The sequence below is a fragment of the Pogona vitticeps genome, chromosome 1 (genome assembly GCF_051106095.1).
Source record: "Pogona vitticeps strain Pit_001003342236 chromosome 1, PviZW2.1, whole genome shotgun sequence".
In the NCBI taxonomy this organism is placed as follows: domain Eukaryota; kingdom Metazoa; phylum Chordata; class Lepidosauria; order Squamata; family Agamidae; genus Pogona; species Pogona vitticeps.
This window is the reverse complement of record NC_135783.1, coordinates 282,077,970-282,150,058: the sequence shown is the minus strand read 5'-3', so window position 1 is coordinate 282,150,058 and position 72,089 is coordinate 282,077,970. Positions and strand designations below refer to the sequence as shown.

The following is a 72,089-nucleotide window of genomic DNA, read 5'->3' as shown; positions in this document are numbered from 1 at the left end:
ACTCTAACCAGCATGCTGTGTCTAACTGCATGAATCCACTGGCTTTCTCTCCCAAGCTCTTCTCTTCTCAGTCCTGGCTGAATGCTAGGCTACTGTCTCATTTCAAGCAAAACAAGCCATGGGCAGTGGTGCTGTGATTCAAGTCCTGATAGCAGCAGCAGAAAACATGAGAGAGGGGAAAATGCTCCTCCCAAATGTTGTCTGCTCTGCTTCTTTAAGGTCGCAAGCCCTCCCCTGGATCTCATGGTTTGACCCTAACATAACCTGTCAGTTCTAGTGACGTAGCCCTTCTCTGTGATGTGGGAACTGGTGAATTTTTTGCATCCTATTCATGAAACAGGCAGGCAAGCAAAAAATTAAATGAAAATAGAGTAAGCAGGAAAGGAAATACTGGAGGAATGAAGAGACGTTTCTTCCACTTAACCATGTTCATTCTTACTTTGAATCTACAGCAGAGTTCTTTTACCTCTGGCCTCTCTTTCTCACAAAGTTCATATTGAAATAATGATCTTAATCCCCAAGAAGCAGCAGTATTTTTGCTGGAGAAAGTTGCACAACTTGTGGTATGGACCAATGCCATGCATTAGCCGTGAAGCAAGGTTTGACGTAGCTAAAGAACACCAAGTACAATACTACATTTTATCAAAACCAAGCAGCATAACAATGCACACAGGCCCCTTGGAAATATATCAGACCTTTCAGATTTCAACCTGATAAAAACAATACACAGCAGAAATATAGGGTACAATGCGTCTTCCTGTCCTAATAAATAGACCTGGCAATTAGACTTATCCTCCCCACTAAATTCTTGGTCTACCAGTCACAAATACTGTTCACCTGTATAAAGGAAAAGTCAGCTTGGCACCATCCCCTGACAAAGGGGTTCACGTTCCAGATAACTACATGCTTTTCTCTATTAATAGTGCAGGATGATGCCTATATGGACGCACATGGATCTACAAAAGGGGTGGGCAAGATGTGGCTTGTGGGACACATAGGGCTTTCTAGGGACATTTTTGTGACCATCCCCAGCCTTCCCAAAGCCCCCCATTTAAAAAAAAAATCTTTTTTCTTAAAAAAATATCTGCTCCTAGAGCCATTTTGTTGGCTACTGTGGAGAGAGAATACTGGCTAAAATAAAGCTATAATCTAAAAAGTATCCTAGATACTTCCTGTATACTTTTAAAAGAAATAATAGGAAATATCCATTTCTAGGCCTGGTGTAGGGGGGCTGGGGGAAAAGCCACCCTCTCCCGGAGCAGGAAACATAGACCCAAGCCCATCGGAGTTGCTTCAGCCCTGCAGAAATGAGAAGGAGAACACATATTGTTACAAGATGAGGGGCACAAAGAGGATATGCCATGTGATTTACTATACTGTATGGTGAAACCAAGCAGGCCACATAGGGAGATCTTCCTAGATAATAATCACTCCTATCTCTGGAGAAAGGCATAGATTTCAGAACAGAGCAGAGCTCATACATCTCGAAAAGGAGAAATTCATCACATTTCCTTTTATCTTCATTACCTCAGTCCATATTGGGAAACAATTGCACTTTTTATATTACTACTACTACTACTATTACTACTACTACTACTACTACTACTACATTCCTTCCTTACGTTATGTATATTCTACCTATATTTATTTATATTTACATTTATATTCTGCCTTTCTTCCATTGAACGGAAGATGGAAGAATCGGTGGTTCCCCTGATCCTTCTCACTTTATCCACACCAAAGTAAGCTTAAGCAGAGAGAGAGAAAGAGAGAGACAGAGATTTGTGGGCCCATGGTAAATCAATCAGTCAATTTCATGCTTGAATGAGGGCTTGAACAGGATGTCCCACTCCATCCTCCACACCACATTGGCTTGCAATGGTGAAATAACTCACTTACCTTGTTCTCCTTCACCATAAACTTGACACTCCACAATAGGAGCACTCAAGTTGTATGAGTTAATGCATTTATTTATTAATACTCTAATTTAGAAAATTAGCAAGTAAATGTTTGCTGATGTGGATGTCTGCAAGTGAAAAACGTGTATCCTGGAAGACAAAGTCTGTAGCTGAGGATGAGAAAAGCAGTCCTCTGGGCACTTGTGGCTCTCTCTATCTCCAGGATGCAAGGAAGTCAGTATCATTCATTATGTGTGACATAGTGATGCTACTCTGTGAGGTCCATAGACCTGTATATTACATAAGTAAATAATACTACACTGAAGGGCCAACATGATGCAGGTGGATGCACTGCCCAAAATTCATATGATTCATACATTCAGTTACTGACTCATTTAGCTTGTTCTGTCTAGTATCAGAGCTGTAGTTAGGAGAGTGTGATGGGGACTTCGACTCAGTATGAATGCAAAATGTTGCTGCTGGAAGGATGTGACCCCACCCATCGGTCTTTACTGTTGGAAGAACATGAAGCCATCTGCTCCAAAGACTTGTACTGTATTGATTCTAGTCTCTTCTCTGTGAGCAGAAGGAGACATAAAATAGGCAGGCCCAGGAAGGAACCAATATGGGTGCTGCATGCTCACATTAAGGTATTCTTTCCCCATTCCCCCATGCCCTCTCCACCTATCCCAATGTCATATTACCCAATCTTAACCAACAGGGCAGCAAAACCTCAGGCCCTAAATTTCATTAAAACTCTCTCCGGTATTATGTTAAATGACTAGCAAATAAAGGAAGAAAAAAAAACTCAACAAGGGACGACTTGTGAAAAAAGATTAAATGCTTTACATTTTAGCTGCAGAGACTGAAAGAAGAAACCACTGATGACAGAGACAGATATGTTGGATATGTTCAGTGATGTCTTCCTGCTTCTTTCTCCTCACTTGTTTATTTATTTATTTATTTATTTGATTTGTATCCCGCCCATCTGGTCTATTCGACCACTCTAGGCGGCTTGTTTTATTCCCAAGTTCCTCACAGGCTCTTCTTCAAAATGATTATAAATAATGATATAAGATTCATAATAATAAACTTGAGGAAGTGTCCTCTTCAGAACAGGTTTCACCATTTCTTAGTAACGTGATTTTTTCCCCCAAAGCAAATCCCATAGTTTTACTTCTAAATAACTGTCATGTTGGCAGCCTTAGCTAAAAACACAAACTCTCTGACATATATGTGATGTTTTTAATGGAGAAATGTGCTCTTGCTACTAGGTTCAAATCAAATAACATAAGTTGAGCGCAAACTACATTTTCAACATGAATCATGTCACTCTTCTAAAGATCGGAACACTTTTGCATGAATTTGGTGTTTGACTTTTGTATGCTTTTGTACAGGTTGCCTGCCAATCTGTTATGCAGATAGTCTGGCACTAAATAATAGCGCATCAATGTAGATCACCAATTCACCTCACCCCCCCCCCCAAAAAATACTCTATCCAAATTCTCCCCCTGTTGATCCCAACTTTGCTTTCCATTGTTCAGAGTTTTGTCTTGGCTCCGCAGTCGGAATTCCTCTACATTTCTTAATATGACTCATTCCTCATTTCTCTACAATGAAAGCCTTTCATTTATTGTGAGCCTTTCATTGTAGAAGTCAACACAATGCTTCTGTGAGATGAAAATGGAAACTGGAGTGTGGTAAAAGAAGAGGTGATTCCAGTTTCTTTCCTCTCAATAAATGTGTGCACCAATTTCCAAATGAGCTGAAATTTCTGGCACAGCAAGGACTAATCCTATTAGTACATAAACTACAACTTCAGCTCTGTTTCAAGGAGGGGTTTCTTTTTTCTCCTTGTCTTTGCCTCCTTCTTTGTCTTTCCATAAATAAGGCTGCCTTAAAAGCTTTTCAAAAAATCAAATCAACCTTCAGATTGAAGTTCATGTGTTCCAGCAATCTTGCTATCAGCTTGTACTTTTACCAGAGCAACTGCAGAAGCTGAAATGTTTTGCTTAAATACTTTTGTTTGTTAGTCACTCTTACGAACGTGTATGAACATATGCATGCATGTGTACATATACTGTGTATGTGTCTGTGTGTTCATTTCTACATCAGTGGCTTCCAGTCAGAAGTCTTTAAATATGGTCTAAATTTTATTTTATTTCTTAAGATCCAGAGGCAATTTAATGGTGACAATATAATTTAGGGAATCATCACAATATGATTTATAAAGATTTGCAAAGGTTTCTTCTGGAAACAAGTGCTTTTTGAAAAAGTGCCTTCTGCAGTATAGTGTAGACATGAGGCCCTGGGAAGAAGCATGACCAGAGATTTGGATAGAAGCCCACCCCACCCCACCACCCAACATTTATTGTACTCATTGTTCCTTTTATTCAAAGATCATTGGGTTTTAGACAACTGTAAGATAGTTATCTCGTCCAATATGCCTGTGTAATGTACACAAAGATATTTGGTAGTACTGAGTGCCAATCAGTTTTATGCAGCAAATTCTCGTTCTTTGGGTCAGTAGAGCCATTAAACCACATGGATCAGACGGGGGCAATGTTGGGGACCCCTTAAAATGCTACAATTTCCATTTGGCCCAATTTCGCAGAATCTGTTGATTAAAGGGGCTTACACGGAGCCAGATTTCAGCAGCTGCCTGTTTTGCTTTGATTTCAGGCAGCAGGCTTTGAATTGGTAGGGAAGATAGCATTCACAAGCCTACTGGGCTACTGGGAGGATTTGTCTTTTACTCCTTCAAGTAACTAGAAGGCATCAGTATTACTTACAGCTCAAAATAGCACTGTTCAAAAGCTTTGACCTGTCTCAGTTGCTGATCGAAGTAAATCAAAGCAGATTATAAACTGATTAGATCACTTTGATGCAAAGTTATTCAGAACTGGGACCACCAGAAAGACTAGAAGTGGCTAATGGACCAAGCAGAAGTGAGGAATACTTACCCCAAAACTTCAGGGAGGATGTTCCGTCTCTGCTCTATGTTTAAGACTATTCTGTATGCCTGCTTTCAGTCTCTTTTGGGATTTCATGGATTAAGGGCTAGTTTTACCACTATACAGTATTATTACATTTCTCTCCTGCATTTTGCCACTGAGTTCAAGGCAATGTGCATGATTTTCATCCTCCTCTTTTTATCCTCACAACAATCTCTGAGGCAGGTCAGGCTTAGAGACTGTTAAGGCTCTTTATTTATTTATCTAACTTTTATACTGCTTGATTAGGACTAGGCACTGCTCTGAGCAGTTAACAGTCAAATGAGAACAAATACAGTAATATAAGAATAAAAATAAACAAAAAAAGGGTGCAGTAATAAAATAAAATCAAGTCAAAACATCATAAGGGAGTAGCATGTCTGAACGAGCATTTGGACCCAGGTTTCCTGAGTCCTATTCCAATTCTTTCATCACAGTACCATAACAACTTTGTTCAGAAGATTCAGGATTTGTATTACATTTGCAGAACAGTCTATCCATTTATTTGAAATTGCTGATCTATGAGTTTTTTTTCCAGCAAAAATAATACAAGTGACTTGCAAAGAGCAAAGTATTACAAATATTACAATGTTGGATCGGAAGTAAAACAATACAAACGTCATAGCCAGAGATTTTTAAACCCTTTAATTGCAAAATTAGCGAGGAAGAGCTTATTATACAAGATGCATTATGTATCGTCAAGTTCAAAACAAATTATAGCAGCTCTGATATAGCTTTCGAATGAGATATTTAAGGAAGGTTTTCTTCAGTTCCAGTCCCGCACCAATGATTTTCCATTGCTAAGCACGAATTGGAACCCAGGTCCATCACTCAATCCACTACACCACACTGGGGATTAATTATAGGAATTAGGTTAAGATAAAGGAAATCTATTAGGAATAAAATAAAAGTGAACTCAGATGAATTTAGGATATCTCACTGAGGGAAAAATCATCTTTGTGTTGCTTGCGGCTATGGTAGTTTCCCTCTGAGGTTCACAAGGATTCTCACCGAGTATTTATTAAGAACTTAGGGACATGGAGAAATTTTACCTCATTCTTGGCCTGCACAGACTACCTCACTGCAGAGTTACAGCCTATTGAGAGAATTTAACCTCTAGGACAGTGGTCCCCAACCTTGGGCCTCCAGATGTTCTTGGACACAACTCCCAGAAGCCTTCACCACCACCTCTGCTGCCCAGAGTTTCTGGGAGTTGAAGTCCATGAACATCTGGAGGTCCAAGGTTGGGGACCATGGCTCTAGGAGATTTCTTGCCTTCAGCATTACAATGAAACAAGTGTTGTTTCTGCTGAGATTTCCACATTTGTGTAAAATGGCACTTACAAAACTAATGTATCTTTTTCCATTATAAACCTAAACACACACTCAGCAAGTACAGAAAGACTTTTAGTACCTCAGCAAGTACCTGTCTGGACAATTAACCCTGAAAGTGCATAGCGCAGGAAAGGTGATGGAGGAGGTGGGATACAAGTCAATGATGAATAAACCTACACATGTTTCATGTTCAGCAGTACTTCAGAGTTCACCAGAATGTACATACGTTGCCTCTGATTATCTTGATCTGAGAATACAAAAGTCCACAAGATCTCTTGGTGGTATGGAGATATGGAAGGCAGGGCTTAACTGCATCTTCATGTTCCCTATCACCCTTTGAACCCTAAAAGTTTTCAGAACAAGCAAGCTTGCAGTTAACTGGTCATAGCTTTCTCCACTATAGTGAAATGTATTCTACTTATATTTAAATCTATTAACATTTCTATTTATTCATATGCATAAGCATATACAACTATTTGTCTCCTGCTGCCCCTTTTGATTATACATTTCCATTGAGGGGGACAAATTGTAAGTGGCTGCTACATGCATGAGTAAAGATAGCTTCACATCAAAAATCCTCTGCCTGTAGAAAACCCAGATATCAGGAACAATAGTCAAGCCTAGTCTTTTCTCTGACATGCTTGTTTCTAATTTGGGTAAGACTAGGTTTTCAATGGTGAACCAAATATAAGTTGCAACATAATGATTTTTGTATTCTTGAAGTTTTTCACAGCCGGGATCTGATGGTTGTTGTGGGTTTTTGGGCTCTTTGGCCATGTTCTGAAGGTTGTTCTTCCTAATGTTTTGCCAGTCTTTGTGGCTGGCATCTTCAGAGGACTGGAGTTGGAACTCTGTCTGTACTCAGAGTACAGACAGCGTACAGACAAAGTTCTGACTCCTGTCCTCTGAAGATGCTGGCCACAGAAACTGGTGAAACATTAGGAAGAACAACCTTCAGAACATGGCCAAAGAGCCCGAAAAACCCACAACAACTAGAATGATTTTTCTTAGCTTGTTCCAGAGTAAAAGATATGACCTAGAGGTAAATGGCTTCATGGATCATTAATCTTGAACCATCTAATATTTTGTTTATGTTCCTTATTAAAAACATTTCAAAGAAGTTAAGCTTCACCCTTACCATGGCGAATAATATTATGGCATAAACAAAAGAGCCAGCAGAACTTTGGTTATACATTTAGATATACATAGAACTTCCTGAAAAACAGCCCTAAAATTGCTTTATGTTTGCCTAAGAAGTAGTTAATTGATGAAAAATGTAGTCATGTTCCACAGCTCCTGTCTCAGCATTGGCTATGATTTCAAACATAATATGAGCTGCAAATCAAATCACTGCAAAACCAGTTCACTCCAATTGGTCTTTCTGGTGCAGTCACACCTTGAGTGCAACACATGCAACAGAGAACCATACATACTCTTTAACCTCTCATAGAATCATAGAATAATTGAGGTGGAAGGGGCCTATGAGGTCACTGAGTCTGACCCCCTGCTCAGTGCACAAATCCAAATCAAAGGTAAAGTAATGTTGCCATGCGCAGTCCACAGAATGCAGACTAGAAAGCTCTTTTCCAGTTTCCAAATCCATGCTCTATAAATATGTTGCCTATATGATTTCCGAAAGATGTGCTCCCATCTTTTGAAATAAAAAAGGGGGTGGGAGTTGGCAAAGGTCGTCACTTGAAACTAACGTCAAAATCATCCATACTATGTAAAAGATGGACAGTGAAGAAAGGAGGGTGAATGGGAGGGTGCAGCGTTCCCCATTTATTAGGTCTATGGTTCATGTTATGTAATGGTTCATGTTTGTTATGTAAGGTAATGGTTCATGCATATTTATGTTGCTGAGAGGTGGAGCCAAGAGAGATGCTATAAGAGGCGGGGTCAGAGAGTCTAGGAGTCAGTCAGCTAGAGTCGAGTAAGAGTCAGAGAGAGCGTAATAGAGTGTGGAGTTTGGGAAATTCTGAGGTGTGATTGGCTACTGAAGACATTCATGAATCAATCTCTGTAATCAATAAACCAAAGTTCTATTTAAAAGACTTTGAAGTGTGGACCTGAATCTTTTTGTGGTAATGGTGATCACCTGGTGGCAGCAGTGAAAAGAGAGGATTGTTTGCCTTCATGTGCTCTGAGGCTTGACGGTCAAGCAAGGGGCACGAGGATGGATGCCACAGAGGGAATCAACTCATTCGAAATGTGTTACTGGAAGTGAACCTTACAGATACCACTGACCACCAGAAAGGCAAATAAGTGGGTGCTCAATCAAGTCAACTCCCACTAGATGAGTAAACTGAGGTTATCCTACCTTGCATATATAATAAAAATATAGAGCTCACCAGAAAAGACAGTATTGCTGGGAAAAGTTATGTGTGGGGGCAGAGTAGGCAAAGAAGCAAAGTTAACATGAGGTGGGTTGACTCGACAAAAGAATCCACAGCTGTTAGTTTCCAAGTTCTGAGCAGAATTTACTGGAAAAGATAATATTGTTAGGAAAGGGGGCAAAAGGAAAAAAGAACAACCTAATATAAGATGCTGTGTTTGTTAAATCTGATCTGAGTTGTTAATGATAGAACATTTGGATGGTCATTAACTCATATATTAACCACACATCAGAAATGACTTGATGGAACATAACATCTTTGGAGGTTCGGTTTTTGTTTTTTGTTTAATTGCCAAGCAATTGGACAGGGACAAGACAGGTGGAATTGAGGCTATGCCAAGAGACTATGAAGGGACGTGGTGGCGCTGCGGGCCAAACCGCAGAAGCCTGTGCTGCAGGGTCAGAAGACCAGCAGTCGTAAGATTGAATCCACGCGACGGAGTGAGCGTCCGTCGCTTGTCCCAGCTCCCGCCAACCTAGCGGTTCGAAAGCATGCAAATGCAAGTAGATAAATAGGGACCACCTCAGTGGGAAGGTAACAGTGTTCCGTGTCTAAGTCGCACTGGCCATGTGACCATGGAAGATTGTCTTCGGACAAAACGCTGGCTCTATGGCTTGGAAACGGGGATGAGCACCGCCCCCTAGAGTCGAACACGACTGGACAAAAATTGTCAAGGGAAACCTTTACCTTTACCTTTACCAAGAGACTATGAAAGAATATAATCGTAAAAGCTATGCTAACATCAAGTAAGACCATCCTAGTAACAAAGCACAAACAGTACTTTCACAGCTTTACATCCCCCCCCCAAAAAAAAAAAATCAGTCCTGAATATTGCTTTGTTTTGTGGGGATAAGTGGTTAAGTGATGAACAGTTTCTGGGATTTTCCCTTCCTGGTGTCACTTTGTGAGTGGTAGTGAGCACAAGAGGGCATCCTGTGGACCATCTTGACTGCTATCATTGGTGTTGACATCATTCAGGCTGCCTTTTGCTATGTAAAACTTTTCATCCTTTTTCCTGCTGGCAATGTGTGCACAATATTATGCAATAATATTAGACAATTTCCTGGCACTTTGAATCATGGCTAGAGAAGCACAATATGCTACATTCATAAATCAGAGAGTTTAGAAAAGAAAGAATTGAGTTTCCTGACTTTTTAAATTATTACATAGCATCACTAAAGCAATTACTTTGCCTCCCCTTGCAAGTGGTGAGTAGAAAAGCAGTGGAATATTCACCATGTGGTATTGCTTTTTGGTGGTAGCAGTATAGCTCTGATAACATCTTGGGAATTGCTTATGAGTATAATGAACTCTATTCAGCTCTATCATCCCACAGTTTTAATTGCAAGTGCAAAATCTGTGCTTCTTCAGCAGAAGAATCTATCTTGAGACAATCTACACTTAACATTTAAATTGGCATCTGAGAAATGATTCTATGGAAATCTCATGTCATTAGAGGAGTTGTTTTAATGAAGGGCTGACTTTACTAGGACTGAGTTTTAATTTGTGGAGATATTGGGAAATAAAGGAGGAGAAAATGTTGGGGAAATTGAGGGCAGTTGAAACTGGTGATGGAGATATGAGGTGTGGTTGAACAGAGAGAAGCATAAAGTGCTTATCATCCATCCCTGGCAGAGCCATTCTGGTTGGTGAGCTAGGGAGCAGTTGATCTGCAAGAAGGCAATGATTAAGAAATAAGCAAAAACACTGGAAACCATCATCTTTATTTCTGAAGCAAAATAAGACAAGGAATCTTGTTAGTGTGGGTTCATGATCGTGCAGCACACAAGGAGAGTCTTCAGAATTTGTACTACTGCAGTATCACTAAAATACACCTTTCATGTTCCAATATATTTTTTATCACTTATTTACTGGTTCAAGTGGCAGCTCCAGCCATTCCAGAGTGAGTCCTGTATATGGATCATCTTTCCAGAGCTCTTGTCTCTCCATAAGTATTTATAGGGGAAATATTTATAACCAAGTGGTAGATCCCATCCTTTGCATGCGGAAGGCTCCAGGTTCAATCTGGACAACTCTTCATAGTCCTGGGTATGTTTTCATCCATAGGCAACACATATTAGTACACAATAGACCAATGGTCCATCTTGGTAGAAAGCAGTTTCCTGTGTTTCTGCCAGCCCAGAGTAAGTTGGCTAACTGTAACATCTGTCTAACGTAATATCAGATAACACCCTCCCTGCTACAATGCTCTCCAAACACAATTTCCAGGTGCAAATGAATCACTTGTCCCTAATGTGTACCTGCACAACTGGAAGACTGTAGGCAAATGATGAGTATTAAAGTCCACTTAAAGCAAAAATTCATGTGACAGTCTCCATTCATATGATGGCATCATTCACTCCACTCTCAACATGAACTATACAGAACAAGATTCAAGCCGTGTCACTAGGACTGTTTCTTGCGCCTTAGTTCCTAGACATCCAAGTGTCCTGTTTTGATGCAGTATTCTATGGATTTCCCAACAGTAATTGTAGTGTTCACCCTTATTATGATAAGTAGTTATGAATATTCATGTTGTAGGCTAATGTTGCTAGGAGGCGGAGCTGAGAGAAATGTAATAAAGAGGTGGTGTCAGAGAGTGAAAACAGTCAGTAAGAGTCAGAGTCAGAGTGAGAGAGTGGAGAAGGAGATAGAGTGTGGTATTTTGGGAGATCTGAGGTGTGATTAGAGTGAAAAGTGAATAAGAACTGTAATGACAAATAGAAGGTTGAGATTGATGATAATAGAAGTTACCTATGATTAATAATAACGTCTGTAATCAATAAACAAGTTCTATTTAAAAGACAGTGAAGTTTGGACCTGCATCTTCGTCCTTCCATAATTAATGTTGATTTAGTGATCAACTGATGGCAGCGGGGTAAAGGAGTAGTAATTTGCCTTCATGTGCTCTGTGTTTGGAGGGTCAGGCAAGGGGCACGAGGGCGAACGCCACAGTAACCAAGGTACTTCTTTTCAGGGTTTCTCCTTCTATGAATTCTGCATAGCAATGGGGTTGCTCAAAGTCATTGCCACTATCGTTCTGGGGAACATGTTCCCATTTTAATTTCCAAACCAGCTCAGAACTATTGTAGAGTGTTTTTGATCTATTTGAATACACCCCTAAACTACAATATGAAGGTCAGTGAAGAGAAAGTCTTGAATTACCCTAGCCAAGATGTTGTGAGTGTTACCTACCTTGTGGTTTCTTTTCGTTGGCAACCAAGCCCTCAGATTGACTGATGCAGGGACCGGCATAGCAATTTCAAAGACCACAATACCATGTCAGTGGTCCAAAAAGGCTATTTGCAAGGTTAAGAATCTGTACAAGAAACTGCTATTGTTCAGAGGTTGGAGGCAACATCCTAAAGTAGCCAGACATGGCTTCCTACTGCTTTTTTGTTTTTGTTTTATTTATTGTTTCATTTATCTTTATTTTTTGCTTTGATTTTTCCCTCTCCAGATTTTTTTCTTTCTCTGTTTGGCTGATTACTTGCATCTTTCAGTATATTAGTTTTACCTGGAGATAGTTTATTAAACAAGCTAGGAGGTCCCGGATCAAGATCTTGAATATTATGTTTGTTAGTATGTTGGAGAAATCAGTTGACACCTATTTTTTTTTAAATTTCCAAGGGCATTTGCAAACAAATCTGATCCATTTGTGTTTTCTCCCATGACTACAATGGTTTTCATCTTTTCTGCTGTAATTATTCTTGACCTCTGGAAGTAGCACATTGCATAGCTTCAGCTTAGTTTGTATTTGCTGAAAAAAATATTGTGCAATTATGCATGCAGCTCAAGGTTGCAGGTGCAGTACTTGCACAAGGGCTGAGGTGAAAGTGTTCTCTCCAAAGCACTTCCTCTGGTGCATTGCACTGGGGACTTTACACTACACTGGCATGAACCGGGTACTGGCCATTCATCAAAAAAAATGTTCACCTGGAAACTTGTTATATTAGAAATATCACCTTACGGACCACAATCTCCTGTGCTACTGCTTATAAATGGTACAAGTACATGACTGACAGAACAAGATGTATGTTAAGAGTGGTACAAGGGGAGGTACCTATTGCTAATAAACATTCACATCACCTGTAAAATACCTTTGCTTCTTTGCATTGCGGAGCTATTTTGTTCCTCTCAAAGGAAAAGGAAAAGCAGAAATGTGGTAGAAGCTGAAACAGTGTTGCTGAAACAGAGTGATATTCTATTTGTTACCTCCCTGAACACTGAGCCAGGAGACATGATGAGGAAATTCACCCAATTGTAGCTTTGATGCTAGTTATTTTATGGGACTTGCCGCCATTTATTTATTCACCTTTTGTGGAATATCCAGATTGCAGATGGGGTCTGTTTTGGTCTTGGAGGTCAGGTTTTCCCTAGTCCAGTCTTGTGACATCAGATGACTGGAGCCCAATCAATCAAATACAAATTTTTAGCTCTGTTTACAAATTCTCTTCTGCTTCCTCTCCCACCAGAGACTCTGGTTCATCATGGCTCTGCTGAGGTTTGTAGAAACAGTGTCTTTAGGACAGACCAAAAAAGCCTCAGACAAAGAGTAGCAGTGTTGAGCGCTTCCCCACTTCATTCCATTCCCTCTCTCAGATGGTTTTTCTTTGTTTTTAATAGAAAAGATTAGTGGTGAAACAAATCTTTATTTTATGAATTGCATATTAAAACCCCAACAGGGTGCTCTCCAGAGTTATTGTAGTTAGCCTATCATCCCCAGTTAGCAATGGTGATGTTGCTTTCTATAGCCACTAACCACACTCATTCTCATTTGGATGATTTTGCAGAGTCCCCCCGTGTTTGCCATTTTCTCCTTTGGTCATGGAACACAGAGACTTCCCCAAGCCTCTTCATACATCCCACTTGTGTGTCTGCATCCCCATTTTAGCTGCACAGACAATAGCAGCCACAACCTGAATGCTAGCAATAGAGGGAATATGTTTATGTTGCAGAATTACACGACTGCCACTGAGAATTTGTGTACAGCATACCTCTAACTCATATTTTTTCCAGGCTGTTAGTGATTTCAGTGTGAAGGTCCCATAATATGTTATCAATTCATTGTAAAGGCATTAAACAAATACAGTGGGTGTAACAGGTGAATTACTCACATCTGGATATTTTCATTGGCTCAGATAATAGGAATTTGATTAACTTTGTTGAGAAAGTTGATGTTAAAGAGGTCTAAGAAATTAAAATAACAAGGTATAAGTTATGCATATGGACTTTGGATAAAATGATAATTAAAAAACCTCTGGTTTATGAATTGTGCTTCTGTATGCATAATTCAAAAATCCAGGAAATGGCCCGATATTGCTGTAGAATATCATGCCCACATTGCTAGCAGGAAAAAAGATGCCAAGCAAAGGGCAGCCTGAATGTTGACAAGACCCATGGCAGCAGTCCAGCTGGTCTACAGGATACCCTCTTCTGCTCACTACCATTTACAAAGTGACACCATGCAAGGGAAAATCCCAGAAGCTGACTCATACCTGATGGGTTAACCATTACTTAACCAAACACAAAGCAATTGTCACAGCTGTTTTCAACAAGTACAAACAATAGTAAGTTTCCAAGTCATATTTTTTTGGGGGGGGACCCCCTATTTTTTAAATTGACTTATGGAATGCTGAATTGGGCTATCACACAATACCTACTGCTGCACTCGCATGCAGCAATGATTACTGTCCTTCCTGAGATCAATGAAATTTTGGTTAGTTTCTCTGAATCAAAGTTTTACCTGGGAAGACTGACGGACTATGTTGTCCCTGAACTATACACAGTGAGTTCATGAACAAACACTGATGTGAATCATAATTTAGCAAAAGCACTCTCAATTAAAACACTGGAACTGTCAGTCTTGACAGATAAAGAGGATTTTGCACAAGAGGTGAGATAGATTTCTTTTCCTTTCCAATATGCTGACATTGCCTGCTTGCACACACATCTTGTAGCTTAAATGGACAAGCTAGACCAGTCAAGGAACTCTCTCAAGAAAACAGTCATGTTTGTGTGTAAATAAATGTGAACGAATTCTCATTTTCTTAATTGAGAGTTTTGGGCACATAATCAGATGCACATCCACATTTCTGCATGTCTTACCATACATAGACAACTTGTTTATCTATGGATGGAATTGCATCAGTGTAAGAAATCTTGAATAATATGAATAATAATATCTGGATGAGATAACCAGGACTGCATTCATTTTATGCATTTTTCACTGAGTGATTATATTTGTATTTTATATTGAACAATAACAGAATAAAAACAGATCTTTCTAAGTATTCGCAAAGGCTTTCACGGCTGGGATCTAATGGTTGTTGTGGGTTTTTCAGGCTCTTTGGCCGTGTTCTGAAGGTTGTTCTTCCTAACATTTTGCCAGTCTCTGTGGCCGACATCTTCAGAGGACTGAAGATGCCGGCCACAGAGACTGATGAAACGTTAGGAAGAACAACCTTCAGAACACGGCCAAAGAGCCTGAAAAACCCACAACAGACCTTTCTAAGATATGTTCTCAGGGTGCAAAAGTTTCACATTTAAATGTTCTATCTTTGGGAAGAATAAGATCCTTGCACAGAAAAATAACCATAGCATGTAAAGCATAGCTAGAATTCTCCTGGACCTTGCTATCCAATTTGCTACATGCAGAGAAATTTTTAATATGGCTAGATAATTCCATACTTTGCCACTTGCACTGAGGTGTCAAGCAAGATATGTCACGTTCTGCTGTTCTGTTCTGACTGCTGGTTGTGTGAGACTCCAGACCCTTTCAAGGAATGTTTTCCTTATACATTCAGAAACTAAACTTATGCACACCACCCCATGGATTCCCTCAGATGCTGTAGGAATCTCTCTTCTTATAGGATGCTTTGTGGTACTATCTCCTCTGTTTCTGTTTTGCCAGTTTAAAATCCCATGAATTTTCTGGTCTGCTCAAACTTCCCTTCCATAAAGCCTGTATCTCCAACCTGAGTGTTTAATGGGCAAAATAAATAGACACAGAAGCTATTCCTCTCTTTTGTGTCCCCCCCCCTTCCATTCTTTGCAGTCTCCACAGAGTACTAGCAATTTCAGGTGGTGCAAACTAAGGGAAATAGAAGAGTTTAGCACTATCTAACAAACTGATGGCAGCACTGAGAAGTGGTAAAGTGATGGTGGTTACTTCATTTTCTTTCATGACCTTCTGATTACTCTTCTTTCTTAAAACCCCTAAAACTCACACCCTTGTATCATAATAATGATTTTTTTAAAATAGCTGTTCGATAATTAAGCTATGTTGTGTGGCAAAGTGGATCAACATTCTATAAGCGAATTCTTAAAATGAGTATAGCCCAAACAGAAAATTATAAATTTGAAACTAGATTTTGGATCAGCACCAACTTTGGCACAGGTGTACTGGACAGTCTGCCCTTACTGTATGCCCAATTTGTTGAAGTTTGGGTAAAGATGTTAAGTTTTGAGGTTTTTTAAAAAGTAAAACTGTTTCCCCTATTCAGAAATAGCCAGGCCCAAACATCCCAAGATTTAAAATAAGTCATATATGCTGAAAATACCAGTCTTGGTTATTTTGAGAGAATGGTTGACCAAACTCTCTATTTTTAATTTGGACAGATTCCAAGCTGCAGGGGAAGAAATATTGATCCTCAAACAATGCCATTCAACTGGGAAAAATGTTGACTTTGTTAAAAACTGAGCGTGCATCATACAGACTTGCCAGGCAGACAAAACAATGGGTGAGGGAGGATTACAAGTCAACACAACTTCACAGCATTCATGGAAGGAGGGGGAAAAACAGATTTAAAAAGTACTGGAGTGACAGTCCTCTGAAAAGGGAGACATTTTATCATGTCTCTTCAGAAAATTAGCATACAATTTTATAAAGCATATTAGAAGTATTTCTGCATTGCTAAAGCACAGAGCAGTTGTGTTTGTACCAGCCGTGGCAGCTTTCAGGAAACATTTCCTCAGGATTTCTGAGACCTGACTCCTGACACAAGCTTTCAAAGGGGAAAACAGCTCCAGGTCTGGGGCAATTTGAACATTGGAACCTGCAGATCGGGGCCAAACAAGGATTTGGGCTTACAAAGGGATTATGTGTTGCTTGACATAGTCTAATTCCATTTTTGGTGACTATATCCTTTTGTATTCCTGTCAGATCATATAAACTGATGCCTGAAACTCTTTCTAAGGATACAAAAGAACTCGATAGGCCTCCAGGGCAAAATCAGAAGCCTGTGTTCATCACAGCTGGCATTTATCTCAGAAGGGTTAATCCCAGGGTAATTCAGAAGAATATTTTGTACCTTGTACAATTCTTGTTTCTTCTGAATATCTTTTCTTATTTGCCCCATGCAAGACAAACTGAATGTCCAAGAAAATCTCTGCTTGCTTTCTTCCTTTTATTGAATAGGCATAAGCAAGCAGATATAAATATGTTATACCATAATCTAATGAATACCCAAGAAGGTTAATATAAAAGTGTAATACAATGTTATAGGAATATGACTATGGAAACTAATGAACTAAATGAAAGATACAAGTAACTACTCTAACAAAATTTTAAAAACGCTCTGACAAACTTCTAAAAGCATTTAATGGTGTGCTTAAGAATGAAATAATATGATTGTATCTAAAGTGTTATAAAATGCTTAATGAAAAAAGTTACAAAGGCATATTTTCTAAGTTATAAAAGTCTAACTTTGTACTTTTATGAATTCTCAGTATTTTCTGCTTTGCAGCAAATAGTGTTCTGGGACATGATTTAGATACAGCTAAATTGACAGATAATGTGAGAAATGCTCCAGTATTGTGACAGCCTGATCCACATTATTTTCCATTGACTTCATGATGTAAAAGTCAATTAAAGGGAAGGGAAGGGAAAACAAGAAGACACCAGGCACCAGATATGAGGAGAAGAGGATTCAGTTAACAAGCTGCAAACAAGGCTGATTTCCTTCTCTCTCTGTTGATACCTATGTGTTTGGCTGGAACTAATTAACCCAGGAAACCTGACTTCCTGGGTGATATTTCACAGCAGATTCATTCGCATTTTTCCCAATGCATAGTCGTACCCTAAGACTGGGGAAATAATATGCAGAGAAATAATTGTACATTCCTTCCTCTGGTATCCCTCTGTCAATTTGATTCAAATTCAAAGTCCTGCACACCTTTCTTCAATTTTAAAAAGGGGGCATACCAGGTTTTCCAGGATTTTGTCTATTTTGCCCTATCTGCAACACGGTGTTAGAAAGGATCACAAAGTTAGTTTAATTCATCAGCCTGTGTTCAGATGGATTGTGTATGTATGTTTTGTAAGTGTATACCTAAAATCATGTCAGAACCTTTTGAATCCTCAGGTGGCAAGAGATTCCTCCAAGTACTTTGTCCCTAATTTGTTACTTCATTTTATTATAAAAGATCGTGTCATGTTGTTTAATTTGTAAACAATCATCATAGAGGGACACTTAGTTTCTTGACAAAAGCACCTAAGCCAAGGAACACATTATTTTAATTTGAGTTTATAAACAATATTTAGAATTACAGGGCACTTCTGTGACCATCTTTATTTGATATACACAGTAAACAAAAGACAACATATTGTGCTTTTATAAATAGTGGCGATAGAGTAAGGAGATGGACGTTAGCCATTTTCTAGAAAGCTGGAACATTCAACATATAACTGTTTTGAATTTTACTTGTCAACAAGTAACCAAAAAAAAAAAAAGAACAAGCTTCACTGCGGCTGTATTTGACCGTATGACTGATAAATGCAACCATGTCTTTGTTGCATACAGTGTGGTCTTGACTTGAGAACTTAATCTGTATTGGAAGGCAGTTCTCAAGTCAAAAAGTTCTCAGGTCAAATCTGCATTTCCCATAGGAATGCATTGAAAACCATTTGATCCGTATCTGCTCTTTTCCGTCCATAGAAACTAATGGGAAGCTGCTATTCCGCCTTCGACCACTAGAGGGGGATATTTTGTTTCTTTTTTTCCTTAGGTCAAAAAAGGTTCAGGGAAGGCAGGGAAAATACAGTCCAGGCAGTACAGTACCAGGCAGTCTGAAGACTGTCTCCCAATCCACTCTCTAAACGCTGGGAGGAGTGAGGAAGCAGACATACACCCTTTTCACTGGCCAACAGTTAACAGAAAGTTCAAATTTTGCACTTTCCCTGCTTCCCATGTGGGTTTTTTTCAGTTCATAACTCAAATCTAAGTACTTAGGTCAAGTCAATATTTTCCTATGAGAGCAGTTCTTAAGTCAAAATGTTCTTAACTCAAGTCATTCTTAAGTCAAGACCCCACTGTATAAAGCTTTGTAACTGTGAAAACGTTCTGCTACTGTACAATAAAAACATATACAAATTTTTCTAGAGACAATATACTTTTAAAAAGTGAAATAAAATAACTGCTCCATTATTTGTAACATATTGAAAGAGCAATCTAAGGAATTCCTTTATGTTTAAACAGCAATCTGACACAAACATTCACATATTATATCCTGTAATAGTGAAAGGTTCCCTTTTGTCTAGGCAGTGTGTGCTTGGCAAGGTCAATGACCCTTAATAATTTTGCTGTCTCAGATTATTGCAGAAGAAATATTACTTTGTCACTGTTTCCAAAATCAGAAGGCACAAAACCAAATGGCAAACCAATGTTATTGAAAGATCACATGTACACTACAGGCTTATACTGGGTTTAGTGTGGTGAGCGTGTCAGAGATCCCTAGTTGTATAACACAATTAATGGAAATGAACAGCCCCTGCCCGGGAGAAAATTATTTCAGAGTAAACCAGCCCCATCCTTACTCTGGACACATCATTCTTTTTTTAAATAAAGCTTTCATTGTAGCTCTATCTTCTGCTAAATTCTTCTCTTTCCAACCTAAACAAGGCCCAGTCACAGAACTTGAGCTCTCAGGGCTGGCTGCCAAGAGAGAATGACTGTTTTGGTAACCTAAAATTGTAGTGCAAATAAGTCCTAAATGTCCAAACACCTTCTAACATACCATATTGGTTCCCTCCAAACTTCAGAGTGTGAGGAAATGGCACACGTATCATAATAAAAGCTGGCTGGATAGATCACTGATTTAGGTTACGGAGATTGGAAGTTTGATTTCCAGCTGTGTCTTCCAGGGGAAAAGCCAGACTTGGGAAAGCTGCTCAGTCCCAGGGTGTCCCCAGAAGTGCTTCTGAGTACTCACTACTTTAAAAAGCCTGGAAAGGGTTGTCATAAGTTGTAATCAGCTTTACAGCACACTGTCATTATCATCATCAGACATAAGGTTGCCAAGTCAGCAGCTTCTCATGCCCTGTGATTCCTGGGGCAAAACCTTTGGCTGAGAGCCTGCTCTTTGTGATGTCTTGGGTGGGCCCTTGTATAACAAATACAAAAATAATGTGTGTGTATGCGTATGTGCATGAGACAGTGAGACAGATAATGTGAATTTTCTTTACTAATTCATGAATAAATATGTTGTGCTGATCACACCTACAAACACCTTTGCACTGATCCAGTGTAAGCCTTGGTGCATGTTGAAAGCGGGAAGGAGAGGGGTGTCCAGGCATCAAAGCCACCACACAAAAAAGAGCCAAACATTCTCCCCCAACACCACTTGCAATTTGTGTCCTCTCATGGAGACACAAGGATGCATTACAGTTCCCTGAGACCAGTTGACCCCTGACAGGTGGTATTCCTACCAATGGGCCCCAGCAAGGAAGTACAGTGGTGCCTCGCAAGACGATTGCCTCGTGGGACGATTAAACCGCAAGACGATTGGTTTTTGCAATCACTGTTGCACTTCACAAGATGATTCTGTGGATGATTTTCGCAAGACAATGATTTTTCTCCAATGAAATACATTAAATAGATTTCAATGCATTCCAATGGGGAACCGCGTTTCACAAGACAATGTTTTCACAAGACAGCATTTTTTTGCGGAACGAACTAACATCATCTTGCGAGGCACCACTGTATTCGTACAATATGTCATCATTATTAACTATGAGGTTTTTTTTACTTTTCCTGAAAGACGGTAAAATTGCAGCTATCAGACAAGGTGGCTTATTCCCAAGATTTCCAAATTGATAATGGCATAGAGAGAGAGAAGGGGGGAGACAAATAAAAGAATGATTGTATGCAACTAATTGAAAGCATCCCTTGAATCCACCACTGTCATGAAAGACCAAAACAGCCATCAAGTATCTCCAGTTTGAACAGAGCTCAGAACTTGTTCCATATTTCCTGGTGATGAATCTGTGAAGCCCTATGCTTTGAATTTCCCAAAACTGATTAATGAAAAGTACTATCTAAGCAGTTTGGAACATGTTTTATTTTATGGCATAGATGTTTATGCCTAATATATGCTACATAGAAGTGAGAGCTGGACCATAAGGAAGGCTGACCACCGAAGAATTGATGCATTTGAATTGTGGTGCTGGAGGAGACTCCTGAGAGCCCCCTGGACTGCAAGGAGAACAAACCTATCAATTCTGAAGGAAATAAACCCTGAGTGCTCACCAGAAGGACAGATCCTGAAGGACAGATCCTGGCCAATACTTTGGCCCTTTCATAAGAAGAGAAGACTCCCTGGAAAAGACCCTAATGTTGAGAAAGTGTGAAGGCAAGAGGAGAAGGGGATGACAGAGGACAAGACGGTTGGACAGTGTCACTGAATTTGACCCAACTCCAGGAGGCAGTGGAAGACAGGAGGGTCTGGCATGCTCTGGTCCATGGGATCAAGAAAAGTCGGACATGGCTTAACAACAACAATATATGCTACATATTGCACAACTACAATGTCTCTTTGGCTCAATAGCACTCCATATGCGTAATATGTAAAGTACAGGTCAGTGAAAATTCCAGCCCATTGTTCAACATTTCTACAAGGTGATAGAATTCTTTAAACTCTAAGAAAACCTGAAGTTAGAAAGTGTAGACAAGAAATAAGCTGACAAGGAAGAAAAAGGCATATTCAGAGATAGAACAAACATTTAGTTAAAAGAGAACTCAGGCAGAAAAAAACTTGCTTTGAAGGATGGGATCATGAGTTCATCTGTAAATAAGATGAATCTGCCACACCCACTTTACATAAAGTCAAAAACGTTGCATCTTTAATTGATGGTGACAGCTTTGGCAAGAACAGTACAGGAGAAGGTGTTGTCTAGCTGCCATCCCCCAAATGTGTTTGTCTGCAAAGACCAGAGATGACATTTGCTGATTAGAGCCACTCAGTGAAAAAGAAACAAAAGGAGAGAGCTCTAGTCTACAAAACTTATTAATGCCCTAATAAATCAATAAGTTAGTTCAAAAGATTTTTATCCAGTAAAAATTAGCCAAGTCTTCTAGGATAGAGGCCTTCCTTACCCTACCTTGTTGTTTGTTTTATCCATTTAAAATGCCTAGATTATTACCTAAACAGCACATCATAATTCTAATTAGAAACATTTACAACTGAGCCAGCCTTTGCATTTAAATCATATAGGCAACAATGAAATGAGCCATCTATAATTTTTGCCCACGGGACAATGGCTACCTTTTCTCTGAGATGGGAAGTCAAATCTCAGATTTGAAATAGGTGCTCACATGACTGAATACTCCTCCACACAAAATCCTCACTTTCATTCTCCTCATCATCATCTGTGCAAATAAAAGACTCAATGTCATCTGCTAGGATAGAAAACAGAGGCCCTGCTTTTCTGTGCAAAGGGGCAAATTCAAATGTGTAACATAGCACTGCCAAGACACACCTTGGAGAGACTTAAGGTTAAATCAATACAGATCACAGCTTAAAGGAGGAACACATTCTTTGCAGGCAGAACAATTGGGATTCAGCCCCTTGCAGGCAAAAACTCTTCTCTGGAAAACAGTTTTGCATTCAAGAACTGAATGAGCTAATTGATCTTGTCTCTAAATACTGGATCACAAAATATGATCAAGCTAGCGCTGATGGTCACACCTTGTCCAATGAATGAAAAACAAATAACAAGCCAAACGTAGTCATTAGTCACAGATTTAATTTGCTGCCTGCCTTTCTCTACATTCTACCTCTGAAAAGAGGCACTCGATTTGAGCGGACAGATACAACCCTTAAACTGAGACAGAAGATAAAAGATAAATGCCCATTTGTTTTATAAGCAGAAAACAATAGGGCGTACTTTCAGGCTCATAAGTAAGAAGTAATGCCCTGTGATTTCCTCCCATTGCATACATCTCTCACAGCATTATTATAAATCACATTTATCCCAGAATATATTTTTCCAAAGTCTTCATAAGGAAGCCAAACAAATATTGAAACACAACCATACATCATAAGTCACAGAAAACTATGTACATGTTTCCCTATAGAAGGACATACTTCAAATAAAATACAGTGAATATCAACAAACAATAGTCTTCCTTCTTCCCATTAGAAGTAGCTTGTTGCTTCCCCTTGCCCTGTTTTTGTACATAAATAGAAGAAAAGAGTCTTTGAAAATATATACATCCATATTGGTTTCAGAAGGTTTATACAACTGTTACTGTTTTTCAAGTTTCCTTTAGTTCTCATTTTCTCTCCATCCACGGGCATTTTTTCCAAACTTATATACCAATCTCCGACCGTCTACACGCTCAAGAATTTCCCTTTTGTAATAGTACCTGTTTTTAAAAAAGGAATAAAATGACATGTTTCAGAAATATATCCTTAGCAGTGATGATAGGTGAATCCTCGCATTCAATTTGGAATTGATTTTGATAAATGAAACTATTTCTTCCCCCAACACACCCAAAACACAAAATACCACAGTTTATTTAAAGCCAAGTACTAAACGCATTTCAGATCATGCTGTGATAATGGTAATATGATCAGAAAAGCAAAATGTAATCCCAAACACTGTCCACAAGCATCTGTAAACTGTCCCTTCCATGTAAACCCAGGTCTAGGGCAGGCAGATATAATCCCAGTGGCCCAACCAAAATTATGCCAACATGATGTGTCAACAGGATTAATTCACCACCTCTGCGCAAGGCCCAAAATGGCACAAGTTTTTTGCCTTCAACAAGCTTAAATCCTATTAATGCAAATTGAATATTTTAAAAACTATCCCATTGATCCCAATGAAACTCTTATATTGTGAGGTTTTGACAATTATCTACAGCTTTAATAGCCAAAAGTCCAATTCCCACACGGCCATTTAAACTGCGGTCCAGAATGTAACATTGTGGCTCTTTATGTCAGTCAGAGTTATTGCTGATATTTCTTTGGAAGAGTTCTAAATTAAATAGCTGAACTGAATCTACCTATGTCTGGAAATGTGTATGTCTTTGTTACTCTGCAGGATTTAGCAACGAATCATTTTGCATTGAAACCATCGCACTAAGCATTCAGGATCAGGATCTATCCTGCATGAATATCAGGAAATGTTTGTGGCCAGCAGTCACAAAGATAAACGGATGATATCTCATTATATCTCACAGCTTCAGTGAAGACAGTAAAAGCTCTCACTGATTATAATGAACATGATAAAAAAATAGAAATGTCACTTTGGAAATGACCAGCAAGGTTTCTGTTCTTCTTAGGTTAATATGAATTCATGTTAATTATTTCACTTCTTTAAGGAGTTAATATTCTGTAAATTATAATAGTTCGAATATTATACTGATTTTAAAAATGGCTTTTGTGAACCTGTATATGATCAATACCTATGATCTGATATTCTTAGAGAATCCAGACAAGTCAAAAACAAAATATGTGTTATCATTTCCCCACAGTTCATCACACTTCACAAAATAGATACTTTTTTTTTTTTTTTTTTTTTTTTTTGGTATGAAGGTACTGGAACGTTCTCAGTAACACTGTCTAACTGTTTCCATATGTGCAATCCTCTCAGATTTTCTTAGATTTTAGATTTCTAGTATCTTTCATACAGGCTAGTGAACTATTTTAAACTTTGGGGGTATTAAATCATTCAGTGTCCCTGTGATTTTAGCTCAGTGTGTCTGTTCTTTTTCTCAGTATGACATACACTCTAAACCAACCAACCACCGCCACCCCTTGTCACCTCATGGCACGGCTGAGTTTCTCGTAAGTCATGCTGCTGTTGTTTTTCTTCTTTCCCCACAGCTGAGCTACTGCCTCTGATTTCAAGAATCGAAAGATGCCTTCAGATCGATCCTCCCATTTTATCAACCCTGGATTCTTTTCTGGATGCAGAAGAATGTCTCGGATAAATTCCCATAAGTGAGTCCCCCGAGGAGCTAAAAAAAAATGGGATTACAAGCAAACTTGTTGGAAAAATACACACACACAATGTATTCTACTTTCTTCCCAAAGAATATTCCTGACACTAGTTCAAATGCAGAATAACTTTAGAGCCTGTAGAGATGGCACCAACCTGCATTCACAAATAGAGAGTCAAGCCAGGAAAAGACACTTTAAAAATCATCTATTATTTAAGATGCACAAATAAAAGGCTGAGATAAATAGCAACAGGACAGTGAGTAGCAGCAGGAGGAAGAAGACGACATGTCTGTTCCATCCCTGGCTTTGGTGCATTCAGAAGAATCTTTGAGAATTTGAGACACCTGACTTAGACTTTGTCATTGGCTTAGGACTGGATGGATTCACAGGTGCAGTCTGTGTTAGAGAGAGAAGATCTTCAAGAGGTGTGCTGAACTGCTTGTGGATTCCCCCTTTAAAATCACATGGGGCATAAGCCAACTCCACCTATTGGGTGGCCTCTACCATCTCCTTGTGCAGGGATTTTTTTAACATTTACTCTTCTTGACTTTGCAGGCTTGGTACCACAGCCTGCAGTGTGGAAAGTTTTAATCCCTTTTCCATAGAAATGTTGCCTTTCTCCTGTTTGGGAACAGAATAGGTGAAAATGCTTTCAGCTTTTACCTTGAGCAATTCTTATGCTCCCATCTGGATGATTAAGAACTAGGGATGAACCCTCTCTGTTTAAATTGCATCCTTATGGATGAGGCAGGGGATTAAAGTCATTTGGAGCGCAATCCTTTACAAGTCTTCCCTGAAGTAATTTCCACTGACTTCAGTAGAGTTACAGTAGTCTGATATAAGTGGATATAACATTGCAGCCTTAATTAAATGCAAGGACTTAAGAAGTATGGAGGAGACCATAATGTCAGATATTCTCAGTGCCAGGTTTTAGCTCTGCTAGATGATGATGATGATGATGATGATGATGATGATGATGATAACAATAACATTGAAATTTGCCCTTCTAAATGTTTCCACGTATGTCTTCAGAGTGTGCTTTGTTGTAGCCCATTAAATCTGCATGGTAATGTAATTTATTTCTTGGACTCTATCAAGGATAATTTTTTGATTAAACAGAATGGATCCATTACCGTTGCAAAGTGTATGCTCATTACTAATGCCAAGGTTTTCAGTAAGGACCTAGGAAAGAGTATGTAATGTTGATATTTGGTTTTTGGAAATCTTGTAATATTTCCAAAACTCCTGTTTGAACTGAGCTAAGGAAAAAGTACACTAAATTGAAGTCCACTTAAAATGGTACATTGTGTACAGACCACTTAGTATCAGTTTTAAAAGGAACGTGTAAATGAGGCCCCTCTCTATATATTTGAATAGAGGAGCTCTCTAGCCAGCTGATCAATTTCCAGATACAATAAAGAGAAGATTAAAACAGACTAAGCAGAGCTGTGTCACTAGACTTTTCCAGGCAAATTTCACTTGTGGAAAGACAGAGAGGTTTCAACATTGCCTCAGCCCTACCATCACATTCCCTGTGGACTCCAAGTCCACAGTGTCCACACATTGGAAGCATACCTGCATTTGGTCCCATGGTTTCTCAGTTTATAGTGAGAACACACATATATTTGACAGACGTTTTGTCTATATCAGTGGTTCTCAACCTTGGGTCCCCGGATATTCTTGGGTTGCAACTCCCAGAAGCCTTCAGTATTAGGTGTGCTAGCAGGACCTTCTGCTAACACACCTAATCCAAGAATATCTGAGGACTCAAGGTTAGGAACCATGGGTCTATACAAGCGTTCCCATCGTATAGACAATTTGATGCCATAGTCATCAGAGGACACAACAGTGGAAGTAGGGAAAATGTACAACCTCTCTCTTACACACACACACACACACACACACACACACACACACACACACACACCCATGTGATATTAATCAATAGCATGGAGAGTGGAATGCCTAAGCAAGAATACTTTATTTAATGGTAAGGCTAGTGGTGCGTGATTCCTTTTCTGTATCTCCTGCAATTTTCCTTTCATTGCTTTCGACACAGTAAATATTTAGTCAGCCTCTCTTGCACTGCAGTAACTCTATAGCAGCTGACTTACTGTGCTTCTTGCTGTGTGATTTCGGAGGATGATCTATTTTTTTCATGTCCGAAGAATCTTCTGCAACAGAAAAGGGTGTTAGCTCTTGCAGTCACATATTATTTATATCCCATCGCCATAGACCAAAGTATATTTAATTAAACATATATTCTAAAGGAGGTAAAGAAGGATTGAAAATGATCTTAATAATTTTATTTCTTATTAACTGGAATACCTATATGCATTGTCATGATGATGCCACATACCCTTAGGAATCATTTTTCCCCTTATAGAATGGATTTTGCTAATTTTAAATACTGATACTATGCAAATTTAAACTTAAAATAAAAAGAGAGCATTTGGCCCTGGTATAAGAGAAGGAGGACATATTATTTAAATGTATGTCCCAGTTTTCAACCACATAGTTATTAAAGTATATTGCACTAGTTAAAAACATAGCATAAAACTACATTAATATTCAATAATTTCATTAACTTCAAACAAGTTTTTTTTAAAAAATACAATGACATAATGGACTTAGGAAGTGCCAAAATCAAGAATTAGCAGAATAACCCTAAGTACTCAAACATTCAAATAAATGGAACAGACCTGATGAATCTTTTTGCACAAAACACATGCAAAGGCTTTGCTCCTAGTGAATGACAACCCTCATAGTTTGGAATAAGCAGTTCTTCTGGTGAACTACTGTGATATTTTGGGAACTGGGGTGACTCCTTGAAATGAGCACTGCTCTGACTTTTTATACCTTTAAAGTTTAAAACCTGCAACTTGAATTTACCTCAGAAACAACCTGACAAAATGATGTACTGTAGCATACGTATTGTACAACTTTGATGATATTGGATTCCATATAAAAGCTGGGCTATTACAGTTTGAAGCAGAATCCAAATGGTCTCCATGGTCATTTCAGTAAGCTGTGCATTACAATAGTAAAGACATCACCAGAGCATTCCCAATAGGCCCTGGCCCCCAAAAAAGCCAAAGCTGACAATGCAGCCAGAGCTTCTAAATTGTTAAAAGAGACAAAAGTCTTCTGCTCATCTTCCCTATTATTTATTTATTTTTATTTTATTTATTTTATTTATATTCCGCCTATCTGGTCAGTTAAGACCACTCTAGGTGGCTAACAGCATAAAATAGAACAATAAATATATATAAAACAATTTTACATAAAAATAGACATAATAGAATAGACAAATAGAAGGGAGAAAGAGGGCATCAGGGATTGACTGGAGGGAAGGTCTGCCGAAACATCCATGTTTTAAGTTGATTTTTAAAGATACCCAGCGAGGGAGCCACATGAATCTCAGGAGGTAGGTTGTTCCAGAGGCGAGGAGCCACCACCTAGAAGGCCCAATTTCTTGTCTTTTCCTTCCGGGCCTCCCTCAGCGTTAGGCTCCTCAGCCTCACCTCCTAGCTCACGCAAGTGACACAGGTAAATCTTGGTGGGAGTAGGTGTTCCGCCAAGTATTGAGGCCCTAAACCGTTTAGGGCTTTACACGTAAGCATCAACACTTTGAAGTCGATGCGGAAGCGGATGGGCAGCCAATGCAATGCGGCCAGAGTGGGTGAAATGTGTTGGTATTTTTTCACTCCATTAAGTAGTCTGACCGCCGCATTCTGCACCACCTGAATTTTCCGCAGCAGCCTCAAAGGCAGCCCCACGTAGAGCGCATTACAGTGGTATTACATTTTACTCGGCCTTCATTCTTGAAGACTTTTTACATTTGGGGATGCAAAATTAGCATAGATTGAAGTGTGCATAAAGCATCCATAGTAATTTGTGTTAAGACAAAAATGAAAGAGAGCATAAGACTTTTCTTGCTTGATTAGCTCACAGGGGGATCAAAGTACACAACCTCTCTCTCTCTCTCTCTCTCTCTCTCTCTCTCTCTCTCACACACACACACACACACACACACACACACACACACACACAGACACCAGTCAATTACTTTGAAGCAGGATTTGAAGGTAAAGGGCTTCCCTTGTTTGTCTTTAATAATAATAATAATGTGCCATCAGGTCAATTCTGACTCACAATGACCCTTTTCAGGGCTTTCTAGGTAGAGAATACTCAGAAGTTTTTTACCATTCTCTTTTTCTGGAGGCACTCTTTGCTGCTTGCCCAGGGCCCCACCGGCTGGTTTTTTCTGGATGCACAGTGGGGAATCAAACTCCCAGCCTCTGACTCTTCAGCTAGGTACCTAATTCAGTAAGTTATCCATTTGGAAATACACTGCCTTTGAAAGGGAAAGCTCCACTTAGCTGTCATAGTTAATACCCATCGGCAGATGCATCATCCACATAAGCCTCTTTTTTTAAAAAAAAAAAATTAAAATCCTAACCTTGTCACTGTGATTACATTCCATAGATAAAAGCAGGTTAGAATATGTAACATTAGTTCATATTTGCCATCTAATTTTGTAATGCTGACACTAGCCTCTTTTAGCCTGGTGCCTCCTAAATGTCTTGTCTATGACCCCAGTGACCTCTACAAGTACATCCATCAGCCATGTCTGTGGGCCACACACGTCTGGCTGACTGACAATTGCTCTGTTAGATTGCATGAGATAGTCTTTTCCAAATCTATCAAGAGACTCCCACTGTTGAAAATGTAGCCTTCTGCATGCAGGTTAGAATTAGATGGCAAATATGAACTAATGTTACATATTCTAACCTGCTTTTATGCTCATGATCCCACTACTGAGGTATGGCCCTCCCACTATATATACTGCTGGCCACACATGTACCACAGATAATGTGCCCCATTGAACTCCCTGGGGCTTATTTCTTAAAAGGAACATATAGGGTTTCACTAACACGACTAAACAACTAAACGAAAATGATGACAATTAGAAACAACATCTTCTCTTGCCCCTGAGCCTCCTGCTAGTCATTCTCATGGAGTGATGCTAAATTCTAATATCATGAGGCAGACAAAACTGAAAATATCTTCAGTAATAGTACGAAACTCAACACACCCAATGTGAAATTCCATACTTGTGTATCATTCTTCAGAATCACTATCCTTAAGGAAATCCCCTTGCCTTAACGATTATCTTGTATATGGCAAATGCAAAAAGTGTGTATAGTGGCATCAGTGTAACATACATGCATGCGTCTGCACACATAACAATCTAGCAAATGTTGTTTCCTGAGGAAAACAAAGAAGCCAAGAGTATAGAGTAATAGTTCCCAACCTTGGGTAACCCAGGTGTTCTTGTTTTGTTGCCAGACCTATAGAAAAAGGAACAAAAGCATACAAAACAAGTGGCTGTATCCCAACACAATAAGCACATGAGGAAGCACTGTTTGGGACAGGGCTAGGAAATAATTCATTCATTTTTATTAATTTTAATCTGCATATGCTTCACAACATAATGTAGCATTTATGAGGCTTTTCCCTGCTAAAGGGTAAGTCCTGTAGGCATCCTTCAGTCTCAAGGGACTATGGTAAGGAGTAAGAGTTATTTGAAATCCACTACCTCTGATATTTAATAAAAAGGCTACTGAGGTGGAGGCAGGCAGTGATTCATTCCTGCCTAGGGTTGAAACAAGTCAATCAGCAATGTGAAAAACAAGTTTGATGAATTAAAGTCCATCTGTTTACTAGAGAATAACATGCCGTTCCTTAATTAATCCTTTTAAAATATTGCTCAGTGCCGTATATAGTGATATATTTGGTTCTGGGTGAAAAGGAGCAATGTATCCTCCCTTTTTCCTGTTTTATTTTGTTTTGAAAGCTCTCCCAAAGTGTAGTACAGTACAATGCACATCTGCTCTGACAGTCACTGAATTGAATGTGCCTGAGCCCAAGGTACATGAACCTTTGCTCATTTTAGTTTATCGTTAGGTCATGTTTAAAATGTAATTTAAAAAAAAATTAACTTCCAGATGGTGCTTATCCATTACCGGAACACTTCCAATGTGTGGCATTCTATGTGTAACACATTAAGAGTAAACCTCTTCTATTTGCATCTAGTACAGAAAGCTGATGCCCCTTATTTACATGTGTGTTTAAAAATGCAGCTCCCATTTCCAATGCTAAAGTAAGTTGCAGATAGAGTAGGCCCATTTGAATCAATGGAATTTACAGAGAAGTTGACTCACCAAATCCCCACCATTCAATGAGCCTACTCAAGTGTGATTTACTGTGCCACGTCAAAAAACCTTTGGCTAGTGACTGATTCTAGAGCAAAAGGTACAGCTAATTGGTGCAGATGGAAAGAATGATGAGATGAGTGATACAAATGTAATGGGATGGGTTGTAAGAAGAGTTCCCATGTTTTAGAATGAACAGAATTTCCCTACCTTACAGGCAAGTTGGACCCCACCATCCCAAGCCAACAATTGTATTATGGGATTTGTAGTTCATCTGGAAGAAAGTGCCAGATTGGAAAGACAATTTTTAAAAGGCAAAATGATCACTTCTGATGGAGCCAAAATGTGCCATTAGGGGTCAACAGCAACAACCCATACTCCATTCTCTGTAAATTTCACAAGTAATTATTGATTTAATTTCATCACAGTTACTGTATCGGTATGAGCCATACTTCCTTCTTCCTTTCTGTAGGTTAAATGGTATACTTTGGAAAAAAACTAGATGTCTGAACACACGTTATTTTAAATTAATAAAAGATAAAAACTGTGCAGTGTTCATTAGTTATCACCGAAACAGAGGCCTCTTTGAAATGCTGAACATTTTAGAAACAAGGAAAAGGAGCAAAAATTTAAGACTCTCTTGCCTGACAGACAGCAAACAGTTTCTACTTATCTGTGGGACATCATTGATTATCAGGAATCTGTGTTGTGTCTGCCTTGGAGGACAGTCAATGCCAGAGAAGTACAAAGCCCACACACGTTCTTCACAAACCATCACCACGACTTTCAAGGGAAATTAGTTATTTGCATGTGCAAATGTTTTACAGTAAGTACCAGCATCTGTAGAAACTTGTCTGAACTATTTTGTTGCAACACTGATAAGCACTCCAGGAAAATGGTTGCAAACCGGAGCAGGAGTGGTGAGCATGTGAGCTCTTCATTCACAGCTAATTACAGCTGTACTTTTTCTGCATTGCCAAGTGCAGGGAGCATCTTCCTCCTTTACAAGTTGCTGAGCTTGTGGGAAAGCCACAAGAACTAATTAAGGCCTGGTATTTCCACCCTTACTGAAGTATATCTGCCACAAAACCTAAAGCTGTTAGGAATTGTGTTCTGAGAATGCGAGGAATATAAAATTACTCTCTCACACCTTACAGTTTAGTTTGATCAACTATCTTATTTTACTTTTTCAATTATGCTGTACTTCAAAAAAATAACTCCCTGTTGTTATGTGGTTATTGCATGCTATCCAGATCACAGTGCGATCCTATACCAGAGCTGCACTGCCTAAAAGGAGGGATGTGAAAACATTTCTGTTTTCATTGCCTTTGACAAAATTCCACAGGGATTCTTTGGCCTGTCCCTGTTCTGTAGTGGGTTCTAAGACCATTTCCCCCCTCTTCTTCTACCAAAACTCACACATATATTTGGAGCATATGTTCTTATTATTTTCAGACTCTATGCTCTTGCTACTTATCCACTTTTCCATTTGACCAAAGTATTAATTTACCTAGTCAAAAATCCATATTTTTGGTCATGTACATTTTTTTTCAAATGTTTACATGGTTTCATGAACAGTTTTTTAAAAAAGCTTGGATATACATATATAGATTTCTAAGACAAGATGTACTTTTTCCTGTTACCTATCTTGGGAGATATAAAATGGACTTTTTTTACCATGATGATTTTATTGGTTGTGTTGTTTTAATTTTTTAATGATGTTTGTCAGCTGTCTTCACAACTATTTTGATTGGAAAGGCATGATAAAAATGCAGTAAATAATATCTAATAATAAATTTCGTAGGCAAATGCAAACCCATTAATTTCTTTTTCCAGCTTAACCTAGAGGGCTTCAGAATTTTGCTACAGACCTGCTGTGCTGGCAGAGTACTAGACACTCTGCTATCCAGCAGAGATACAGCAGCGGAACTGCTATAAGCGGTTGATTTATGGGTGATCAGTGGCCATGCCAGCTGGAAAATTCTGAGAGCTGTGGTTAAAAAAAAAAGTAACTTTCTCAAGTGCTGCCTAGATAGCATAGGAGACAAGGAGGTTTCCACTGGAGCCTATGGCACTTCAGTCCACAGACAAACCCTCCCTTGATGATACAGATTTACTCCAGTCCAGGCAGAGAAAAATCTCCTTCCATTGACTTTAGTGAAAGGACAAATCAAAAAAATCCACTCTTCTCTGATGATGATCACCATGCCTCTGTACTGCAGCAGAGGGTCCTGAGCTGCTCAACAGCAGTCACAGTACATTAACATACGGTTATTTGTAGCCACCTCTGGTTTCATTTGCTACGGGTGGGGGATACTTCTGTAGATCTGTACAGCCCTTAGAACCAAAGTTGTCCACCCTGCCCCAAGGTATGCAGCATGATCCTACGGTATAATTTCTGCCATAAAAGCCAATACCTCGTTAGCTACACATTGTGTGCTTTCAGAAGTCACAAGAATTCTGTAAGAAAAGGCACTTTTGCACAAACAAGGAACATTTTGCACAAATACAGCTTACCCAACATAATCTGAAACACATTCCCATTCCTGAGAGTTACAACATATTGCTAACACTTCTTTTTTTCCTAGAACTATCACAGATGCCTTCTCCTAGGTGTTCTTGGACTACAACTTCCAGAAATCCAGGTCAGCACAGTTGGTGAAGCCTTCTGGGAATTGCAGTCCAAGAAAACCTGAGTTACCCAAGGTTGGGAACCACTGCCCTAGAGGATGATGCAGGGAAAGAGCAGTGAGATCTGTTTGGATGGTGCCTGGCCTACCAAGCAATACAGCAGGAGAGTAGTTGTATGGATAGCCAGAAGAAGTGGGCCAAAAGAGCTGGTCGGCTAATGCAGATGCCTTTCTGAGATAAGACTGGTATTTGTTTTCTGGGTTGCAAAAGACATGCGAGAACATGTTCTCCTACATTAAGGGGGAAATAAATTCTCATTGATACCAGCCCCAAGCCCCATGGAATAAGGCACTTCAGAAGCTGAAGTTTGCTTCTGTGTAGCTATAGTTTCCCTCATTATGTGTCCTCACCTATATTCTTGGCAAAATGGTTTTTCCCTCCCTGAGAGTGACTTAAATTTGAAATGGCAATGGTAATTGCAGTGGTGTGCATTTTCTTCCTTTTTTTCTGCATCAAGTCCATTAAATAGTGGTTATGAGGAGAATAAGGCAAATCCAACTCCTGCCTGGAGGGATGGTTGGCACCTGTGCCACTGGGGCTGGTGGATTAAGGGACCTTATACCAATTTTGTATCTCATTATAATTTGTATTTTCCCTCTCTCTCCTGGGCTGAGCATGTATTGGAGATGGTGGCTGTTTCACTCATGTAACACATTGATGGTATACCTGTAGTCATAGCAAAAAGTAAGCATAAGATTGCCCTGCCTTCCACATCTCACAGAGTTGGAAATTAATTATTTCACACCTTCAACAATATCCACTTTGGATTTCACATAAATGTTTGAAGTGTAATAAATCTATGAAGGCTGTGCCTTGACAAATGGGGGAGGGTAATGATGTTTCAACAAAGGTGTCTTGCAAAACTTGGGAAAGACAAAATGCCCAGTATTTGCATATGATTCAGGAGTGAGCCGTTCCTTTTTACAGAATATACAAATTCAGTTTTTACAGTATGCTGTGACCTAGGCATGCCACACTTCCTCTAGGATCAATGTGTAACAGAATAAACACACCACAACAGTGAGCCTGACTGAAACGTATGACTGCCTGAGTGATTTTAGGAACTGGCAGCCATTTTATGAGATTGGGCGGACAGCAAAGGGACAAGACAAGCATTTGTTGTTGAATTAATTTGTTTGAAGTGCCCAGACTCTACAGCTGCTGAAGATCAGAAGAGCTATAAACACATGTGGATTTTTTTTCTAGCTTATTGTTAGCTTATTGTTAGCTTATTTAATGAAAGAGTTGTCATTTTCTTTTTTCTGGCAGGTCTCTTATGCTTTGAATAACTCCAAGATTAGAGGAAATGAAACACTGTTAACATTCCATACCATTGACTTGTTAAAGCGAAGCTTGACATTGCATGAATTCATTGCTCTGTTCCAGTAGCCTTGGGTCACCAAATGTTATTGGACTACAGCTCCCAGAAATCCTGGCCAGCACAGCTAGTGGTGAAGACTTCTGGGTGTTTTAGTCCAAGAACATCTGAAGAACCATAGTTGGGAAACACTGTTCTGTTCACGTATTAGAATTCCTACTTTTATCATAACAATTATATGGGTTCCAATTATTTCTTGCTAGTAGAGCCTACACATGAGCAGGAACCTCACTTCTTCAGACTTCTCTGTATTCATTTGAGCACAGAATGGGATGGCCTAGGCATTCCATGTAACGGTGTTAATGGAACTGGAAATTCTGAGAAGTATACTAATGGCTCAAGAGACCTGGGATGAAATCCTCACTCATCCATGAAGTTACTTCATAGTTTGACTACTTTAACATTGTGGTTGCAGAAATACACGTGAGAATGAGAGACATATACACCACCATGATTTTACTAGAGGACAAGTGAGATATAAATGAAACACATAGTGAGCTCAGTGGTACAGTGGTTAAATTGTAGTACTGCAGTCAAGCCTCTGTTCATGACTTGAGTTTGATTTCAATGCCTGATTCAAGGTTGACAGCCTTCCATCTTTCTGAGATTAGTAACATAAGTACCCACCTTGTGGGGGGGGGGGAGCCAAAGTGTTGTTTGCACCATTATAATGTAAACCACTCAAAGAATGCTTTAGCACTATGGGACAGAATATGGATCAAAACAAAAACAACAATGTAAACAAACAAAGAAACCTATCTCTCTATCCATCCACCCATCCATTCACACATAAATGATCAATAGTCTAACTAACATCACAGTGTTAAGTCCTGAGGAAACCCATGTTCAAATTAAGCTTGTAGCTTTCCACATAAAACAATGTTAAGCTACACAGAGTCAAAATAAGTGGAGAATGAAATCACATATTCACTTTCTTTCCTAATAGTAGGAATGGTCTCAGGCCAGTCAATGTTCTGAAGTATATAGATAATTCAGCAATGCACAAAATTTAAATAAAATTATATGTCTATAGCAATTGAATGTGTTCAAGCTGTATATCAAACATAACATGATTTGGCCATCTAGCCATATCCTAATTTAGAAGCATGTGTCCTAAATAATTAGACAATCTTACCAATTGGCTGGTGACTTGTAGCGTTCACTGAAATCTGTGCTCGACAATAGGCTTTGCTATCCATTAATTCTGAAGATGTAAAAAAAAGTGTAATTGAAAAAAATTAAGGATCTTAAAAGAACTTCCAAAGTCGTTGAAAAATGGTTCATTGTTTATGAGTTAGTTACCTACTGTGCCACCATATCCACCCTCATAGAAATAATCTTCTTCTTTCCAGGATGCCATTGCACATGGATCTTAAACAAAAAAAAAAAAAAAAGGAATACGAGAAAACGATGTATTCAGTATAGAAAACCAAATATTCTGCATTTAGAACAAATGACTGAAATTTACAGTAAGTGCAACTCAGAGAAAGTTGAGCATTTGAATGTTTTATCAATGACAAGAAGACAGTAGCAAACAAAACGTTCTGCTCCAGGCACTGAAGAAACAATACCTTTATAAGTGTTCAGTATGCACATTGGTTACTTTGGAGAGTTTGGGAAAGCAGCATTTATGGATAGTTGAGGTCCTTCAGCTTTGATCAATGATACATTTGAGAAAAAATAGCTCCCTGCTGGTGGACCAGAAGGGAGGGGCACACCGAGGCCGAAAGCCTCAGTCTTGCCAGCACGTTGTCCCCCAACCCACCCACCCTGGCGTTAGCATTAGTCTGGGGCATGCGCAGGGTCCTGGGGCATGTTTTGTTTCATGTTTGTTGTTGTTGGCACTTAGATTTGTTGTTTCATTTGTCACAACTTTATGGCGTTTTTAGACATTGGGATAGATCCAAACGGTTGTTAGGGCAGCAGGCGGGGATTTGTATGCCTGGGAGGAATCCCCACAGGGGAACCAGAGCTGGGGCCAGGATCTACCCCAGCTTGGGAGGGGAGAAATGCCCCTGGTTGGCAGTGGAGTCACAGAGTGGCTCACGTCCATGTGGTCTCCAGACAGAACTGCCATCCTGAGTGATCTCTCAGGGAAACAATGGTCTGCATTGGTGGGACATATGCGGGTCCAACGATGAGCTGGATCCGACCCAATGCTTGGCCAGAATTACTGTCATCATAATCAATACAGTTGTGCCTTTGTTATCTCAATTATGGGGTGTGTGTGTCAATAATTCAGAAACCCAGCTGCCTCAGCAGTAGCCCATCAAACAGAGGGGTCAGAATTATGTTTTTGAGCCATAGCTGTAACCATGACTGTCTTGTATCCTTGCAAAAGCATAGTCAATCTGGACAAAGTCACGTTGTTTTTTACAAGCAGTTAACTTTGTTTTTGTTTTTGTTCCAGTTAGGAGGTGAGTTTGGGGATCTATTTGTCTTTTATACCAACGAATGTGATTACAGCTGATGATGATTCAGTTGCTAAGTCATCCTGCGTGGTCAGGTTAGAAATTATGACATAGGAATTTAGTAAATCTTCCCCCTTACCCCAGCTACGTGTTTGGGCACCCCAAGGCTCAAACTGATGTCATTACAACAGCACACACCCTCTTGTTGTTTAGACACCTGATCTACCCATTGTTTTCTCTAATAACAAACCTCACCCAAGTGGGACTTTAGAAGAAGGTTTGTTTGTGCCGGGCTGCAGAATATAATTGCACAGATGAAAAGGACTCCTATCTTAACTTTATAGAAAGTGCCAAAAAGTAATCTTAACCAACTAAATTCATGAAATGCCAAATGATGATGCAATCTGCCTTGCTCTGACAAGTTATTGACAAGGCTGCCAGTGCTTTGAACAATACCAGGCAACATGGATCCAATGCTTGACTCTAGATCTACCAGCTTCCCATGTTTCATCGTCTCATGTTCCAACTGAAAAAGCCAGCTAGCACTGGTCCCTGTAAACCCTGATGCAATCTATTCCTGCCTAAATTATCAATAACAATATTAACTATCTTCATTTCTAAAAGTGAACCCATATAAATCTGCCCAGACTCCAAATGTCACTATAGAATGTCTATCAGAAAGGGCTGTCTAAGGGGAAACTCCATTTCTTAGGAACATGTAACACATCATTCTGTTTTGTCCACCAGGGCCAGTATGGGTTACTCTGATTGGCAGCAACTCCCTGGAGTTTCAGGCAGAGAACGGTCCCATCACCTGCTACAAGGTGAATGGGAGACTCCAGGGATTGAACCTTTAGCCTTCTGGGTGCCAAGTCATAGTTTTTAACCTGGTAAAAAGCTAAGTAGGGGATTGGACGCACCTTTGCATTCTATTTGTGAAAAAAATGAATACCCATGAAATTATCTTCCATGAAATAAATGTTTATAAAAATAGATTTTCTGCACTCTGTTGCTTCTAGCGTTTATAAATTCCCAGATATAAATTCTTGTATGTAACTTTTAAAAATAGCCTTTATTTAAAGACAAACAAAAATAAACCACAAGCCATCCACAGTTTTAAACACTTCTAGGTCACATCAGTTTAAGTGAGAGACATGAGCACTTCCTTGATTCTCACCTATTGAAATCAAAGAAGCTTTAAGTTTGATTTGGTCTTGCTTCCTAAAGTCAACACAGCAGAAGGAGAGAGAGTGATGCCACCTAAATGTACTTCCCCTACCAAGTATCATTTGTGACTAGATATGAACTGGCAAACCACTTGGTTAGTTCTAGATAGAATTCCTCATTCCTCATTATTAATTGTAGCCATTAGCTCTTGCTAGGGATACAAGACTGCCATCACCACCCACCTGTTTGTTCCGTCTTAACAATGACATTGTGTGATGGGTACAGTTCACTTCCACATTGACCTGCAAGAGAATGAAAGGCATATGCAAGGTACAACTCCGTGTATAGAAAGGATTTCCATGACTGTCTTCTATCCTTGCCAAAGCATAGTCGATCTGGACAAAGTCAGATCCAACAAGCCAGCTAATCTATATGAAAGTAAGAACTAGTGATATTTGATAGCTATAAGTAAATAAGAATAAACAAGAACCACTAAATAAGAATGCCTTCCCACAGCATTCTTACTCTTTGGTTTTTATCATTCCCAAATCTGCCTCATATTAAAATATTACTTGTTGAAGAAACTTGTCAGAAGCACAGTTGTAAACGTAAACCTTTATAAAACAGCCCCAACTGAAATAAATACTACTACAAACAAAACTGCAATTTCTGTACAAATCTAAATTAGCATGAGGAGTGGGAGGAATCACCAGGCATTAGAACAAATACTTTGCATGGTGATTTTATGAGACTACCACATATTGGTTATTCCAGTATGTGGTACATCTACCCTCTGTACATGTGCTCTGTGATCAATGATTTGTGAAGAACTTATCAAAATAGATTATTCATCCCTTTTCTCAGTTTTTCAAGTTCTCTTACAAGGAACATACAGTTTACAGATTTGTTTGTCCCATTCCAAACTCTTTAGAAAAGCTTTAGAAAAATTTCTCAACCTTTGGTTCTCTGAATCACAACTGTCATCATCCCTGACTATAGCTAACTGGATTGATGGAGACTGTAATTACACAACATCTGAGAATCTCATGGACAGGAGACACGGCTTATTATTCAGTGTGTATTTACCATTCCACTTCAGATGATGGAGATTGCTGTAAAGAAGCTGTCCAGCTGAGCCAGCTGCCCGGGTGAAATCTTGCAAAGTCATGTTGCACAGATGTTCCCCACTGATATCAAACTCCTGAAAAGGGATACAACTGGCATCTAGCTGGTTGGTGTCCAGGAGATGCTGGAGCCATTCCCAGACCTGATACTTTGTCCAGTACTGAGGATGTGTTTCATGCCACTGAGTTCCAAAAAAGCTGCCTGAGGCTGTGGGGAAAGAGTGAGTTACATGCTACAAAATTTATCATCAAAAAATATAAAGGACAATCTCCCTAAATCAATACTGGTGAAATGAAAAAAATGCATTATTTTATTTACTTCTAGAAGCATTTATATCCTGCCCTTTGATCCAAAAAATCTCACAAAACCCTTAAATGCCCCAATACAAATGAAAACTATAATGAAAAACAGAAACAAAATACAGTGAGCAAACAGCAAGATTAGGCATATGTAGTAGTTGATTAAGTTTTAAGAAACCAATGGAAGAGATGCAGACAAGTTATGTGTTTATGGATTTAAAAGTAAAGGCAGAAGGCCCTAAAGACTCTGGGAAATGCCTCTCCTCAGTGGCTAAGGGCTCACAATCAAGCAACAAAGTAAAAGGAAAGAAGTTTCATAAACTCAGAGTGTGACTAGAGTGACTGACTATGTTGGCCTGGATCAGTCTTGATCACACTAAAAAAATTTGCAGCAGGGTCATATAATGACATTTGGGACTGACCACACTGCACCTTCCTTGGCCTCTGAAGGTGAGAGGAAAGGAAGCTTTCTATTTCTCAAGATCATTAAGCAGCTTCACCAAAGGGGCAGTCAACCAGCAGCTTTGGTCCAATCCCAGCAATCACACATGCTGCAACCGAACCAAAACAGAGCAATCCCACCCACACCAAACAATAGTACCCCAGACAAAGGCCCAAAGAGCTGCAGGTCAGCATAGACCAGGGGCAGGCTGGTTTACAATGGCACATACTGATATGGTGTGATTGCCTGGAAAACCAGACCAAACCAAACTACGGGACAAATCTGCATCTGAGCACATACATCCTCAGTACCACAAATGAAAAGGCTCTAGCCCAAATAACTGCCCACTGTATCTAATGGGATTGATTGGTGAGATGTTGGTAACGGCAACCTATGATGAGCAAAAGCTAAAGGGATAGTTCACTGCTATGTACTTGCTGCTGCTTCCCTCTTCTCTGCACCATATCCAACTCTGCAGCTGTGATTTCAACAGGGAGATCCCTGATAAATCATGGTATGATAAGAAGGCAGGCAGGCACTGGCTGAGTTTGGGCAGCCACTGACAGACCAGACACTACTGTCTCTATGCCAAAGAGAAAGAAACCCAGAATAGGGCCTCTGAGAAAAGACTTTTGTGTATGGAAATCTTTATACGTGGGTCTTTGGGCACTCCAGGTGATTTGGCCCTTAACTTACACAATCTTTTACCACTGATCATGCTTTATGCAAGTCAAAACATCTCAGGAAGAGCAAAAGTTCCCTACCCATGACTGAAGGATTTAGAGACTTTAAACTGTGTCCAGAAACCAAATGAAAGTCAATGAAGTGGTATCAAAATCCAAAGCATATACACCAAAGTCTGTCTCAGTCAGTTATTGGATGGCTGCATGCTGAAGCAGATATCATTTCTAAGGATGATGAAAGTGATCTCAGATATATCTTATTACACAAATCTAACCTAGATGTCACTGTGGTGTTAATTAATCTGATTATGCTGTCTTAATCTAGGAAAAGAAGTTTGCATGCCAGCCTAATTTGGTACAAGGCATTATTAGCAGCTGTCACTGGCTAGGTATCTCATCATAGTAGCAAATCCAGGCATATACCCAACTGTGATCTTGAATTTTGGAAAGAATGGACCCCATCCAAAAGAAGATCATCCACATATTCTAGTCATCCATATTAATAACAATAACTGAAATTCTTAGCTGCATTAAGGTCATTTTTGGTTTGGCCAGTCCTTGATAGATTTCAGACTACAATTCAGAATTTCCCCATCTTCCTTGGAAAGGTAGGGGAGAGAAATGGTGCTGGATGTCATTTGCATACTGATGGCACTATGCCTCTGCTAGCCTCAGCCAGAGTCATCATGCAGGCATTAAACGGAATGAAAGACATGATGACATTTTGTGAGGAACCCTTGAGATCCTGTAAGCCCACAGCCATCCCCAGCATATCTACTCTCGTATCTTTTTAGGAACACGGAAATCAATGTTTTGTTTTGTTATGTTGTTGTATTTATTGTTTCTTGTGCTGTTTGTTTTAATTTCTTATAAACTTCCCAGAATAGTGCTTTGGCACCAATGGGGTGGGGTGTGTGTGTGTCTGTGTCTGTGTCTGTGTGTGTGTAGAAAGTCAATGTGAATCAGGCCAGAATCTCACCCTCCACCAAAAACATCAAATGCCTTCAAATTGGTTCAGACAGTGTTTTTACTTGAGCCAATGTGGATGGTTTGTGGCCATTGTATTTAAAGCCATTCCATCTAGGCACAACAGCAGTGACAGAGGAAGGACAGCAGGGAAAATGGCTGCTGTTTGAATCCTTTCCTTTCCAAACCTGGTGCCTGGGTCTTCTGGTTTTCCAAAGGGGGGGAAAGAGTAAGGGATCAACAGAGAGAGAGAGAGGAGGAAGTTATCAAGCAGGGTTTTTTTTTTCTCAACTTGTTGTCGTAGCTGTCCTCTGGACCTAAGATTCTTAACCTTGGATAACCCAGGTGTTCTTGGACTGCAACTCCCAGAAATCCCAACCAGCACAGCTAATGGTGGAAGCTTCTGGGAGTTGCAGTCCAAGAACACCTGGGTTACCCAAGGTTGAGAACCACTGCTCTAGACCACCAGATTTCCAGGAGGCTCAGTTAAAGCAGAGCTAATTTAACAAGCTAGAAACAAAGCTTCTTGATGACTTCCTCCTCTCTTTCTCTGTCAGTTCCTTACTCTTCCACCACCCCTCTTTAGTTGCAAAGTTGTCTTGCACTAGGGCAACAAACTATTAGAAGAGAGAGAGAGAGAGAAAGAAAGAAAGAAAGAAAGAAAGAAAGAAAGAAAGAAAGAAAGAAAGAAAGAAAGAAAGAAAGAAAGAAAGAGGAAAACAAGCAGACCCAACTACCAAATGGGAGGAGGAGAAGGTCCAAATGGTTAACAAGCTGAAAATTAGTCTGACTGCTAATTTTCTCCCCTCTCTCTGTGCAGTTCACTGAAGCAAATTAACCTGGAGAAATCCAATCTTCTGTGTGTGACTTTACAGTGGACCAATTCATACTTTTCCTTTGTTGTCCTATCCTTACTGTGCAACTGAAATTACAGCCATGCAAACCAAGACATTCACAAAAGTTCAGCATCACTTTTGTACTGCTCCCTGTGCTTAAGCTGCATGGTGTCTCCCCTTCCCTACAGTTAATAGCCAGTGTGAACATGTGCGTATTACAACTTACCATTCAATACTTATTAATCTTAGAAAATCTCTCTCTCTTTTTTTAGTGAAAACTGCTTCAAAAATCATGGGCAGAAGTATTTCATGGTGACATCATTGGGTTCCACCATGAACAGCTGGCTCCTGTGTCAGAATTGTAGCTGCCCCACCTTGGTATTCAAATCCAAAATATAAGCTATTTTTAAAAGACTCGGTCTTTCTATCTCCTCCTTCCTTCTCTTTTTCCATCTCTCCTGCTTTTTCAGCTGTAAATCAGAGAACAAGGTGACTTCCAGAAAGGTCCCCTTTTGGACTGCAAGGTTTAATGAAGGTGTGGAGTTGCCACATTGGCTGGGGGATTCTGAGATCTGTAATCCAAAAAGTCATTTTCCAAGCCCCACTGGAAAAGTTAACTCAGTGTTTTCAGAGCAATAGGCAGGCAGTGTATTCCAATCCAAAAAGGAAAAAAAAAATCACCTTTTGCCTTTACAAAAGCAACGTTTGTGAAAGGACCATCCTGAGTCACTCCACGGGCAGAACTTTCTGCTCAGCAGAAACTCAATAGAATGTTGGCTTATAATTACTGCTAAATTGAAGACAGGTACAAATCAGCTGGCAATTAAAACTGTCATTTGGAAGAAAAATTAGTTAGGCAAATATTAGTGTTTGTAGGTTAAGTCCATTATCCATGCGGGTGAGGAAGATTGAACCCTCAGCTGTTGGGTAATGCCCTCATGCTCTGAACATAAAAACTGACAGCTGTGAGAAAAGAAAGGTAGCTGACAAAGGGAGCTACACTGTTTAAATGACAGGATTTTAGTTAGGTGCTCTGAAATTCTTTTAAGCTAATGAGAAATATTTTCCCAATCTGAGCCATTTAATGAACTAAGAATCTTCACTTGACTGTATTTCCACATGAAGAAATTAGTGCTAGGGGTTTTATCCTAATTGTTTAACTGAGGACAAATATTATTTATAACAGGTGCACCCTGTATATTTGACCTATTTGAAATCAAGACTTGTGTTTATTTCTGCCAGGCGCCAAATGAAGAGGTTTCCACGTCACCCAAAATCACTTCTGGCCATAGGTGGCACCTTTAATCTCAGTGCCAATGACAACCATTCAATATAAACTAAGAAAGCATGGAATGGAGAATTTCAAGTTGCTGAGATGCTCTTCCCTGATGTCAGGGGCAGATTAGAATATGAGGTATCATCAGCTATCATTGGCACAGTCATTGCTGCTGACGGGATACTCTTTGCAGAAAACAACAGTGCTGGTAGTGCTGCTGATGTTAAGGAAAGAATGTTAAGAAGTAAATGCATGGGCAGGAATATTTAACCATGATTAAAACCTCATACATTTTAATTACTATACTATATTAGATTTCTATGTTTGAAAGGAAGAGATAGTGAAATTCTAGGGCAGTCAAAGGTATCCCAATAAAATATAAAACAGCTTGGATATATATTTTTCCTATGTGTGATTACTCCCAAAGTTATCCACGGATGATCAATTATGAATTATTCCTACCATTACATGGGTGATATCCATCTGTCCAGGATGGCTGCTCATGGAGAAGACTTGTGACGGAATTAAGACTCATTCTGCCAGTTCCTTCTAAAATCATGATCTGTAGGTGAACCAAATAACTTATTTAGCTGCTGTTTCTTTTCTCTTTTCCCCCCTCCACAAATACTCAAAATACCCAATCAAAAGCAAACAGCACTAACAAGAAAATGCAGCCTGGGTTACAAACATGTTGCCCACACCCCCGTTCTGGATAAAGCACAATCTCCTGTGGCAAAAATTTATCAAGCTTGATTTTCAGACAAATGAGGCAAGTTCTGCAGCCACCCATTCATAGAACAATAAGCTGTGAGCTGGAAGGAAACTGAATAAGAATGCTTGATGCCCATTCACTAGTTTAAGAAAGCCAAATGCAAAGTGATAGAGAACATTTTTCTCTCTCTCTCTCTGGAGTCAAGTGGTAAAATATTAATGATATTTGACTTTCCTTTTTCTCTGAAGAGTAAAGGTTTTTTAAAATGCGCAGTTTTAATTGTTTAGATTTTGAAACATCAGTGATTGCATTTTCATGATTTTTTTTCTCTACTGAAGGAAAGTAAGAACTGGACTCATTCAAGTCAGATTATGATTTCTGTACAATACAGCTCACCCTAAGATTCCCACAGATACATAATTGTCAACAACATCATCCTTATTTGGAAAAATAAACCATAATCTTATATCAATTAGGGATTATATCACATTCCTGTATACTCAGCACTACTGTATATTCTGAGGGAGCTACTCTCAGCAACATCTGCATAGTTTTGGAGCCACATGGTTGGATCTAGAGATCAAAGTCCAGTAGCATAACTTTGCCTGCATAATTTGAAGTTATGGAGGCACAGCTATGCAACAGGCCTGCAAACTGAAAAAAAAAACCTGCAGCAGGGCAGAAGTCATAACAAGGAAACAGTTCCACAGGCGCAGTTGCGCAACTAATTGAACCATCAGACTATATCAGCTTATTTATTTATTTATTTATTTATTTATTTATTTATTTATTTATTTATTTATTTATTGCATTTATATGCCACCCATCTAGACATAGTCTACTCTGGGCGGCTCACAATTTAGAAGATAAAAACAATTTAAAATATACAGTTTTACATTAAAAACAAAATGATATAAAATGTAATATAAATTTACGATTTTAACAGTTAATTTAAAGCAAAGAGTCCCAAGATGGCAAGAATAAAAGAAGATGGCAGCTGCCCCCAGACTATGGAATGCCCTCCCGACTGAGATTCGTCTGGCGCCGACGCTGATGACATTTCGGTGCCAGGTCAAAACCTTCCTGTTCCAGAAGGCTTTTAATTGAAATAATATTAGCTGTGGGTCTGATGGCAATTTTAATTGTATTTTAATTGTATTTTAATTATTTTATCTTTTACTGTATTGAATTTTAATTATTGTAAGCCGCCCAGAGACCTCTGGGTAGTGTGGGCGGCATACAAATTGAATAAATAAATAAATAAATAAATAAATAAATAAATAAATAAATAAATAAATAAATAAATAAATAATAACTCCCTGTGAAAGTCCACAGGTGTAAATTTATGCCAGGTGCAATATGATTTCAGCCAGAGTGTTTCTTCCACAAACTTATGGGAATTCTGAATTCAAGCCACAATCTGTTTCTGGGCAGTTGCCAGCTAGACATGCTTTTAAATATAACCTATGATATTTTATGATTTCTTTTTCAAAAATCCATTTGAAAATTCTCACATTTTTGCACCAAACTGTTTAATAAGTAGAACTAGTTAAGGCAAATAAAAATCGCACTACAGGTAGAAAAAAATACTAGGCAGAACATTGGTGTCTTACCATCTTTATTGTTTGTGACAAGCCATTTAGTACCAACAATATCCATACTCAGCAAATGCTTCTGTGAGAGACTCACAGGGTTGATCTAATACACATACATCTACACTAAGGATTTTCTGGGCACAACAAGCTCAGAAGTGGTTTACCACTCCCTTCTTCTGAGGGCACTATGGAATGATACAGCTGGCTCTTATCCTACACAGCAGGGAATATAACTCATTGCTTTTGGCTCTGCAGCTAGCTGCCCCATATGAGCCAGCCAGCCAGCCAGCTAATACAGTATATAGTAAGTAACATTCCATTACCAATCTGCCAGTTAATCTGACAATATTTGAGAGGAACTGTTTCTATTGCCAAAGTTATTTATGATACATTTTCCAAGTCTCCCTAACCTGCATTCATTCATTTAGGTCATTCCAGTTTCCCAGAATCATGCTTTGTTTTAGAATTCAACTTTAAACCTACAAGACAGGAAACATTGTAAACCATTTCCTGGAGTTTTAGCCACTCGTCACCTGTTGTTTTTTCATTTCTTTAGAACAGACAAAAAGTTGAGACAATTCTTCCCCCTGCCCCCAAATCTGTTGTATTGTTAGGATTATTTTTATTTTTTGTATCACAGAATGTAGTGTCAAAATAAAATAAAATAAAATCCATGTTGTCAATTTTTTTGTGACCTATGATGCTTAAAAGATGACCCTAACCTAGCTTCTATCAGGAAAAAAATGATATCTGCAATCTCCTCCTTTGAAACTGCAGAAATGAGAAAAGTTATAATGTAGACTTCTCCACTGACCAGGGGCATCAGCCACAGGCAGTTGCATCCCCAAAGGACAAGAGGAACCAGTCTTCAGACTGTATATTCCATTCTTCCAAAACCATCCAGTTTATGAACATGAGGTGTTGTGCTTATTTACACATTACTTAAAAAACTAGGAAATTCCCCCATATTGCTGCATTATATAAGACCCACATTGCCAGCAGGAAAAAGGATGCCAAGCTTTACATATGAAAGGAAACCTGAATGTTGGCAACACCAAAGGCAGCAGACAAGATAGTCTACAGAATTCCTTCTTGTGCTCACTACCATTCACACTTGTTGAAAAGCAGCCCCAACTATTCCTTTGTGTTTGGGTGAGAATTGGTTAACTGGTTGAAAAAGGAGTCAGCTATGTGAATTTTCCCTTGCTTGGAGACACTTTGTGAATGGCAGTTTTTCTACAATTCAGAATGCCAACTCCTTTTTCCTGCTGGCTGTGCATGCACAATATAGTGCAACAATATCAGGCTAGTTCCTCACATTTTGAGTTGTGTATACCTAATACCCCAAATTTGTAAATCAGAGGATTTGGGGGGAAATTGAATTTCCTGGCTTTTTAAAATGGAACTTCAAGTATGCATACACTACGAACTAATTTCAACAGAAACTTCCGTCATGTAGAATTACCCAGTGCTAGAGGATTCCAGCAGATGAGCACATGATCTGTATTGTGATTACTAGGAGAAGAAGGAAGGAAGAACAGCTGCAATGTGGCTGTAGTCCCTCTATGCCAAAATATTTTGAAAGGCTCTTTTGGACTTAATTAAATGCTGAAGCAAAGGTGGGAGTAAGTGCAACACATACAATGGAGAAACATACATACTAGAGATGGGAGTATTCATATTCGTATACGAATATTTCTCCACAGGTGCAGATAACAAGGGTACGGCCCCCTGGGGCTGGACCAACCACTCACAATTTCACTGCTGCCGTGAACTCCACAGAACCTTCCTATTGCTCCATAAATTAGCGACTCCTGGCGGAAGGTGGGATGACGAGCCTCTCTGCCATGTTGCAGAGTGGCTAATCCATCACCAGCAACAGAGAGATAGGAAGGCTCTGTGGGGCTCGTGGCAGCAGCGAAATTGTGAGTGATCAGTCTGGCCCCAGGGGGCCAGACCCTCATTATCTGCACCTGTGGGGGGATATTCTTATTGTACACAAATATGCATACCCCCATCTCTAATACATACCCTTTAACCACTTAGGTAAACTAATATCACCATGGCTACTCTGCAGAACGCAGACTAGAAAGAAAACTTCCAGTTTCCAAACCCATTCCTTGTGGTAGTGAACCTGAAAAGGGAAAGCTATATCAAGCTAAAAGCTCTACTAAAGTTTTGTGTGCACATTTTCCCTTGCCTTTTGAAATATTTTTTTTTAAAGGAGAGCTAGAGTTACCAAAATTTGTCACTGAAAATCAAGGTCAGAATCATTCATACTATGTGGGAGAAAGACAGTGACAACAGTCAGGGATAAAAATGAACTCACTTGAAATGTTGTGTTGGAGGAAAGCTTTACAGACACCACAGACAGCTAGGAAGGCAGAAAAGTGGGTGGTCAATCAAGTCAAGCCTGAATCTCAAAAATGAGTCAACTAGGTTATTCTACCATGCACATGTAATGGGAATAGAGAACTGATCAGAAAATACAATATTGCTGAAAAAGGGGGAGCAATGGGAAGAGAGGAAGTCCTAACATGAAAGATTGTGCCAAGAAAGGAAGTCACAGCTCTTAGTTTGCAAGACCTGAGAATAACTCATTGGAAAGGACAACATTACTAGGGAGAGAAAATAGGAAGCAAAAACAGACTAACATGAGATGTTGTTGGTTTGCAAGATCTGAGCAAAGCTGTTAATGATATTACTTTTTGGAGCTCATTAATTCATGTAGTCACCACACATCAGAAGATATTTAATGGCACATAACCTCTTTGGAGTTTTTTTCTTAATTATGAAACAATTGTATAGTGACAAGACTGGTGTAATGTTTGAAACTATGACAGGATGTAGGCACCAAATACTTTGCTAACATGAAGTAAGAACATCACCAGCCACAAAGCAAAAAACCAGTAATTTCATAGTTTGATCGAGCAATTGTTCTCTACTCTTTTTAAAACATATTTTTAAACACTTTTGGAGACAGATACAGAATCCCTTTGACAACATGGGTGCCTGTTTTGCCAAGAAGGAGTTAAAAAGTTATCCTGAGAGTGGGCTGATTGGGTCCTGACTGAAGGGTCAAAAGTTCAGATTGCCCCATACTTGGAGCTGATTTCACCTTTGGAAACTTGTGAACAGGAGCCTGGTTTCAGAAATGGTAAGATAATGTTAACTGAAAGCACCCAGGGTTGGGACAAACACCACTGCTCTGTGCTTTTGTAATGCAGAAATACTGTGAATATATATCTTATAAAATATATCTTATTAAATTGTATGCTAATTCCCTGGAGATAGATGGCAAAATGTTATTTTCTTGAGGACTGTTACTCCATTACTTTCTTTAACTGAAACCTGTTTAAAAAAAAAAAAAACTCTTCAAAGAAAACCTGTCTCTTGACTGTTTCTGTGACTTTTCATTGCTCTCCAAACATTTCCCTTCCTGACCCATGGAGCTTAAACAATGCATCTACTTTGGAACGCTCTTACTGATAAGCTTGTTCCACACATGATCAGTTTTATAATAAAGCTGGCCTTTTTAAAATGATAAATATTTCAGCCTCTGCAGCCTGGATTCTTTCTAAATGAAAATTAAAAAATGGATGGGATTAACCATTCTGTTTCAAGACAAACATAATTGGTCTTTTCAATTTATATGACCTATTTTAAAGATGTGGCATGTAGCAAGAGCAGACTGTCTGAAATATCTGCACAAAATTTGGTTATAATTTTTCATTTGGGGTGCTCCCATTTTTAGAATTGCCTTATAGAATGTTGATTTGTTCTGCTGCACAATACTATAGCACACTATCATGCAGCTATAATAAACAATTCAATTTTGTTTGTTGCTGTCAATGTGATTTCCTTCCTCGTTTTCTCTTGATTGATGTGAGTCTCTGGGAAACACTAGTTGTCTGATGGTTATATGTGTCTCTTGATTTCATCTTATATTATGTGACTAGTGTGATGTTTTAAAAGCTTTTATATCCTTCAATACTGCTGGCTAACTTAGAACTTCTTTTTTTAACTTTAATGTCTTAAAAGAGCCAGACAGTACATTGATAGTGGCATGTCTTATCCAATGTCTCTGATATTATGTGATTTTATCTAAATAATGTATTTTTATCTTATGGTTGTTGTGGGTTTTTCGGGCTCTTTGGCCGTGTTCTGAAGGTTGTTCTTCCTAACGTTTTGCCAGTCTCTGTGGCTGCCATCTTCAGAGGACAGCACTCTGAAGATATATTTATCTTCCTGGTCATTGACCAACCGTAATAAATAAAAAACTCTAAAAATCTGGATTACCGCGTATATAACTAGCAAACAAAAGTTCTTTAACACATAATGGGCCCAATCCAATTCACATCAATTATGACAGTCCCATGAAGAACAATGGGATTTCAGTGAGTCATAACCTATTGGTTCAATTTGTTTCTATGGAACTTAGCCATGACTGACTTTTAATGGTTTGGAACTGATGCCTATTCCTAAATAGGTTGAATAATTTTCTTCTTCCTACCTGTGTCATTTCATTTTACATTTCAGTTTAAATATTTTAGTTTAAATGTTCAGTTTAAATACTTGCGTACAGAAATATTGCATTTAAATATTTGTGTACAGAAAAGAGAAGGCAACACAATACCACAGAAATATTGTATTACTGGCTTATTAACTTGAATATGTGAAAGTCACAATACCATTCCTAGATCTGTCTGAAGCATTCCTAGTGCTTCTGTATTTTAAAGTACGTCCACTGTTCTATATCACTGTGGAACTGTTCAGAATAAAATTCCTTTCTATCCCAAATACTGGAGAATTTTGAGAAACAATTTGATCAACAGCCCACAAAGGCGCTCAAGATTCTTTATTAAGAAAGCAGGTGAAGTTGTGAGCTTGTAAGACTGTATTTTAGATTATTTCATTATTATTATTTTTTTGTTCTTCGCTATCTGAATGATAGCTTGCATGACCATTCAATTCCTGTTGAGGACATACAGCAGGACAGTGAAAAAGCAGCGCAATCAGGCCAGCAAGATTTGGTTCCCTTCTACTAAAAAGATACATTTTAAGCTTAGCCAGAAAAAGTGGTGCCTGCCCCTCAATTAAATAGCCACTCTACAGTAAACAAGGGTTGAACTATGCCATTTGCTTTAAAAACAAAAAAGAAAAGGTCTACATGATCCTATGGAAGTGAAAGTGCTCTGCAAGGTTTTCTGCTAATGAACAGTATGCTTAAATTATGGATTTATTTAATGCCCTTGGAATATTTCACCTTACATAACAGACTGAAAATCTGGAATAGCTTGTGAACTCTAATTTGTTTTTGCAGCATGTTAGAGATATATGCATATGTACGTCTCTGGATTCTGTGGACATGCATATGCATAGCTATAGAATTACACTGAATGGTTATTAGATGTCATGTCAGTCATTTTGATAATTTATTGAACCACTTCAACTGTTCCATCATAAATTATTGGTAAGAGGAGACATCGCTAAAAATCCTGCATTTAGGCCTCTGCTGAAAAAAGCCACAATGCTTTTAGAAGATATTACTGTATCAGAAATGTAACATAAATTGGGATTTTACCATGCGATTATATATATTTTGTATCTAAGCGACACATTGTGTTTTCTATTGCAGTTCCACATATTCTTTGATAAGATCAAGTTTCACATCAAATTTTCTGATGGGGAAAATCGTAATTCTCTGTCGTCCAGAATTCTGTTGAAATTCTATTTCATAACCAGAAATCAACAGCAGTGGCAAGGCAACACAGAAATGGTGACAATGAAGCAAAACTGTTTCATTTCCATTCATGCAGGGCAATTTTGGGCAGAATTGGGTCAGATCAGTCAAATTCAGCTTTGGCCCACTCCAATGCAGTTTGAACCGATTTACTGGCCCACACTTACATTTTAAAATGTAAACCTCCTTTGGAGTGTGATGTAGAATAGCAAGAAATCAATGATGTACATAATCTACGTAACTCAAGAAAGTGTAACAAGGTTTGAGTGGGAGCTGGCACAGAAGTGTTTTTAAATCTGTACTGTAAAATCCAGTGGATTTTGGTTTTGATTTTTTGACAACTAGGGATTCGTCAATTAGCTGTGCACAGAAGGAAAGAAAGAAAGAAAGAAAGAAAGAAAGAAAGAAAGAAAGAAAGAAAGAAAGAAAGAAAGAAAGAAAGAAAGAAAGAAAGAAAGAAAGAAAGAACTTTTTACCTCAGTCAATATTGTGTCTAACAAACTCAGCTATTGAAAATGAAGGTAAATGCTTGCAACTGCAGGCATACATGGGTAATTCCAGGCAAAACTAAACATGAACTCTAGATTTTAAGACTATTATAAAGACCTTGGTCAATATTTTGTTCAATGTTTACGTGCTTGGAACTCCAATTGCAGAAGCTTGAAATGAATCATGGATTCGCTATCCCACCAACCAGGCATGTGCCACAAGGACTTCCCAGCCAGTGCAGCTTCTTTTGCTGTTCTGTCTAATCAATGATCAGAGAACAGAGGCTATTTAAAGCCATGAGTTCAGTCCTAGAGAAATGGACTCTGCTTTGGTGCCCAGACCTCCACTTCGATCTGTAATTTGAGATGATGTTGTGATCCTAAAGAACCATGAATGACTTACTTCCAAATAGACACTCCTAGAAATGTGTTGTACTTTTTATGGATTGGTAAGAAAATGACCAAACTGATGAGAATTCCTTCTGGCGTCCCCTTGCTTTGGACCATGTTCTTGTCGACATGTTAAATACTGAAATGAGGCTTGGGAAACCATCCCCAAGTTGAGTACATCCACTGGGCTCAAAAAAGGATTCCCAAGTCCTTTTATAAATAAATTATTTCAAGATGGCTTCCCTGCATTCTGGTGAATATGTGTGTGGTTGGTCACATAGGCATGTATCATCTCTGTACATAATGGCCAGTATTCTGTTCACTTTTTACGTGCACACTGTGCTCCAACAATGGAAGCGGTGGTGAGCTAATCATGTATGACCAGGCACATAACTAGGATCTCGACGTATTGCCACAACAGTTTCTACAGTTGGCATTCCAAGCACATGAAGTTTGATTGCCACAGCTTCCTGGGCAGCAAAGCAGAGCCCATTTCCCTAGGACTGAACTCATGGCTTTAAATAGCCTCTTATCTCTAATCATTGATTAGACATAACAGCAAAAGAAGCTGCACTGGATGGGAAGTCACTGTGGCACATGCCTGGTTTATGGGATGGAGATTCCCCATCCATCAGTGATTTCAATTGTCGATTGTAAACACACACACACACACACACACACACACACACACACACACACACACACACACACACACACACACACACACACACACACACACACACACACACACACACACCAACAGGGGAACCTAAGCTCCATTTACAAAAAATACAAAACTACTCAATTGAAAACTAAAAAAACACCATTCCAAGTGTGTTTATCCATGTATCCTTATAAGGCAGCAGAGCATGTTAAAACCAATGCAGCAAAAGAGATGAATTTGCATGAAATTCTTTGTTCTCGTCAAAATAGGCTGTTTCAGCAAGGTGAGACAGCCTGTTCAGTGTTCATTAAACCCTCAGAGTCTTCATTTCCAGTACAAAAATGAGACAAGGAATGGAGCTTATCTCTATACAAAATGAAGCATGCACATCACACACACACACACATACGCTGCTAACATGGAAGGATGGGTACACTGATTTTAAAAGATGAAAGCAATGCTTCTGAAGCTTCTTATTTTTAAAGTCCATGTAACCAGGCAACGGTTGCAAAAAAACAAAACACCTTCCTATCTTGCAGGGCAGGAGTGAAATTTCATGGTTTCTCATTCTATTAAAAACTGAGAGGAGGGAGGTTTCACTGTTCTACTCACATTACCAGGTCATATTTCACATGTCAAATGTTTCACTGACAAAAGCCCTGTTCATACTTTCCCAAAAGAGTTCACTGTCACTGTTTGCCCTTGAAGAAGGGAGGGAGGAGAGAGTTTGCTACATGTGGAGCCTCTCCAGGTGATCGGGAACCTTGATTTTCCAGGCTCTTGAACTTCTTGGAGAGACTCCACATGGAGCAGAAGCTTTCGTCTTCACAGAATCACTATTCCTTTAGAAACAAGGACAGGCAGAGGCAAGAGCAGAACTCTCTTCCCGCTCAGGCTTTCTCATTAAGCCTTTTTTGAAAGGCTGGTTAGGTCTCAAGACAAACAACCATCCATGATTCATAGAATCATTATCTATTACTACAGCAGTAATTACTACAGCAGTAAAAAGTCACAGGAATTTTCCGTGTGTCACCACTCCAAATAGACGCAAGTTGATAATGATTATTATTTTTATTTGGATTTCTCCTAATGCAACAAAAATAAATCACAAAGCAAAATCACATCTCTTATGTGAGATATTAATTATGGTTAATAACTCTAACTATATCAGTTTTTACATCAGCATGGGCTAGACATAGCAAGTGTAATGAAGTGATTTCAATTGCTTCTTAGTCAGCATGCATGTGTCTTTAAATGATGTGTGCCAGAGCTTGGCATTTAAAAAAAAAAAACCTCCAACTCCCAAACTCTGCAGCCAGCATATCCAAAGTGTTCTAACATTTGTAGCCAAGATACCATTTCTGCTCTCCATCGTGCACAAAAAGGCAATTCAAACTGTAAATGTCCAAAAGCAAAAATCAATTCCTTAATAGACCTCCTGCATCTGCACTTCAACCTGAAAATAACAGGTGAATATTAAACCCATGTAAGGCTTCCATACGTGCCATATGGCTTCTTCAATAAGTTTTCATTATCCTGCTCCAGTCTAGATGCTCTTAATGGCTGGATATGATGAGACTTGCAATGTAACACATCTGGAGTGAGAATGATTTGTAGTTTGCCTCACTCTCTAGCAGACTTCTAGCTAGCTGCTTTTGTAGACATACATTCTCTTAAAAAAATCAGACTTCTCTGTTAGAAAAATGTCAAAACTACAACAAAATTTTATTTGTATTTTTTACTTAATTTCATCCACTTTAAAGCTGAAAGAAACATTTCCAGGATGGACTTACATTAAAAACAAAAAAATATTAAAACTGAATAAAAAGAATGTTCATATTTAATAATCTACACTTGGACTGAAAAACTTTAAAAAAAATACGGCAGAACAGCATAACAATAAGACTCACAGTTAAACTATTTGGAAAGATTAGAAAGTTTTTGCCTAGCTTTGAAAGAACATGAATGAGCAGATCAGCCAAGCCTCTTTCCTTGGGAGAGAAATCATTAATATTATGTATTAAACATTTTTTTCTGTTGGTGCCTAAACTTGACAAACCACAGTAACTTAATCAAAAGACAAATTGTTTTGGCTCATGTATTTTAAGTCACAATGCAGAGGAAAATTTGAGCAATCAACCAGTAATAAGATGCAAATCATGTTGGAAGACTTATTAATGAAAAGTGGATGTCAGAACGGCATGCACAGCTAAATCTCCCCAAGAGTAATCTGGCACATAATTTGTGCCCATGTGGCAGAGCCCTTGCATGTGGATTAATTCCCATAATACATAATACATAATAGGAAAAAAGAGTTGGGATGTCACAAACAGGGAGGAGATGAAAAGGCAAGTCAAAATGTAGCTAGTAATGGCAAAAGGTAAGGTATGGACACAGAGGAGGCAGTGAGTAAGTCGTGCAACAGTACCATGAAATATGTTTCAGAAGTAACTTAGTATCTGCATGTAGAAAAATAGAACAGATGAAAATGGTAGAACTATATAGACAAGCAGAACAAGCTGGTTTGGGAAATAAAGTAGTGATTAGGAGAAGGGGTGCAGGAGAATATGAGAAGGCTAACCAAACATAACTTTTTGAAATAGAACACACACTTTGATCTGTCTGAAAAGATTAACTTGTTCCTCAGCAGCAGTAATCTCATTTTATTATTGGTAGAACATGTAAAAATCTTAGAAATTGGAATACAGGATTAAAAAAAAAATTCTGGAAGAAGTCTTGTCTCCTCCATTTTATTGTAGTTTTCCTATGTCCCACTTCCAAAGCCACTTGTGAAAAAAAAAGTCACATGGCATGGAGTGAGGGACTGCAACAGGAAGGGCCAGTCAGCAAAAGTAAGAGATCCAGTGTCATTGCTTTGTACAACGAACTTCTGCTTGTGCAAATGTACCTTCATTAAGAAGATCTTTGGAAAGAAATCTATTGGCATTTCCATGAGGTTTGTAGAACTTACTGTACAGCAGCTAATTGAGGCTAACTGATGACATGCCAGAATGAGTCTTGGTCATGTGCCAGGTCACATGCCTGACTGGACAACTGAGATGACCCCCAGCACCTTGTCAGTTAGCTACAGCTAGCCATAGCAGATTATGCACTAATAGAATTCTGGACATCAGGGAGGGGGCTGAAAAGAGAATGTTTCATAGTTCTGTTATACAATTCTGTGGAGCTGTTGTCTCTTGTTTTTTCAAAAAAATGGAGAAACCTGGGATATTGTTATATGTAGAGAAAGGCTTTTGAAGTGGAGAGACATTGAAGAGGGAGAAATGATTAAGCATCTTAAATAATATTCGTGGTGTGGGAGAAAGGCTACTTTACATTTTAGGATTCATGACTCACAGTGTAAGAGAATAAATCCACTGTTTTCCTATTAGCCTTCCTCTGATCCGATGAGCCAATGGCTAGTTTCCGGTATCTGATTTTCATGAGGGTCGATCTGAAATTGCCCCTCATTGTTTTAAAACTAAGCTGACCTGAAGTGTGTCAGATGGCACCATTTTAGTAGACAATTGCTTATGCAAGTGACCTACTTAAAGGAGCAGTACTGTATAGCATCAGATATACAGTAGATATTCATAGATGTCTTATGACCCGAATACACACAAACCTATTTCCATAATTTGCCACAGTGCATGTGTGTGTATGCGGGGGGGGGGAGGTACAGTTCTAGACTCCATCTCAGGGGACAAAGGAGCTTTAACCCTTTGCCTTCACCACACTGAGGTCATATAATCATAGAATGCAGGACTGAAAGATTCACCAAGATTCACTGTGTCAGCCCGTCCTAAAGTAGGAAATCTGTAACTAAAACATCCCTGATAGCTGACCATTGAATTCTGTTTAAAAATCTCCAGAATGGAGATTTCACCCTGACCTCCAAGGCAGTCCATTCCATTGCCAAGCAGCTTCCAAATGTTTAGGTGAAATCTCCATTCTCATAATTTAAAGCCATCACTTTGGGTTCTGCCGTCTGAAGCTATAGAAACCAACTTGCTCCATCCACCACGTTACAGCCCTTCAAATATTTGAAGACAACAGTTGTATTGCCTCTCAGTCTTCTGTAAACATGCCCAGCTCATTCAACCATTCATTATAAGGCTTAGGTTCCAAACTTTGTACTCTGTCACCCCAGTCCCATATGTTACTGGACGGTGATCTTTGAATGCCATCAATGGGAGCTTTCTTTCCGATGCAAATAGCAGCTGTGGTATATTTTAATATTTATTTAAATAGGCATTTGGATAGAAGGAATATCTCCTTTGTTTTGCCTGACAGTTTTGAATGTTTTGAGTGGCACCTGTATACTGTATATTCTCTAACCACACTAGTGATGAATAAGTGCACTCTGTAGCTTTGTTTCCAAAATATATCATGTATCTTTTGAAGGAAAAAAGGTTTTAGGCTTGCAGTCCAGTAAGAAACTGTGAAAGCAAGCTGTGAGGCAAATATTATGTTCTAGAAGGATATTCACTTGCAGAAAGTGGCTGGTTAGATTTTGTTCCTAGTTATTGAAGAAGAGGTATTACATATATTTTGTTGTTTAGCTCTCACACACACTTCTTGTCTCTACCGGTTTCTGTGTACCCACACAAATAGGCTCTTTTTTTGGCTGTGTGATGTTCCAAATCTTACCGTACAGTTTAGTGCATGACCGAAAGATTTAATTATACACTTTTATTATACATTTTCAGATGCACCTTGATCATTATTTGTAAGTGGAAAGGCCAGATGTCAGAACAATGAATGAATATAGGCTACCACTCCTGCAAAAACTGATCCAATATATGAGGTACATTACTAAAACGGGTTGTGAGGAACCTTTTCAACAGAAAAACTGGGTTGAGAAGAATCTGGCTATGCCTACATCCAGATGAAAGTCCCATTGAGCAGCTTTTTTTTTTTCCTTTTCTATTTTGTGGAAATGAAGGATAGACAAAATAGACATGATCAGGAATAGAGGAAAATTTCATTTTTTTCTCAAAATGTACATATCACTACATAAATGGGATGGAAAGCATTGAGTTTTATTTTTTAAATCATATGTGGGCAAATGCAAAGCTGTCAAATGACTTCCACTCTGATCCCTAATAGCTATGTTGTTCTGCTGATATCAGTGGAACTAAAACATAACTAACGTTATTCAGTGTGATGTAGTGGACAGAGTGATAGAGTATGGCTCAAGAGGCCTGGGTTCTAATCTCCATTCAGCCAAGAAAACTAACTGGAGGAATGGAACTGGTAAAACCACTCTTCAAATATCTCACTTACCTTGAAAGCCCTATTAGGATCACTGAATGTCAGTTCCTACTTGACTGCACATAAGAACAAGAAAACATAATACTCTCTGGCTCCAGCCCCATGTGTGTGAAATCAATTGTGACATACTTTCCATCCCACAAACCTCCCCTTCCTGTTACAGAAAATAACTCCCTGGCTTGTTTCAGACTCCTTAAGTCCGTCTCTCTGCAATCTTGGGAAAAGCAAGCTGGATTCAATAAAACAATGGAGCAATTATATGTCAGAAGACTGGAAGCAGGTTGTCAAGGTAAAATCCACCATAAATAAAGCCGTTAATTTGGTTGTTGGCATGGCTTTCAGTTATCTCCTCAATAGCTTCTGGAGGGCAATAACCCCACCTTTTCACATGAGTTGGCAGCACAGTTCTTTTTTTATTTGTATATTATAAAGATTTTTATTATTTTGCACCTGCTGCTTAACTCTGATAATGGCTTGGTCAAGGCTTCAGATTTGCCTAAATATTTGAAAAACAAAAGCCAAGAAACAGATCTGCCTCTGGAACCTGAGCTAGTTGGATGAGAAAAGATTTCCAACAAGTTTTCATAGGAATGTGAGGGGGCTTTAACCTACAGCTTCAACATCCTTTTGCTTTAACAGGGCGATGTTGAAGGGCCTACCACAGCCTGAAGAGTAGGAGTCCCAAAAGATGGAGTTTAATATTGGACTTCTCCATTCACCAGAACTACGGCAGCACTTTAGGATGTAACCAATACTTACTCCTACACTCAAGGAGTAACAATCCTTGTGGACAGAGTAACATTCACAAGCTAGAGTCATGAAGGAGTTGGGAGCATGTTTGCCCTAGTACTTTTGGGCAACAATAGCAAAACAAAAAGGATAGTAAAGTGCTGAAAGTGGATGAGTTTGTGAAGCAGATAATTTGTTGTGTCATTATATACTACCACCTTTGAGCTAAAATCTTACACACACTTACATGAGAGCAAGCCCAACTGAACACAGTGGAATTTGCTTCCAAGTAAATATGTCTAATAGCTCAGTGGTTTGGGTATCTGGCCACAGAGCCATATGTTGGGAGTTCAATTCCCCACTGTGCCTCCTGGGGGGAGAGCCAGTTTCTGTGGTCTTGGGCAAGCCACAGAGTTCCAGGGCACACCCAGAAGAAAGGAATAGTAAACCTCTTCTAAGTATTCTCTACCTGCAAAACCCTGAAAAGGATCAACATAAGTCAGAATTGACTTGACAGTACATGATGATTATAATTATATATATATATATATTGCATTTATTAGCCTCCTTCAAATCTCAGAGTAGGAACACAAAGAAAGATGATATAACAATATGTCACAGTTTTGGGGAAGCTGGAATATTGAACAATACAATTCTGTGGTCCTATTTTTGTATGAACCTTTAGTGAGATACAAAAGGGATGCAGCTAAAAATGATATTTTTTTGGAAAAAGTGATGAATGAATACACTACCTGGGGAAAAGCAGAAGGATTTATACTCAAATCACACAGGTTTACTGAAAATTGCATTTTTCAAAGGCTAAAATTTACAAGAAGATGAGAAAATAGATACTGTTATCTCGAACTTAAAATGTCATATTCTTGGACTACAATTCCCAGAATTTACTGGCCAACTACAGAATCCAACACACACCCCCGAGAACTGTTTCCAGACTCTGCCACCTGTTTGGAGAACTTCGATAGCCACTGACTCATGTACTATAGCAACATGGCTTGGGCCTATTTATTTCTCTGAGTGCCCACTCAGAGACACCATTGGTGCATCATTTTGTGTTGTCAGACATTCGAACTCAGTGCCCATGCTGGAAGGGCATTAGATGGATGAGAGCATCAATTAAAGAAGTTGCCTTTTTAAAATATAAATAAACTCTTACAATGGTTTCACTGATAAAATGTCTTCTCCTGCAAAGCGTCATAAAGCTACTTTATGACCAGAAAGATGGAGCTTTCTAATCTTATACAGTGGACCCTCTACTTAAGGAATTAATCTGTATTGGAATGGTGGCTGCAAGTCGAAAAGTCTGTAAGACGAATCTCCATTGACCTACAATGCACTGAAAACCGATTAATCCCATAACCAGTGGTTTTTATTCTATTTTTATTCCATTTTGGGTTTTTTCTGGTCTGTAAGTCGATTCTCTGGCTGCAAGTCGAATCTAAATTTTGCAGCCAGAGAAGTCTGTAACTCGAAAAGTCTGTAAGTCGAGCCGTCTGTAAGTCGAGGGTCCACTGTATTGCCTTAAAGCATATGAATGAAGAAGAAAATGGAAGATATACATTTATATCTTCCACTTCCTTGACAGAGTGCAGAGCAGCACTTCATCCTCCCCATAGTCCTGTGCAGAAAGAGAAGAGCTATACCACAGATGGGCTGTTTATTTCCTCTTTACCTCAACAGCACTGAAGCAGGTTAGTCTCTGTATAGGGCTGCTGCCAGAATCATTTCTCTGAGACCACCCAGAAGGTTTTGGGGATAAATGAGATGTCTCCTGTTATCATGTTGACTGAGGTAACCAATGGTGATGAGAAAGTGAGAGAAATGAATAGGCAGAGGGACTAGAAGCTTAGATGGATTTTATATGGACTTTTTCCAGAACTAAGGTGGCAAAATTACAGGAGAGTAAAACCATGCTGAAATCATATGAGCTTACCTCTGAGTAAACACCTTTCACATTGTACTATAAGGCAATGGCCCATAACCTTTGTCTCTCAAATGTTTTGGATTTCAGCTAGAGATAATAAGGAATAATCTTTTGAAATCCACCCAGCTCTACAATAAGTTTTTGCCCATAATCTCTCCATTTTAAATTCTGCTACATTAGATAAAATTCAAATTTTAGTTTATTTCAATTGGATTTTAATCATTGTCAAATCAAAATGAACTGTTGTGCTGTCTTAAAAGTCAAGCCATTCCAAAGAGCGATGGGTATGAATCGCCAGTTCAGAGGATCATGCTGATTCATTTAGCGGCTGGACAGGTGTTCGGCACTTCCCAGCCCTGCCTATGCCAGGGGGTGCCCACTCAGAGACACCATCCCAGCTTCCCTGACCCACCTCCTCCAGGCACAACCTCTGAATAGGTGGTTGCCAGCAAAGGCAGGGCTGAGAAGTGTTGAACACCTGTTTGGTTGGTAAACAAACCAGCACACGCCACCTCTAATTCCAGTTAACTGAGGTAACTGTGTGTTGGCTAATATTGGTGGCTGCCAGTCTTCAGGATCTCTATCAAAACATGAGATAAATAGGTCAGTATCCTATTACAGATTTATGGCAACATAACTGAAACAATGGCCTAAATATCAGAGGAAATTGGCTACTATTTAAGGAATTGCCTATTGTATTCTTCAGAACTGGGCACATGAGGAGGAATGCAAGTGGTGGTTCTTTAACTAGCAGCAATTTGCCTTTGCACTTATTACTGTTTGAGTAATAAGTGGCCATAGTCCCTTAGGAAGTATGACTTGTAGCCCTGGGGGTAGTTATCTCATCCCAAATGTTTAGCGTGAGGCACCCGGTCCCTGCCCAGACCATGGGCCACCTATGTCCCTTTATAGCCAGAATCCGTTCTTTCAAAATAAGAGGTCTTATTTGTTCAGTTAGGCTGATCCACTCAGTCCTTCTCTTGTGCCACTTAGAAATATTATTACTTTTAGTAATGACAAAAATCCTATTTGTTTGCTTCTCTCCTCAGCAGTGCAGATTATTATTGTTCTTATTTCACATCATAACACATTATTAACATAGCTTCTTCTAGGTCATGACTATGGTGAGATATATTCCTAGGACTCTCTGTTTGAGAATCTCCAGTCAAGTTTATGAAGCTTCACCAGCTGTGAAGAGCTGCCCTAAGTTTGGGAACTGTTTCGCAAAGAAAGGCTGAAGTACCTCAGCTGTACATTCAAACTCTCTGCAATTAGAATAACTATAGGTTTTGGTGATAACTATATCAGGCTGGCGATAACTATATCAGGTTTACTAACCACATCAGCCCAGATTATTTTTGCATGCTTTTTACATAATGTGATAGAATGCTTATACTATACTATAAATTAGTTGTTTACTCAAAGTCAGTTTTTACACGAAAGCTATTTTTTAACTCATGCAAATCTAGAATGATAGATAACAGGAGAAAAATTAGGCTTCAAATGAAGGTCTCTGCATTCCTGCAAAAATCTTCATATTAAACACTGTAATTCATGCTTTTAAGAATGTAGCAAAAATTTAAATGCAAAATCCAGAAGGTCATGCAATTAATTCTAAGTGCCCATATGACTCTCAAGAAAGACACATATGCCTTTGTTCCCTGGCTGGGGAATTGTCATTTCTTTGAGGGAAGCTGCTCAGACTATTTCCCCACCTGCCGCAAAATCAGCCTTATTCACTAATGGGCTTAGATTACTTTTAAGACTGTTTCCTGTTCTTATCCTATATTAAAGTTATCGCAATGACTCATGTGGCTCCTATTGGTTTACGTCAGAGGGGATGAAAAGCAAATGTTTCTTTAGTCGCTGACCAATTTCCCAATTTAGAACAGATTAAAACATTCATTTTCAACGTTCATGTTGGTTGGGTTCACACATTTGGAACAATGCCAAAATAACCTTATCTCTTACTGACCTTTCTATTTTAAATGCATTCTTTTTACGTTTAATAGAATGTATTATTTATTTATTTATTTATTTATTTATTTATTTATTTATTTATTTATTTATTTATTTATTTATTTATTTATTTATTTATTTGATTTTTACCCTGCCCCTCTAGACAACGTCTACTTGGGGCGGCTATGCAATATCCTTGATTTTTGATGGTTTGCATGCACATGAACCTCTTCAAGAGTGAGATCCAGTTGCTTGGATGTATGTCCTTTGGAATTCACACCCAGTTAAATGAGTTAGGACTGGAATCTCTGACAGAGTGAGTTCAAACGTGCTAGGCTGCAAAATTTGCTTTAGGTCCTCCTGAGGAGAAAGGCAGGGTATAAATATTTGAAATAAATGAATAATAAGTGTGGTTCTCTCCTTGGCCTACATGCTACGTTGCACTAGCAGACGCCTACTAATATGACTGACCACACTTTCCTTCCTTTCCTTTTTCGTCTGCAGTTTTCTGTGCTCTTGAAAGTGGGCTCCTGATGGTTTCCAACCCCTCTAGAGTCAGTATGAGATGCACAGGATAAGAGAGGATCACCCTTCATCTCAGTTCTACTGATGGAAGCCATTTTATTACTGAAACCACTCCACTGGATCTAAGCCGTAGCCCTAATTCCACTCTTATCTCTAGATTCTGTGCAGGGCAGATCAGGAGCTATGTAAGTTGCTCCCTAAGCTTTGATCTGCTTTCTTTTCTTTCTTTTCAACTGAAAACTCCATACCACACCATACATTACTTTTTCTTCAGCTCCAAAGTATTGCTTATACAATGCCACATACTGTATAAGCAATACTACCTAATACCTCTTGAATGTGTGGAATGGCTTATGTTAAGCTTGGTATTTGGGACCTCCGTATTTAGCTTGTGAGAGACGTCTTTGTGTGGTTGAAAAGGCTTGCTGTAATATCCCAGTATGGTGGTTCAGGTTTTAGCCACCATACGAAATAAGGATTGATACAAATGATTCAACTAATTCTTTGTAAAGGCCGTAAGAGATATACCCCATCATTATGCCTGTGGTAATTATTTCCATAAATTATTTATATATTGTGCAAATAAATACTTGCTTGTCCTGAATGGCTAATCAACTTCACCTTGGGTTCTACTGGTTTGCGAAATACGCGAGATGCTAATCTGTGCTAACCTGTGCTTACATGACATCCAATGACAGGTTCCATAAATAAGCCATACCTCTATGTTAATGTTAAATATTAACATATAGCATACACCACCTTGTGTCCCACTACCAGGAAAAAGGAGGCACAGACATGCGATTAATAAATAAAATAAATAAATAAATAAATAACACGATGGCTCATGTACTTCAAGTGTGCAAAGATGTGCATGAAGGTTATGAAGAACCTGTTAGTGGTTTTAGACTCTTTTGCTGCTCATGCTTTCTGTCATTAGATCTGCTATGTGGCATTTTATTTTACTTTTTACTAAAAAAAATATTTTAGTTTTAATTTATTTTAGTTTTTACTGTATGTCTTATTATATTTTTCATTTTATGGCTTTTATCTGTTTTGTAAACTGTCCACTGAGTTCTAGCTTTTGGGCGATATAGAAACTTTGTTGTCATTTTTGATCAATTTGTGTGCAAGTTATCATATATGAAACATCTCTGATACATATATATATATGCATGGACACAAAAACACAAGCAGAAGCTATTCAAGCTACTTCTATGGGTTTTATGATAAGCACTACAACGCCTGATGCCATAATGCTCGCTGTCACATTCTACTGAGCTGAGATTTTCTGTAAACTTTCCAATATAATCCTAGGGTTTCTTCTGTTAGTATTTCAAGCCAAGTTTTATCCTATCTGTAATGATCTGAAGTATTCTTAGAACTACAGAGCAGGAAGGAACTGGTCTTCGATTCCAGCCCCTATCAGAAAGGTACAGTGGGGAAACCCTTAACCTCTAGTGCTGCAGCCTCATACCTAAACTCCTGAACTATCCAGCAGTAGAATTCTTCCTGTCACTTACTCTTTTCCTTTAAAAACTGACAAGTAATCACACAGCATTTTCTTTATCTCCTGTATCAGATCACTAGATTGGAATAATCTCTAAAGCTTTTATGAATTTATAGCTGGCAAGGTTCAGATGAAGCCTTTTGATCTTTGAATTTTGTCTTAAGCTCCTTCTGCAATGTCTTTAAAATTTTCCATTAAAGTTCATAGTCAGTTCCAAATGAGACAAACAGCTACCTCAGCTGTAGATGCATGAGAAGGACTCTTTTTAATATAATAAGTATAATAATTTTATTTTGTATAATAAAAAGGTTAGGTTAACAATTACCGTATTTTTCGCTCCATAAGATGCACCTTTCCATAAGACACACCAATTTTTTAGGAGAAGAAAACAGGAAAATATAATCTGTTTTCTTCGCTCCATAAGACGCACAGACTTTCCACCCCCCTGTTTTGTGGGAAAAAAGTGCGTCTTATGGTGCGAAAAATACGGTACTTAATTCATTAACGTAGCACATTTTAATTTAAATAAAGCACTTCCTGCTTATTATTTGCCTAAATAAAATAAATAAATAAATAAATAAATATTATCAGAGTATATGTATAAATAAAGTGTGCTATATTCTGAGCAAAGTGTAGGGTATAATTATAAAATAACACACAACAATAAGACAACAATATATATAGTGGTACAACAGGAACCCCAGTGATGCCAGTGCACATTTCACCACCTTTACCTCCTTTGCTTTTGTATCTAATAAATGTTATTTTATCTTCTTTCTGCCTCTAACATTACACCTATTTCTCTGAAAAATAAGCTGTAGATATAGCTTATTTTCACTGACACATTGTTAAATACCTTTTTCCATTGATTTAAATGGAAGACAGATTATCACCTAAAAAGAGTGTGCTTCCAATGAAAACATGGCTGTATGATTGATATACTATTGAATTATAGATTTTCCATCCAAATGCATTATCTGATCCCACATATTTGGTTAATCAGAAATTCAGACAAATAGAAACCCTTTTTAAATAGGTTAAGTGGCATGGTAAATTAGAGTTCCACAGTGAACTAGAATGCTATGCAGAGGATGATGACTTTAATTACATTTATTTTCCTGCAGCTTACTCTAGTAGACAAACTAGATCTCAGTTACTCAGTCCTAATGAAATGGTTGCCATACATTTTGTCAATCTCTGAAGGCATTCAACAATTATGAGTTCTCCCATGGCTGAAGCATTCATATGATACCTGTCTACCCTTGAGGAGATCCCTATTGTCCTTCAGCTCTTCAGATGCCACCTTCTTGCCTAGGGAACATCAGAAAAATACAAACCTCACCCAGACAAGAGTGATTACACTAAATTTTTCACATGGGTGACTGTACTCATTTTATTGCCTAAGTCAAAGGAGGCAGGCTTGTATGAAGATTGGAATATGTGACTCAGTTCTGAACAGCATTATGCAAGGTCAAAATAAGGGAAGAATGAATCAATTGTTACGGAACAGAAGAAATTTTCTGAAATATTCAGAAATATAGCCACACAGACTAGGATAATTCAGGAATATTACCTCAAGAAAACTGGATCCTATTAAATAGTGAGCTTTTATTTGAAAAGAATTATCTTCATGAATAAAGCTATTATTAGTACAGTTGTCCTTTACTATATGAGTCAATTTCTAAGAAACTAATTTGCCTAATGTTGTTTACCTGTTGTTTGTAAAGACTAACTGCATGAACGGACTATCTGGAGAAAATGTATATGTCCTGAGAACTAGAGATGCGATTCATCTTAACAATAATATGGATTTAGGTGTGTCCTGCACAGTGTTTAGTGTGGCTTCCCTGTAATCTAAATGGAGAAGGCAACTCAAGATATATGCTCATCTGGATTTCATCTGGAGTTTAGCCTGAGAATGATTAGAAAAAACTCTTGTAAATCATTATAATCTGTGTCCATTAGATTTCCCCCTGTCTAAAAGAAATCACTAAAACCTTCTATCAAGCTACATATAGTTCAACCATATTATTATTATTTTTTTACAAGAGTTAATCTACATCACTGGAATTAGCTTTTCAGATCCATCACAAGAGTAAAAGCTAGAAAAAGTGTTCTGCTACCTGATGGAATAATCTCAACTAATTTGCTGTCTCACCTTAGACTAGCCTCTACCTATCAATTCCTTCAAGAATGAATACTTGAGCAAAGAACTATAATAACTATTTTTCAAAAGAATAAAGCCATGCTATATTGGGCCACTAAATACTTTTCTGGTTGTAACCTCTTTCCTTTCCAGGTTTTGATAAATGATGTGAATTCCAAACAATGGAAGTAGCTCAGAAGATGCTCCCTCTTTACATCCTCATTTCCATCTTTCACACAAACACCTGTTAACATTACATCTCTTTACCCATATTGTGAACTTACACTGCTAGAAACATTGTGTAAAAAGGGCAGAGTTTGGCAGCTTATTTTTAAGAATGAGCATAAAGACAAGATGAAGTCATCCACAACATGGTGGAAGCCACAGGTAATTATAATCATTCTGCTTTGAAGTCTCCTTCTAAGTACTACAAAATAGTGAACACAAGTTCTGTACTAATGGACAGAGTACTTTATGCAGTTCTAATCAGATGGGAGGAACAAAAACAATCATCTCCATCCATTTAATTATATAACATGGAATCACAAAACCAGGAAGCAGTTTCCGTCGTGGGACAACTTAGATATTATGACAGTCTCTACAATGTATAGAATGCATCATCATACATGAAATTACTGCAAAAGGCTAAATACAGAACAAGCAAATAACAACAAAACTAAGCAAAAGCAAAAGCAAAAAGGAAGTGTGTGAGAGAAAGAAAGGAATAGTTTATAGGGAACCAGAAGTTTCCAATATATATGAAATTTTGTCTTGAACATGGCATAATATGTCATTTCTAATTCTGACTCAAACAAGCATAAGTTTGAATTTTAATACAGTTACCAGATCTGGAAACAACTATAATATACTTTTCATTTATTCCTTATCCTAAGAGTAACACAGGTTTCAAGAATACCTTGCGCTAAAATAGCCAGTTATGCAGAAGTTGCCCCTTATATCAACAGAAAATCCACAGTGCTCTAAATATAGTGTGGATATATTGGCAAACTCTGCTTCCAAGTAGTAAACTTCCCATATTCGAGACAAAATTTCATATATATTGGAAACTTCAGGTTCCCTATAAACTATTCCTTTCTCTCTCACACACACTTCCTTTTTGCTTTTGCTTTTGCTTAGTTTTGTTGTTATTTGCTTGTTCTGCATTTAACCTTTTGCAGTAATTTCATGTATACAATGCCTTTCACAATATGAGTGAACAGTAAAAACAGTGCTTCTATTCTGTTCAGTTCCATTGAATGTTGGGCTAACAAAACATTGCTTGGTGAAAAATATGTGCTTTTTTATAATTGTCAAAACAAAATGAGAAGTAAAGGGGGGAAATGCCCTGAAATTGGAGGAGGAGGAGCAGGAGGAAGAAATAATAATTAATAATAACAGTAAAATTGCCACTTTTTTTAACAAAATAAATCTTTCAGATATATTGAACACAAATATAACTTAAAAATAGCAACATGTTGATTTCTATCTTTTATCCACGATTAATTTCCTTTAGAATTGAGTCCGCTGTGTTTACTGGAGCGTATTTGCAGGTAAGCATACTTAGGATGGTGCTACATTTGCTAATAATAAGCTCTAAGAACATAAGCAGATAAAATAGGAGTAAATAAGAGAATTTATACTAAGATAAACTAGTTTCAATTTTTCTTTGCCTCCATATATCTGCACAACATTGTTTTAAATTCAGGAAATAAATACATTGCTATGAACTTCACATAACAGCCAGGGTATTTTAATGTTATGAAGTGATTTTCAATAGAAAGAAATTCATTATGTCCTTTGATAAAAATCATCTTTACCATCTACGTTAATGTTGTGTTGGACAATTCTGATTAATGTCAATCTTAAAAATGAAAGAGTTTGGTTAAAATATGTATGAACTATACATAACATATGTTATTAGCAATATATTCAACACCATGATCTATATTATTCAAGTATAAAGGTAAAAATTTAAATGCCCATATAACACTGTTATTGGCAGAACAAATTAAGTGGTATGTTCACTACACTGAATGCATATATTAATCTGTGCAGTTTGCCATTAAAATATCTCCAGGGACTGTAGAAAAGTATACTAGTTTAATTAACACTGTCCTCATTGTTATGACATCCAACTTAAACATTCAACAATGCCAAGAGAGAGAGAGAGAGAGAGAGAGAATACAATTATATTCACCCTAAATTTTAATGACCCTAAATCTGATTTTGAGCCATTTTTTAATTTCTGAAGGTATGGCTGCCAAGAAAAAAGTGGGCATTTGCTTCAGAAATCAGAGATAATTGAAAAAAGTACACTGATGTTCCAGTTTATCCTAAGTAGATCGAATAGGGGGACAATTTCATGACATGCAAATGTCTATCAAGTGATAGTAGGAAAGAGAACAATCTTGATTTTGCACCTGGAAGCCCAAGTTGCTGCTGAAGAGTAACCACATGAGAACTTAAAAATCCCTCTATTGCTACTAGAACCAGGAAAATAATCAACATATCTGGCAATGATCAATGCCAATGTCACATTCAACACTATTGTGATCATACTTCAATGCTAATCAACACTTGAAAAGAACACTCAAGAAATCAGGAGCTGTTCAATATACCCCAAAATTGGTATAAGCAAACTCAAGCAGCCCAAACTGAAATAAAATATTTGTTAAATACCAGCACTGAGTATTTTTTTTCTGCAGAAGGGCACCCTACTTCACCTTGTAGTATCACAGCTAACCACACAATCGTAAGTACAGTATAAATAAAAGAAGCAAATGCTGTATTGTTGCCCTCACACACACACACGCATATCACAATTATATAGAGGGGAGGTAGCATGGGTCACATTTCCCTACTGGTTGTTCCCGTCAATGGCTGCAATCCTGTATACAGTTAGGATACTTTAATTCCACTAATTTCAATCTTATTTGTGCTGCCAGTGTGTAGGAGTGCACCCAACCTCTTTTAATCTGAGCTTTTTAGCAGCCTTTGATCAACATTTTCCAAGCAGGGTTGAGGTTTTAGCATTATGCCCAAGCCTTGTTCATACTTGTGCAACTTCACACATTGTTGTTTGTGGTAAAAGAAGTACTCATCTAAAATGAAATGAGCAGCACACTGAGTCAAAAGTCCTTACCTCATTTAGCTGCTGGTTCTGTTGGGAAAATCCTTTAGCTGCAGCAGCAAAAAGACGGATCTGGCTATGCCAGATGTTAGGTAAACATAGGTGGCAGGCTATCAGTTCAAAAAACCTCGCAGCAGTGAAGATAAATGGATGTGATATTAATTTTAAAACATTTTTTTAGCATGTTGAGCCGGCCAATTGTGTAATTCCTTAGGTCACTTCCTGTTACTCTGATTGGATCTTCTAAAATTAAACTTTTAAAAAAAAGAACCACAGGGATTGCAAACATTTGCATACAGAGAGCCAACTCACACCTTCCCGTACAAACAAAACAAGTTTAACCAGGTTACACTGGTGTCCTCAGAACAAAAGAGAAAGAGTCCTGTTAATGGATGAAGCATTGGTTTACCTGTGTCGAGGTTTTTCAATTTTTTAAAAGACCACCCTATTCTCCCTGCTTCACAGACAGGTTATTCCAGGTAGGTAGCAAGTGGTAATGAGAAGCAATCTCAGCTGGGGGAAAGGAATAAACCAGAAAATGAAGTCTATGGAATAGATTTGCCTTGGCAGCAAATGCAAACAAATGTTCCAGCACTGAAGGATTATCTTTCTCCTCCCCTTGTATTCATTTACTCTTGTTGAAGTCAGTTTGTATGTATATAAAGGAATTGGCTTCCAGAGCTGTCCTTTCGGAGAACTGCCTTGGTCTGCCTACATGCATAAGCCTAGCGAAAAATAAAACAAAAACTTGGCACAAACAAAAAACTGCATACCTGCTGAAGGAGTGACGAAGGATGTGGTAATCAGTGCTCAAGAAGGCAACCAGAGTGCATGGGCTCACCTTGTTTCAAAAGGGCATCCTGTCTTTTGGATTCTAGCAAAATACTGGGCATTTATTTGGGAGAAAGTGAGGACAGTTTGTACAGATCAAAAATGACATTAGG

General features: G+C 38.6%; 1 protein-coding gene across 2 annotated transcripts; it reads right to left on the bottom strand.

Moving 5' to 3' along the window:
• Window positions 1–19,016: 19,016 nt before the first annotated feature.
• On the bottom strand, window positions 19,017–71,268 carry EHF (ETS homologous factor). Of its 2 annotated transcripts, XM_020782787.3 has the most exons (9): window positions 71,158–71,268; window positions 44,804–44,903; window positions 39,801–40,046; window positions 38,957–39,016; window positions 36,439–36,507; window positions 36,272–36,340; window positions 26,964–27,023; window positions 24,671–24,866; window positions 19,017–23,267 (listed from the first exon to the last, which is right to left on the bottom strand). In XM_020782787.3, the coding sequence occupies exons 2-9, from the start codon at window positions 44,898–44,900 to the stop codon at window positions 23,168–23,170; spliced, it is 897 nt and encodes a 298-aa protein (XP_020638446.3). In that variant the 5' UTR covers window positions 44,901–44,903; window positions 71,158–71,268; the 3' UTR covers window positions 19,017–23,167. The 2 variants fall into 2 exon arrangements, with proteins under 2 accessions (XP_020638446.3, XP_072842040.1); XM_072985939.2 differs by lacking the exon at window positions 38,957–39,016.
• Between the last annotated feature and the right edge of the window lie 821 nt (window positions 71,269–72,089).

Excerpts from the sequence above, each read along its gene's own strand:
- EHF (XM_020782787.3), bottom strand. The coding sequence starts at position 44,900 with ATGATTTTAGAAGGAACTGGCAGAATGAGTCTTAATTCCGTCACAAGT. Across the intron at positions 39,017-39,800 it reads CCATCATCTGAAGTGGAATG|GTCAATGTGGAAGTGAACTG; the intron begins GTAAATACACAC and ends ATTCTCTTGCAG. Across the intron at positions 27,024-36,271 it reads TACAAGTCACCAGCCAATTG|AAGATTCTTCGGACATGAAA; the intron begins GTAAGATTGTCT and ends TTTCTGTTGCAG.